The sequence below is a fragment of the Pezoporus flaviventris genome, unplaced genomic scaffold (genome assembly GCF_033815535.1).
Source record: "Pezoporus flaviventris isolate CSIRO_AGI_PZ_B2104156 unplaced genomic scaffold, CSIRO_AGI_Pfla_v1 ptg000031l, whole genome shotgun sequence".
In the NCBI taxonomy this organism is placed as follows: Eukaryota; Metazoa; Chordata; class Aves; order Psittaciformes; family Psittacidae; genus Pezoporus; species Pezoporus flaviventris.
In genome coordinates, this window is record NW_026892579.1 from 21,283,855 (window position 1) to 21,354,489 (window position 70,635).

Genomic DNA, 70,635 nt, shown 5'->3' on the forward strand with positions numbered 1-70,635 from the left:
CTGATCAGGAGTCATCATCACATGACGAAGAAGAAGAAGAAGAGGTAACTTCTCGACCTCGGACCTCAACCGAGCTGCGGAATATGCGAAAAGATTTTACCCGTCAACCAGGGGAGCACATCATCACCTGGTTACTCCGATGCTGGGACAATGGGGCCGATGGTCACGAACTAGAAGGTACAGAAGCCAAGCAGCTGGGTTCACTTGCTAGAGAAAGGGGAATTGACAAAGCAATTGCAAGAGAGAAAAAGTCCCTCAGCCTTTGGAGGTGGCTCTTGGCAGCTGTGAAAGAAAGGTTTCCGTACAAGGACGATGTTACGAGTCGTTCGGCCAAGTGGACTACTATAGACAAAGGCATCCAGTCTCTGAGGGAATCGGCCATCGTAGAGATGATCTATCACATCAAGCCGAATAACGGGGATACACCTATAGATCCAGATGAAGTTGAATGTACACGACCCATGTGGCGAAAACTTACACGGAATGCACCGTCATCATATGCCCATTCATTGGCAACAGTAACCTGGAATGACATAGTACCACTAACAGGGGATGAAATGGTTCATAAACTCCGAGAGTTCGAAGACAATCTCACTCCTTCCATCATCTCAGCTGTGAAAAAACTGTCCCAGGACCTCGACAAATTGAGGGACGATGTATCTGATTTATCCAGCTCCTCACGTGTACCAACACACGTCTCAGCTATTAACAAAAGGCATCCTATTGTTCAAGAGAGGAGATACAGAAGGTATACGCCACGGGGTACCCTATGGTTTTACCTGCTGGATCACGGAGAAGACATGACAAAGTGGGATGGAAAACCTACTTCAGCTTTGGAGGAACGGGTGAGTGAACTGAAGAGGGGAGCAAGGGCCAAGACTGATCGTCCCATGAGAGCTACGGCTTCAGTCTCTGGTGAGCAGTTTCCCAGATGGAATGGAAGAGCTGATTTTACTTCAGCTCCTGTGATAACGAAGAATAATCCCTCTCACCACGACTTAAGTGTCCAACTCTGTGACGACCATTAGAGGGCCCTGCCTCCAGCCAGGTGGAGGTAGAAGACAATCGGATTTACTGGACTGTGTGGATCAGATGGCCTGGCACATCAGTCCCACAGAAGTATAAGGCTCTAGTAGATACCGGTGCACAGTGTACCCTGATGCCATCAAGCTGTCAAGGGGTGGAACCGATCTATATTTCTGGAGTAACAGGAGGATCCCAAGAGTTGACTGTGCTGGAGGCTGAAATCAGCCTGACTGGGAGGGAGTGGCAAAAGCACCCTATTGTGACTGGTCCAGAGGCTCCATGCATCCTCGGCATAGACTACCTCAAGAGAGGGTACTTCAAAGACCCAAAAGGGTACCGGTGGGCTTTTGGTATTGCTGCTTTGGAGACTGAGGAAATTGAGCAGCTGTCCACCTTGCCTGGTCTCTCAGAAGATCCCTCTGCTGTGGGGTTGCTGAAAGTTGAAGAACAACAAGTGCCAATTGCGACCACAACAGTGCACCGGCGGCAATATCGCACCAACCGAGACTCCCTGATTCCCATCCATCAGCTGATCCGTAGACTGGAGAGTCAGGGGGTGATCAGCAGGACCCGCTCACCCTTTAATAGCCCCATATGGCCAGTGCGAAAGTCTAATGGAGAATGGAGACTAACAGTAGACTATTGTGGCCTGAATGAAGTCACACCACCATTGAGTGCTGCCGTACCGGACATGCTAGAACTTCAGTATGAACTAGAGTCAAAGGCAGCCAAGTGGTATGCCACGATTGATATTGCCAATGCATTTTTCTCAATTCCTTTGGCAGCAGAGTGCAGGCCACAGTTTGCTTTTACTTGGAGGGGTGTCCAGTTCACTTGGAACCAACTGCCCCAGGGGTGGAAACACAGCCCTACCATTTGCCACGGACTGATCCAGACTGCACTGGAACAGGGGCAAGCTCCAGAACACCTGCAATACATCGATGACATTATTGTGTGGGGCGATACAGCGGAAGAAGTCTTTGAGAAAGGGAGGAAAATAATCCAAATCCTGCTGAAAGCCGGTTTTGCCATAAAACGGAGTAAGGTCAAGGGACCTGCACAGGAGATTCAATTTTTGGGAATAAAATGGCAAGATGGACGTAGACAGATCCCCACAGATGTGATCAACAAGATAACGGCAATGTCTCCACCAACTAATAAGAAAGAAACGCAAGCTTTCTTGGGTGCAGTGGGGTTCTGGAGAATGCACATCCCAAATTACAGTTCGATTGTAAGCCCTCTCTATCATGTGACCCGGAAGAAGAATGATTTTAAATGGGGCCCTGAGCAGCAACAAGCCTTTGAGCAAATTAAACGCGAGATAGTTCATGCAGTAGCCCTTGGACCAGTCCGGACCGGGCCAGATGTAAAAAATGTACTGTACACTGCAGCTGGGGAGAACGGTCCTACCTGGAGCCTCTGGCAGAAAGCTCCAGGGGAGACTCGAGGTCGACCCCTCGGCTTTTGGAGTCGGGGATACAAAGGATCTGAGGCCAGCTATACCCCAACTGAGAAAGAGATACTGGCAGCCTATGAAGGGGTTCGAGCTGCTTCGGAAGTGATTGGCACTGAAGCACAGCTCCTTCTGGCACCCCGGTTGCCCGTGCTGGGCTGGATGTTCAAAGGCAGGGTCTCCTCTACACATCATGCAACTGATGCTACATGGAGTAAATGGGCTGCGCTAATTACACAATGAACTCGAATAGGAAATCCCAGTCGTCCAGGCATTCTAGAAGTCATCATGGACTGGCCAGAGGGCAAAGATTTTGGAATGTCACCAGAGGAGGAGGTGGTGCGTGCTGAAGAGGCCCCACCATATAATAAACTGTCAGAAAGTGAAAAGCAGTATGCCTTGTTTACTGACGGCTCTTGCCGTATTGTGGGAAAGCATCGGAGATGGAAGGCAGCTGTATGGAGTCCTGGACGACAAGTTGCAGAAACTGCTGAAGGAGAGGGTGAATCGAGTCAGTTTGCCGAGGTGAAAGCCATCCAGCTGGCCCTGGACATTGCTGAACGAGAAAAGTGGCCAGTACTTTATCTCTATACTGACTCATGGATGGTGGCAAATGCCCTGTGGGGGTGGTTGAAGCAATGGTAGCAGAGCAACTGGCAACGCAGAGGTAAACCCATCTGGGCTGCTGCACTGTGGAAAGATATTGCTGCCCGGGTGCAGAACCTGGTGGTGAAGGTACGTCATGTAGATGCCCATGTACCCAAGAGTCGTGCCACTGAGGAACACCAGAACAACCAACAAGTGGATAAAGCGGCTAAGATTGAAGTGGCTCAGATGGACTTAGATTGGCAACATAAAGGTGAATTATTTTTGGCCCGGTGGGCCCATGACACTTCAGGCCATCAGGGCAGAGATGCAACATATAGATGGGCCCGTGACCGAGGGGTGGACTTAACAATGGACACTATTGCCCAGGTTATTCATGAGTGTGAAACATGTGCTGCAATTAAACAAGCCAAGCGGTTAAAGCCTCTTTGGTATGGAGGACGATGGTTGAAGTATAAATATGGGGAGGCCTGGCAGATTGACTATATCACACTGCCACCAACCCGCCAAGGCAAGCGCCATGTGCTTACCATGGTGGAAGCAACCACCGGGTGGCTGGAAACATACGCTGTGCCCCATGCCACTGCCCGGAACACCATCCTGGGCCTTGAGAAACAGGTTTTGTGGCGACACGGCACCCCAGAGAGAATTGAGTCAGACAATGGGACTCATTTCCGGAATAACCTTATAGATATTTGGGCCAAAGAGCATGGCATTGAGTGGGTATATCACATCCCCTACCATGTACCAGCCTCTGGGAAAATCAAACGGTACAATGGGCTGTTAAAAACTACACTGAAAGCGATGGGTGGGGGAACTTTCAAGCATTGGGATACACATTTACCAAAGGCCACCTGGTTGGTCAACACCAGAGGATCTGCCAACAGGGCCGGCCCAGCCCAGTCAGAACTTTTATATATTGTAGAGGGGGACAAAGTTCCCGTGGTGCATATGAAGAATTTGCTGGGGAAGACAGTCTGGGTTATTCCTGCTTCAGGTAAAGGCAAACCCACTCGTGGGATTGCTTTTTCTCAGGGACCTGGATATACTTGGTGGGTTATGCAGGAAGATGGGGAAGTCCGATGTATACCTCAAGGGGATTTGATTTTAGGGGAAAACAGCCAGTGAACTCAATTGTATGCCGTTGCCTGCTGTGTAATGCTTTTATAGCCCATCAACTAGATGTCTCCAGGTCACCAGTGACTGGCCCTGACTTCCCTCCAGCCATAATCCCAACAGAGAATGAACTTGGAACATTATGGACCGAATGGACTTGGCAGCATTATAGGGATTGGTTCATGCACTAAGAAATGATCTTTCCCTCTTGGTCTGTATGTATATGGATGTATATATATGGGAGAGCGATGGTGTATTGAAAATGTGGGATCTGAGCACGACGTGAATGGTATGGAATAAGGGGTGGATAATGTCCTGGGTTCAGCAGTAGCAGTCATGTTTTTCCTTTGTGTTAGCTGGTGCAGTGCTGTATTTTGACTTCCAGCCTGAGAACAGTGTTGGTGAAGTCAATGTTTTCAGTTGTTGCTAAGTGATGTTTACCCTGACCAAGGACTTTGTGAGGCTCATGCTCTGCCAGGGAGGAGGGGAAGCCGGGAGGAAGCAGAGACGGGGCGGCTGACCTGGGCTAGCCGGGGAGGTATTCCATACCGCAGCACGTCATGCCCGGGGTGGGGGGTAACTGGGAGTTACCCGGAAGGACACGGGCTTTCAGGTGGGACTCGTTTTCTTGGCCGGTGGTATCGTATTCTCTTCCCTTGTTATTTTCCCTTATCATTGTTGTAGTTGATAGTAGCGGTGGTGATTTGTGTTGTACATTGTTTGCTGGACTGTTCTTGTCTCAACCCGTAGGAGTTGCATTTTTTCGATCCTCCTCCCCGTTCCTCCAGGAGTGGGGGAGAACCCCGGTGGGGAGGGGGACGACACAGACCTCGATTGTTGTCAGCTCGGCACCACTCACTGGGAGTGAGTGAACAAGTTACCTGACTGGGTTTAAACCACGACACTGGCGAATAACGCTGAAGAGACTCAACATTAGAGAGAGACATATATGCAAATGGTTTTGGTTGTTTAACAAGATTCTGAAAGTTATCGTAATGGAACTGTAATAGCATACCTTTTTTCCTTACTTCACGAAAATGTGTACTTGTCTGTAACAACACTTGTTATCCTGAAGCCTTGTCCAATAACTTCACCACTAGTTAACCTTTTTTCCTTTTTTCACACTAAATTCTCATCAGCTTTCCATGCACACTCTTACCTGATGCCTATCTCTTGGCATTATTTTGGTAACATTCATAAATCTGGAACAATCCCATCCTCTTTGGGAGAATTCCTTCCAATTTCCACATAGCAAAATTACACTTATTCTTTCTGTCTTCACATAATTTTTCCCAAACAGAAGGTCCATCCATTTCCTCACCTGCATCTGTCTTATTTGCATCAAGGTGCAGCTCTATGGCCACATGAGTCAGTCCTGTTCCCTTTCTTAATGAATTTGTGAGAGCAGCACCATACAAAGTCAGGCACTGAAATGACACCTCTGGGTTATAGGACAAGTCTTCAAATATCCCTGAAATAGCAGCTGTCTGTAATTGGACTTACCAAGTGTCAGTAGTCATCAGTTGTACTCAAATGCATATTATTTGCCCATCATATGAACACATGGAAAATGAATTTCTGAGGCTACTATTCCATTATTCTCAAGTGGTACTCAACATATGTATGTGTGTATATAGGAAATAGCAGCAAAGATATATTGCCACGTTGTTGAAGAGATGTTTACCTTTGTGACAACAGAGACTTTACTCTCTTACCGACAAAGTAATCAATAAAGCATGCGATTTCACTGTTGGAATCCCATTGACCTGCTCCTATCATGATGTGAAACCTAACGACTGCAGGATGATGGAAGAACGTGCAGGCTACAGTGAAAATGTCACTGTGCAGGGGAACACCAGGATGCAGCCCTGGCCATGTCTCTGCAGCATGCCACAGCTTATGTAGTGAACATTTGCATACTTCTTATGTTATCATCTCATTATCTGAGAAGATAATGGCAGGCTCTGCTCACATATACTATCCCAGTACACACTCAGCTTGTAAATCTGGCATGCACAGACAGAAATCCTATCTCCTCCCTTTGAGGTAAGGGGAGGCAACCTGGGAAAATGAGGAATACCTCCTGCTCCCACATCTCTTATTGCAGGGTGATACGGTTTAGGAATGAAGGAATGCCAGGTGACCAGGGGTCATGTTGTGTGTTGTGTACTGGTGTGCTATGCATATCCATATCCTGTTATGGACTGATATGATGTGTATTAAAGACTTCTGGTTTTACAGAATTTTAAGAGACTCTACTGAAAATAAAAGCTTTGGGTGAAACAGCATGTTTCTCCTTCAATTTCCAAGAATATAACCCCAATTTTAGGGTACTCTGCCAATATAACAACGAAATCAAACGTATGTGCAAAAATAAAAGTACATGCAGAACAACTGAAACTATTTTTAATAGAAGAGGGAAATAATGTCCTCCTCTTGTCTAGTCAAAAATTAAAGCCTGGTTAGGATTTGCTATCAACATGACATGCTTTTATTCCTATCTGAAATAGTGTGCATTTGGAAGTCTTTAAAGCTAAAGTAATCTGGGCCAAAATAAACAAACAGAAACGATGTTAAGAATTTATTTTTCTTTATTAACTACTAAAAATGTTTAATAACTGGGAAACTGAGGGAGGACTTACTAGGGAAAATAATAATACAACATAGTATGTCATCATGATCTTGTTACCAGAAATCGTTTCACTATTGCTTCATTCCCATGATGAATGGTCCTGGAATACATTACTATTGGAGACTGAAAAAAAAAGACAAACTATGGAAAGATAAGCATAATTCCACCTGTTAATGCCAAGGAGATTTCTTCATTACTTGGTGACTCAACAGCCTATTATGGGCTTTAACACTGAAAACATGAACTTGTTGCCCACCTGCAATTCCACCCATATGAAGTGTTCTGAGGTGTCGCTTGCTAACTAAAGGGAAAATTCAGGCAAGCATGAAAAGAAGCTCAACTATGAGAGGAATTCCAACAATTGTATCATACACCCTTCTCCTGTCAGCCAGAAAAAGCTTGCTAAGAAATTACATGAGCCAAAGACTGTAACTGTACTGGGTTCTTCAGTCCATTCATTTGGGACAATTTTTCAGTGTTAGTTAATCTGTCTCAGCCTACAGCTAGGATAGAGCTACAGAAATACTGGAAGAGAAGGGTACTCTTCCTTACTATACCTGCATCTCTTATATCTCTGCAAATTGCAAAAACAATTTAAAAGAGGCCTTAGTTGTATGTTTAAATCACTTCCCTTCCATCCTCTGTAGATTACTAGATTAAGGTAAAAAAGGATTGTTGCAAGATAAATACTTATTTCTCCCACCTTTATACAATGCCAAATACAATCCCTAGCTGTAAAACAGTAATAAATCCAGTGCAGAAAGCTGGATACTGGAGTCAAATTTAGGAGTCTCTTTCTGTTCTGTTACAATTCACCCATGACAAGAGTAAAAAGGATCCATGGACCTTCTTCTGGCCACAGATCATTCTCCAAGACATGTCCACAGCTTTTACTTTGTCCAGCACTTGTAGCATTCAGCAGAACACCTTCCAGTGCAGCCACTTCCAGAGGCTGATCTTGAGACCCATGGTCATTGTGTTCTGTTCTCCTTCCTCTTTGCCCTTAACATGCAACCTCTCAGTTACTTTCACCTGTATCATCCAGGAAAAGGATGAGAAAACTTCTGTTCATAGTTATGTCACCGTAGGCAATGGTGGCTGAAGGAGTTGGCTGTTAGTTGCTCACACCAGCAGTTAACTCAAACCATAGCATGACCCAGATAGCAGCAGAAAGGTGACCTGGCATATTTTGTTGGCTGGCATATTAGCAATGAACTGTGGAGGAAATGGAGAGGGCCATATGGAAATGGAGAGTGAAACATCATACAAATTGACAACACATCAGGAAGTTATTCATACATGGGAGAATGACAAAAAAAAAGGAGAGAGAATGAAAGCATAAAGGGAATTGTGTGAATAATACTTTGAGATTACTTCAGCAACGTTTGAAGTATTCATGTGTTTGCGGCTTCCATATGGCAAAGCAGAGAGGTAGCCACACCACACGATCTGTCCTGCAGCTCTGGCAATGCACACAATGATGATAGTAGGTTTGGACATGAAACTTACTGATGGTGTGAACAAAACCTGGCATCAGTAGAAGCCTACTTGCCCACTAATAAATTGGCATCGGGGAGTGTTCCACAATCCTGAATTGAAATCATCTATACTAGCAAGTTAAAATGTTCCCTGTCCTACTTTCAGCCTGAACCAACTAACCTTCCCAGCTGTTGTCCAGGGTGTAGGACCTCAACACTCTAAGCCCTTCTTCATAGCAGAGGTGCTCCAGCCAGGTGCTCTGGTCATCTTCCTGACCCTCCTCTGGACTCACTCCAACAGGTCCATGTGCCTCTTGTGTTGGGGACCCCAGAGCTGGATGCAGTACTGCAGGTGGGGCCTCACGAGAGCAGAGTAGAGGGGAGAATCACCTCCCTTGACCTGCTGGTCACACTCCTTTTGATGCAGCCCAGCATATGGTTGGCTTTCTGGGCTGCAAGAGCACATTGCCAGGTCATGTCCAATATTTCGTCCACCAGTACTCCCATGTCCTCCACATGGCTTCCCTCAGACCATGATTCCTTGCTGAAAGGTTGGATTCTGTAGAGTCAAAATACATGAATCGTACAGACAAACGTCTCAAGTATGTAGAAAAGGTATTCGATCTTGCCCTGTTGTTCTGTCCTTAGTCTGGCTACGTCTGTACCAAGTTTAATGTACGACTGATGTGAACACATCGGGAATTACCCTGCGCACACCACACCTCAACCTATTTACTTTGAATAAGTGGCAGCAAGTGCCATATTGATTTGGGAGCCACACCTTATGATTATCTTATCTTTGGGCTACAACCGTGAGGCATCCTCTGGTATTTACGTTTATGTGGCTGGTTTTCTGTGCAACCTGGGACATCTTATTTAAGCATGCTAAAACTGCATTTCTTCATCTCTAAATTGGGCACAATTCTTTCCTCAGGGGATTGTTAAGAAGCCACATTAATTAATGGTTATAAGAAGAGGAGATCCTGGGGTGAATGAAATAGATACATGAAAAGCATTCTTATTATTCATAATAGGACAGCACATTCTGTTTATATGTACGTAGAGAATATACACACTGTACACACTGGCTCAAGACAGATGAAGTTTACCTAAACTATATATAGGGTGGGATTAATTTTCTTTAGTCATTTAACACTTAGGTATTTCACCTAGTCACTGTTTTAGGCTCTTAGTATTATCGGTAGAGACAGAAAATCTCAGGCAATGGCTTGTTTTATTTAAGGGTGTTTGAATGTGTCTTCCTCTCCAAGTGTCTGTATTCCTCCCCACTGCTGATGAAACCTAAAGCAGTTCATAGAAGATATGCAGGTGCACAAGGTAGTGAGATTAAGCACAGACTTACCATTTTGCTCAATCAACTGCTGCTATGTATTATTTATTCATAAGAATAAGGCTAAAATATCACATATATAAGATTATAATATACGTTGTACCCACCATGTCCTTTAAGTTGGACAGCCAGATAACAAAAATTCTATAAGCTATTATTGCCCATGTGGGTTGTTATTACACTGTGCTATTAGTGTACAGACACAACACAGGAGAACCATCTGGAAACTCCGAGTCCTGCAGGCACGAGCTCATGTTTCTTCATTGAATGCATGGCAAGCCTTAACCACAGAAATCGAATACGCAGCAAGAATCTACTTAAACTTAACATCAAAGCTGAGTTCATGTATGCAAAAAGGAAAGGAGGAGTAGGAAGAGGTGAAAAAGGTGGAATCACCTCCGATACCTGTTTAAACAGCAGCAAGATCAATGATTCATTATTACAGGTCACTGTACCTACACAGGAATATTTTCTTGGCAGTCTCTATGCATAACATGGACCAGATGCCATTTTCTCTAGCCTCACCTCTCATATAAATGGATGTTTCAGCTGCTTCTTGACACAATAACAAGTGGGTCTGAGGACCATGTCCTCTGTGCTGCAGCCACTGAACAGTTCTGGGCTGGCATTGTGTTATGCATGGACCTGCACCTTGGTGGAATTATCTGGTGTTCTCCCTTACCCCTGCATCAACAAAAGAGAGGAGATAGACTTTGTAATAAGATACTGTCCTAAGGGGCATTGTTCTTTAGATACAAATATTGTACTGTGTAAAATTATAAAAATATTCGAAGTATGATTTCCTTTCTGCAGTTAAATAACCTCTGTGGCATTTGAATACACCCTGGAGCTAGACCTATACCTACAGATACTCCTTTCTAGACCATGCTGGTAGAATGAATGCTACTGTATACCATATGTACCTCTATTAACTTTTGGCTGCATGATAGCCATTTTCATGTTCAGAGTTAATTCTTCATTATTACTAGGTATTTTTCCTTACCCAGTGTCTGATGTATGTTGTTATATTGCATTATATCAACTTCTTTTTCTTTCTTTAACACACTTTAACAACTGATCTTTTAGAAGGATTGTAGAAAATACAGGTAAACTGAGTCATTGTAGAAAATACAGATAAACTGTAGTTTTTCTGACGTACTAAGAATTTTGAATATCAAAGAAACTATTTTTCTTCCCCAGAAGGTTATGCCAGTAAGTAGCTACAGCCTGAACTTATTCCATGCTTTTTTTAATTCCCTTTTTAATGTTTCAGACAGGGTTCTTTGGTGCTGAAAGAGACAGATTGTTCTGTCATTTGGGGGGTGCCCATAAAACTCATTTCAAAGACAGATCAAATGGTCACAGATTTCTAGCAGCTAGGGAAGTCTATTGGAGAACTACCAGTCATTGGCTTCTCCTGTTGTTACTTTCTGTTCTGCTGTTGGTTTCTACCAGACACAGCCTACCTTTTCTTGAACATTTTCACATTCTTACAATAAATACAATGTTTAATCTTGTTCCAGGAGTTGCAGATTCCATTCCCTTTCATTAGGTGTCAATCTAAATGGGACATACAGGCAGTTTATTCAGAATTGAATAGAATAGAATGGAATAGAATAGAGTAGAAGCAGCTCCTCCCTTGTGCTGCTGGCTACACTCTTGCTATCACAGCTCAGTATGTAGTTGACCACCTTTGCTGCAAAGGCACACCGCTGACTCATATCCAGCTTGCTGTGCAGAACGACCCCAGGCCTATTTTTGCAAAGCTGCTTTCTGGCTCAGTCCCCACCCCGTACTGTGGCATGGTGCTATTCCATGCCAGATGCAGGACTGCATTTTCCCCTGTTGAATTTCATAGAATGTTTGTCAGCCCATTCCTCCAGCTTGTCAAGGTAACTCCAATGGCAGCCATATCATCCAGCACAATGACTTCTCCCCCAAACTGGATGTCATCTGTGAACCTGTGAAGGGCACATGCTGTTCCACTGTCAAAGCCATGTATGGAGATGTTAAACAATTTGATCCCAATAGGAATGCCAAATGAATTCCTATAAACAGCACTATGACACTTCCAGCCTGTTATTCCAGCCTTTGTTTTACTCACTTTGTAATTCATGAAGCTAGTCTCTATCTCTCCAAAGATGCTGCAAGAGACAGAATAAAAAGCTTGCAAAAGTGAAGGTAAATGACATCCACTGCTCTGCCCTAATCTTCAGATCCAGTCATTACATTGTAGAAGGCAATTAGGTTGGTCAAGCACAATTTGTACTTGTTTTTTTCCCTATCACTTTCTTCTCTCTTATGTGCCTGGATATGGTTTACAGAAGGATTTACTTCATAATCTTCACAAGGACTGAAGAAAATTGGCCTGTATCTCCCCAGCTCTTCTCCCTTGGCTTTCTGGAAGATGGGTGTGACATTTGCTTCTGCAGTCATTGGGAACTTCTGATCATTGCAATCTTTTGAACAGATAAAGATCAGCTTTGCAGGGATATCAGCCATGCACCCTGCTTGGCTATGTGTTCAGGTTACTTAAGTAATCCCTTAAGTCTTCCTCTAACCTTGGCTGTATTCCTCCAAACACATGGGAAGCCTGAGAACAGACCTAGCCACAAAAGACTGGGGCATGGACACCTCAGCCTTTCTATCTCCTTCATCACTAGGTCACTTGTCCACTTGGCCTTAGTCTTCCTCTTGCTGCTTTTGTTCCAATAGAAGTCCTTCTTGTACCCCTTCATGTCCTTCACCAGATTTTACTCTGGCTAAGCTTTTTCTTTTCTAGTTTAACCTCTACATGCCTGTGCATTCCTTCTTTACTCTCTTGAACAGCCTATTCCTGCTTCCATCTCCCATAGGCTTCCTTTTTCCACGTAAACCCAGTCAAAAGTTCACCATTTAGCAGTTTGGTCTCCTCATACGTCCCAGCATGCCCTGCATACAGAAGTGCATGCTTCTCATGCTTAGAGAAAGTTATTCCTAAATATCAATACATATACCCCCTCTCTCCTGAGCTCCTTTGTCTTTCAAAGCAGCAGCTCCTGGGAACCGTACTACAAAGTTCTCTCTATTGAAGCTCAGAGTCATTATTGCCACTTGTCTCTTTTGCTTTCCATCTTTAAATCCTATGGCTTTTAGTATGACTACAGCAAAGAAGACCAGTTCTTTTGTTATTAGAATCAGCTAGGCAGAAATAAAAGAAAAAAAATATAATTATTCAACAAGTTTATTAAAAAAAATTAAAGATTGTTTTCATGTTGACACGTATTAATAAATTGATCCTCAAAGTATAATAATAATTATTAAGTTAATACGATTATTAATTAATATTAATTAATATAAATATTTGATTGTGCTCTTTTAGGGCAAGATCTTTTTCCTCCCTCACATTTTCAGTTGCCCCTTTCTCAATGAAAAGGCAAGTATTATATTTCTGTTAGTGTTTCTGCCTGCAAATGACATAAAATAGGTGTCTGTAAAGACTCTACGGAAGTCCAAAGAGTTCTGTTCATTTATACTGAGCTGAGGATCTCTTCAGACTGTAGCTTCATGAATTGCTGACGTAATACAGATACAGAACTACTGTTCTGTGTCCATGAGAGCCTCCATTCCTATGATTTTTGGACAGGTATTACAGTATCTGGTTGGGGTTTGTCATTCAGGCATACTTTAATATTGTCTCTAACATATAGATCTTCCAGTGACAAGGCTTCTCAGGTTTTGGTTTTAAGAATCCTGTTCCATTACATAGATAAGACCTAAAATTTTTAGACAAGACCTGAGGCAAAATAAGGACTTGTGGCTAGACTGGGGTTGATGAAATGTGCATGGCAGATAAAATGTGCATATTTTGTGTACCTACTCATATGCAATAGCTTCCTTCTAAAAAGCACAACCGTTTAGGGTGTCACCTTCCCTTCTGGGAGTCCATTTAGCTGCCATGTAGAGCTGTGACTCTTACCTGGATGACAAGTACCTTCATTCCCACTGGAGCTTTGCAATCCTGGCAAAAATCTTGAGTATTAATTGCCTCTTACAGTAAGAATGGATGTCTCACAGGCTAACACCAAGCCCAGCATCACAACACCCTGAAATGGGCAGTGCAATCCCCAGCAGGAAGCACAGTGCACCTGTACAGCAGCCCTCTCTGGGGATTTCCCTGCCTTTTCCAAGTCTGAAGAGAGGGATTTATGTCAACTTGGGCTGAGTGCGGACAGGAGCTTGTAGAAGACAATTTCAAAGTCCTTTACAAGGTAATGGCTGTTTTTCTGATTTCAACATATTCTTGGTATTAGCTTCTTCTCTAGTTCTGTTGTTTTAAAGCACCATTGTGTTATACACACACAACTACTACAAAATTTTCTGTTGAGAACCCTGCCGAGTAAAAAGCTTTGGAGCAGCCGCTTAATGAAAATGTACAAGAAAACTCTCACACATTTTGTGAGAAATTTGGAGTTTCACTATTCCTAGTGTAGGAAATGTTATGTTTTAGAAGTAATATGTGTCTTGCTTACAACTCCCTAGTGGATCTTCAGATTCTTTCCAAGTGGGGGCCTGAGGCTCATGCCTTAACCAGTCATGTCTGAATATGGCACTGGAAAGATCAGTGCACGAAGGTTTTATACCAATGAGTGGACAAGATTTAGTTAACTTAAGGGAGATCCCAACATTTCTGCTCTATTCCATTCCAGAGAGCAGGAACTGGCATTGCATTTCTCCAGGCTTGATTTCACCATACATAAAATGAACTGAATAATACCCATTTATCTCAGCAGGTTGTTAATATGGCTAACCTGTTGTGTATAAATATATAACCCTGTGGCAAATTCTTCCACATGATCTTCTGAGGACAGGACAACAGGAGCCTCTAATAACGACTGGCACTCGGGCCCTGTCCATCAAGGGCATCCAGATCTACAGAATATCCCGCTGGCAGAGTAAAAGGGAGTGTGTGCCAGGTCACACTGGTTCAGAGGCTCAGAGGGTTACACAGCCTTTATGCAACTCCTTTACCACAATTTTGTCCTCCACACACCACACAGATAAAGGGTATGCCCAGCACCATTGTTACCACCCATACTTGCACAGTTACAGCCAGAGACAGCATAATAGCACAGAGCTTGCAAAATCAACGCCCTTCCACCTTACTGTATTGCTATAAGTGGCTTCTGCAGGGGACAATGCCCTACATTTCAGGCCATTACTAGCGCAGAAGCAAAGGTGCAAAATCATCCCTACAAACAGCTACACGCCTTCTGGAGGCTGACACACCCAGTGAAGTGGGTGCAGCAGCAGTGACACACACCTATGGAAAAGGCTGGATTTGGTAGTTAGCGACATGCTGCAGATCTGACTATACATGTTGCTGTCATTTCAACATAGTGCCCTCAAAACATCAGCTGATAGTTTGGCACAGCTGTTCCCCAGCATGTACACATATGAAGCCCTCATTGCAAAAGCATGCTTACCACACCTCACAAATGATAGATGCTGTGACAGATATCACTGCAGATAAAAACCTTAGCTGTGTAAAAGTATGAGAAACCATGTAAGAAAAGTATCAGTAAAGCAGAATGAGATGGTGTGCATACAGGTTTTTATCATCCTTGTATCCATGAAAAGCTCATTTTTAAAAGGAAGGTGAAACACAGATAAAGCTATGAATGTGTACCTGCTGGGTACACAACACATCTCATATACTGCATATACACATCAGCTTCTTGGTTAGGGTGAAATCTCTCACAGAGGAATCACTTATAAATGAGTGGAGCTGGGAAGCACAGGATTAATGGCTCCTCTTCTGGACCATCACAGAACAGCATCAGCTTAAATTGGATGCAGCCCAGCACTGCAGGACAGCACTACCTCCAGTTGCTGTCCAGATTTGCAGTAAATGGGGTTAGTTCTACAGTTTAAAACCTGTAAACATAATGATCTGGAGTCAAACCATAGTTATATTTACTTGGGAATAAAACAATGTAGTTTGGGAGGAACTGGTCTACCACTCCCCTGGTCTTCTTCTCAGGACCAAATTTTTGGGTAGAAAGATGGAGAAGAAATGTCAATACGTATATAGAGTCCTGTGGAAACAGAAGTTGTATTTACCTCACTAGGAATTCTCTCTGCTGGATGTCTGGCCCTTGAGCATTTAAACTCAAGGGATCTTAAACATATTTTAATTCTGGTATTTCAGATAAAACCACAGCAAAAATGGCTGATGTTCAAAACATGAAGTTGGTACAGACCAGAAATCAAATTCAGTGCTGATGCTCGCAGATGCAAGTGAGGTAACACCTAGTGGAAACTTACAACAAAGGTATGTTTTGGCCAAAGCCTGCACTGACTATTAACATCTCTGAATACTTTCTGATGCACTATTTGGTGCACTTGCATTTGCAAACATTATATTTGGGTTGGAAAAACACTGTTTTGATGCAGTTGAATGTATGAAAGGACAGATGGCATCTAGCAGATGGTTTAGAAGACAAAAGAGCTGGATCTGTTTCAGATCCTAAGGAAGCCTCCCCGTGCAAAAGCTGTGTAATCCCTGTGTGCCTGAGTTACCCCACCTCAAATTATGGAGTTAACAACATGTTACGTAATAAACAAAAAAAAATTAATTAGTGCTGAAAGACACATTGTTGGTTGCAATGTTATTATTTTTAGAAAATTATGGTTGTTTGAAAACAGCTTCTTTTAAGCATGTATGGTTTAAAGATGCCTTAAACCACCCTCTGTACTGAAGCAGATAGCATTTGTACTATTGCATATGCATACACTTAAGCCTGTACTTATTGATTCAAAGATCAGACAGGCTTTTTTGGCACAGCCAGCAGTCTTTATAAAGCATATCAGCTAGAAAGCTTCAGTGCAAGGAGCATATAAATTTGACAGGCTGTGAAAGAAATCCCATACGCTGCAAATTGATGTGTTAACTTATTTCATCATTTTCCCTCTTCAAACATTAATGGAACAAAATGAAAAAAAAATGATAGTTTAATTAAAACATTTCTAAAGTTCTTCTAAACAGTTTAGATTTGGTCATGCTTAATGCATATAATAATTTGTATGCCTTCTTTACTGGTAAGTGAACGGTTCGCCCTTTACCAAAGGGCACCTTTTTGTATCACCAAAAAGTGGTAAAAAACACCTTTTTCTATGGTTTAACATTAACATCTTCTGTCAAACGCACTTTATTGTTTCCCACCAGGAAAGTTCCTGGTTGTGGTGATTCTCTTTGTAGCAAGGCAAAGTTCTTTTACTGCTGTTTTTGTCTTCTGGTGAGCTACCTGGAGGGATCGCTGGTGGCAGAATACAAAGCTCTGACAGCTTTGTTTTCTACCACACTTCATAGGTATTATTCAACATACCTGTATTTCATTTTTCCCCTCAGAACAATCTCATTACTAACCTGAAGCAAAACCTGAGTGGGAATATTTTCAATTAGTGCAGAAGCATCTGCTTATTCATCAAACATTATAGCAGAAAATGCTTCACTGAAATTCATTAATTAATGATTTTTTGTAACATTTCTATTGCTTTTATTTGTGTCATTAAGAAGTAGAAAATGGCTTCGAATAGTTCTGAAATGAGATATCTCACTGTTGTTTGTTGGTTTTTGTTGTTTTTTTTTTTTATGAAAGGTCTGAAAGGAATACTAACAGGTATCTGGAATGGGAACTGGGAGGAGACCTTCCTTGGGGCAGACTGCCCACAACTTCCTGTAACCTTCTACACCTTTCCTGAAGCACATAGACTCACCTCCTGCCAGCACAAGCACCTTGGAGCACCAGAATGGCCAGAGCACAGCTGGGAAATTATGTGTTCCTCTGGGATCACTGCCACAGGCCTGCCTTTTCCAAGCAGGAATTTGCCTATCTGAGATGGCCAGGTGTTAGAAACATGTAGATTACCAAGTAGAAGATGACAACATTAGCTCATTAATGACATTTAAGCATCATATTTTTCTGACTACTATGCTGCAGATTTCCTTGGAGGCTGCATCAGTGGATGCCTTCCTCCTGCTCTCTTTAAGCAGAAGACATGGGCTTCAGCTTTCCTAGAACCAGCACATCCTGCTGCATGCACAAACATAGGAAACTCTTGAGATGCCTTTGGAAGCCCTCAGACACAGACCTAAGTTTAAAAGCATGTCTGCATACTTGCAGGCTGAAAGTTAAACTAATGACAATAGTTTGTCATAAACTTCAATTTTTTTAAAGCCAATGTCAAAGTACAGATGTTATTCTGGTTAGATTGTTCATCCTCTCCCTGTTCTCCAAGTTTGCAGCTTTGCTGCAGCTCTGCTGCAGCTCGTCTCAAGCATTAATTGCTTTGTAAAATTATCTATGTACAATCATATTGCCAATATAAAGGAACTAATTGCAATCAAGAAAAGTTATCTAATATGAAATAGATAAACCAGTAAACCTGCTCATACATATATTTTATAAACAAAAATTGTTGGTGTCAATTGTGCAAAAAAGAATTCCATAGAATAAATAAATAATAATTTTAATAAATTAGTAAGCATATCTAGGCTATAATATAAATAATTACTATGAATATGTATTAATATTGTTCATATGTCTTGTTCCTTTTGCTCTTTGGTAGACTGTGGCTCTTTACTCCTTAGGTTGACAATACTTTGCTTATTCCACATCTTCCCTGACTTCAGGGGTGGCAGGGTAGTGAGATCCTTTGTCACGCTGATTCATTCAGCACCCCATTCCGTTTCAAATAGGTGGCTATGGAAAACAGCCATACATTAGTTTCAGGATTATGGCTCATTCTTCTGGTTTCATTTTGATTTAAGTGATAATGTTGAAGTTCTGAAGCTGTGCTTTAGAAATGACAACCACATGGGAAGTTTCTAACGGCCCGACAATATGCTGTAGTGCTTTAATCTGAAGGAGGCACAGGAACCACAGGTAACACTATGCTGTCCACCTGCAAACCTTGGGAAGGAGGTTGGTGTTTGCCTTGCCATACCCAGTGACAGATTGTTTCAGAGCTCTAGCCAGACCTCCTGCCATGATCAGTGCCATTGAAATAAAATGTAATTCAAGTCTATAATTCATGCAGACTTCTGATTGATTCTTCTCTTGTGAGAGTAGCAACTGTCCACACATCAGCCTGTGGTAATCTTGCTTCGGCTCTGACTTTCAGGTAGCATTGGGATAAGTTGGACTATCCTGTACATCCAGGCCTCCAGAGGTTGACATAGCTCCTCTTCCTTTTTCCAGTGCAGGTGATCCTTCCTCTGAAACACCTGCTGGTTTCCAAGCACCAGATGCAGCATCTCTGCTCACCATAGAGTAACTATCAAAGAGCGTAACTCTCATCTTCATAGGGCTGGGATCGCAGCAGCCAGGACAGTCCAGGAGCTGAGTGGAGGGCGACACCCAGGAGCTGTGATCACCAAGGAGCTGTGATCACCAAGTGACAACAAGTGACACAGGTGCTGCTGCACTGGGGGAGGGAGAGGTAGGTACTGTCTGATCTGCTGTCTTCAGGAGGAAAGCCTACATCCAGGTGGAGCAGCTCCCCTCCTGTGCCTCAGTGGGGAAACTGATCCCAAGGGTGTCATGCAGCCATCCACACCATGTGGATCATGGACAGCAAGGATGAGAGACAGGAGGAGATAAGAGGCAAAGGGTGTGAGGAGCAGCTGGTGCACCCACACCATGCAGAGGGTTTACTGGGGTTGAAACAGAGGGTGCAGAATGGTTGAGCCAGGACTGCACCAAAGGCTCTGCTACCCATTGCCACAGAACCTACTTCTCCTGCAGCCCCCAGCAACAGCCTGGGCAAACGAACCTCCCTGCATCATAGAATCATAGAATCATTAGGGTTGGAAAGGACCTTAAGATCATCTAGTTCCAACCCCCTGCCGTGGGCAGGGACACCTCACACTAAACCATGTCACCCAAGGCCTCGTCCAACCTGGTCTTGAACACTGCCAGGGATGGAGCATTCACAACCTCCCTGGGCAACCCATTCCAGTGCCTCACCACCCTAACAGGAAAGAATTTCCTTCTTATATCCAACCTAAACTTCCCCCGTTTAAGTTTTAACCTGTTACCCCTTGTCCTGTCACTACAGTCTCTTATGAATGAAGTAACATAAAGGCTTTGGCCCAGGAGGTGGAGGAGACAGTGTGCGAAAGATACCTTGGTGGCACCTGGAGGAGGCTGGGCAAGTTGCTGGTGAGGAAAACGCCACCATCCGTTTCTGGTGGGGTTGGGAGACTGCGAGATACCGTTGCCATTGCGGGTTTTATCAGTGCTGGGAGGGGAAGGGATTTTAGCACGGCAGTCAGCTGAAGGGCCGACACCTCAGCATGACCGCTTGAGGTAAAGTGAGCGCTACTCACGCCGATGCCTTGGCCGGTCCACCAAGGGGGAGTGACAGGGGGAGCAGAGAAGAAGAAAAATAGAAGCTGCTAAGAAGAGAAAAGGAATAAAGGAAATAAAAGATGACTGAAATGTTTATCCCCAGTCTGGTCAGATCTCCTTTAAAACAAAAGGCACACGAGGACAATAAGCACCTCTTTCCCACCCCAACCGCACACTGAGGGCGCAGAAAGCTCCCGCAGGGAGGTTCCGAGCCTTCTCCGCACCTGCTCCCCTCGCCCTCCCGCATTGCGCCTGCGCGGTGGGGCCCGGCCACGCGCGCCCGGCGGGCAGCCGCCGGCGGGCAGAGAGGGGGTGGTCACGTGACGCGAGCGCACCGCACCGCACCGCGCACCGTGCTGCGGAACCGTGGCCTCTGCCTCCTGCCATTCTTTCCCTCCCTCCCTCCCTCCATCCATCCCTCCCTTTCCCGCCTCCGCTCCCTCCTCCCTGCCTGCGGGGCGCGGGAGCTGGTGACGGGAGCGAGGCGGAGTCTGGAGGGAAGATACCGAGAGATAGAGATTTAAATCACATCCCCGGCTGTAGAAGGGTAGCAGCAGCAGCAGCCCCGGCGCAGAGGCACGGACGCACGCGCCGATGACAGGTCTGCCGGCTCCGCCGCTGCTGCTGCTGCTCACCATGGGTGCCGCCGCCGCCGCCGCAGAGCCCCCCCGCGCCATCGGCCTGATGTCCAGCGTGGTGAACGACACCCTCGAGTTCTACCGCTGGACCTGGAGCATCCGAGGTAACGCGCCAGTGCGGCCCCGCCATCATCGCCATCGCCCGTGCCTGACGCCCCCCGCCCCGCTGTCACTGAAGCGCTGCGGTTCAAAATGGCTCCGTCTCCCGGGAGACGCGGCGCGCTCCGAGGGGGGCTGAGGCGGCGGGCGGTCCCCGGCCCGGGGCTACGGCGAGCGGCCGGGCGCCTCCGCACCGGCCTCTCGTCCCTGTGGGTGTGCTCTGGTGCTTTGTGTGTTTTATCTCCTTAATCCCGTGTAACGGCCCGGGGTGCTGGGGCATCTCTTCATGGCAAGGTGAGGGTGTCCCCCCGGGCTGGACTTGGCGAAGTCGGTTTCCCGGAGCCGTCGCTCCTCGGTTTCCCCTCTTTGCAGTGTGCCTTGGGGTGCTCATACGGGAGTTTCATGTCGCGAGGCCCTCTCATAATTCCCGCTGGAGCTCAGACAGCCTTTGGCTTCTGTGGCAGGTGGGAGTCCTGTGACAGCATCGCGTGGAGCTCAGCGAACTAAATGAGGAAGCGGTTGTTACCGTGAATGCAGACGCCTTTCTTTTATATTAAGTGTTTTGGGTCGGTTCTGCTGTTTTCTATTTTTAATGTGCTTCGTTTATGTATTGGCACCCCATGGCTGCAGTGTGGAAGATGCTGAAGGAGTATCTTGGAATATGGAGAAATGTGAAAAAGCAGCACTTAGTGCTGGGACAGCAAATGAGATACTAACTTGCTACGATGACCAATAGCTCTGGAAGTGTTGGTCAGCATGAATGACTCTCTCCCTAGTCAAAAGAAACAAGTGCGGTAGAGTCGCAGCTTTCGTAGTCATGGTTGTGAGTAGCTGTGGGCAATTAACAGAAGAATCGCTTCTCTGGATGTGTTCTTAGCTCTTCAGTTGCCCACACAGTGATGAGGTCTAGGTTCTTTTGATTTAAACCTAGAAGTACATGGAGCAGAACTCTGGAGTGAATGTAACTGTGAACGTATTTTGCGGTAGTATGATAAGTGAGAATGTAGGGCCTTCGATACAGCCAGGAATCTCACTGCATCGGCAGTCTTTTCTTTTCCACCCCCCTCCCTTCTGCCATCTGTCAGTTAATAAATTAATCTTATGGTATAGATGGAGTTCACTTTTCTCCACAATTTGCCTTCCCAGCTTATCTTCTAGTTTTTGCCATATTATGAAAAATAAGCCTTCGTGCATATTTTTTGATTCTGTATTTCAAACGTGCCAGGATATGAGATGAAATAAAAATGCTTGCAGCAGCACTGCAATGTAATCTGCCAGTGTTTGCTCTCTTTCTCTGCCTCTTGCAACATACGATTGGTCATAGACTGACAGGTAATGCATGAAAAGATGCTGTTGTGGCCAGTCAGTAGCATTTTCAGACAGATATAAAAATAGGTGTGTGTACAGAGTTGATACCTGTAAGTATTACTTGATTTGGCTGGAAAAAGACTTCAAGTTCTGATATATTTCCAGAACTTCAAACATGTTATTTAAGTTTGTGTATAAACAGCATTTGTTGTAGGCAAAAATGATTAGACAAGAAAAAGAGGAACGAAAAGCCAAGTTTATGTAAGGGATGTAAAGATACAGAAGTTACAGTAGTACTACATATAGAACAAACTTATTTCTTCATCCTGCTTCTTTGGAGAATGTTACACAATAGTAGGATGATACTATGGTGGCATCTAAAATATGCTCAAGTCTTTTACTAATATACTTATGCATAGTTTTAAACTTTTCCTCTAAGTTCAGTAGTGTTGCTGTTCACTTCATTACAGTGGAATCCTGCGTTATCAGTTGCATTTTGCATAAGAGGTGAAGAGTTTCTTGTTCAGGTCCCTGCAAGGATAGTTCTGGGTAGAGCCTAGGTTGCATCAAAAGCACGTTACTGTTCTTATTTATACCCAGTAGTATGTAAAACAAGGTCCTCTGGTAGTTATTACAGTCAAGTACAGATAGGGGAAAATACATTATCACACAAATAAGTTACAAGGTAGATTTTTGAGGCAGTGCTGCATTGCTATTTAATGAAATCGTATCTTAAGTTCTAAGTTCTGCTTAAATACCTGCTCAGTTTACTGCATTTCTACATGTGTCTTCATTCAGAAAAAAATATTTTTCTGAAAGTCTATTTGCCATCTGAGTAAATGTATGTTAAAATCCTGAACTCATGTAATTCAGCTTTGTGTCAAGAACTATGGCAGTGATGTTGCTCAACAGAAAACACAAATTATGGTGTGCAAGACCATTGCCTAATGTTCAATATCATTAAATAAAAAACTATACCACGCAGCAAAGTTGCTCAACAAATGATGCCATGCAATAGCATTGCACAATAAATCATACTGAAACACTACTACACAGCAAAATTACACAATAAAATGTGAAGAAACTTTATTCCCACTACAACTCCTACACAAAACCTTCTCATTCATATAAACCCAAATTTACTCATTCTCTCCAGTTCTCCCTTCAATTTTTTATTGGACACCCATGTCTGTGTTTAGCCCTGTTCTCTGTATTCAGCAGGATGGTCCTGCCAGTAGGTGTTTCCTATTGCTACCCTGTGCTCCTATGATGAGACTTGTGTAGAACTGTGCCAGAACATCCCACCGAGTCTTGTGATGCTTTATTTTGGTTCTGTAAAGATTCAGTCTTTTTCCTCCCCTGCTTTGTGCTGTTTAAAAAGCAACTGACCTTTTCTGAGACCAAAAAGAACCCCAAAAGACTTGAGTATCTGATGAGCCTAACTGGGTTGTTTGTTGGGGTTTTTTAATGATACCACAATTTTTGTATCATTAAGCATTGCTATCTAAAGCTGATTTGTTTGTTGTTTTGTTTTTTTAACTTTTGAATTTGGGTATAATAACAGTATTCCATGACTTTTTCTGCATATGTATTATCAAATATATTCTCAGCCTTAGCTTAATATTTTATGTGTTAATTTTTTGAAAAATTACTTTTTTTTCCCCTCTCCTTCCTTGGCTACTTTTTTTTTGACTACCCCTTTCATGAAAACCTGAAATCTGTTGTAACTATATATTCACCTGAAAAGGCTGAAGGAAAGCATTTAGGAATCCATACATTTCAAGGACAGACAGAAAGACAAAAATATGGTCTTAGTGGTCATCGGGAGGAAAAAAAAGGTGGTCGATGGAGCAGTTCCTATGAGAAAACATGATCAAGGAATTCCATGCCATTATTTCTGTAAGGGTATGGGACCGCTTACGTGTAATAGGTAGGGCAGTGCTTCCTTTTTTCACTCGGCTCGTGTAGCTGATTTGGGTTAGATCTGCCAGAAAGGATTAAGGGCATGATTAGATGACTGAGCAAGTGACTTAAAGGGAGGTTCCAGGCTGAGTCCAGGGGAACTATTAAGATGAATAACTCAGGATACAATCCAGGAAAGAAGAATGTGGAAATCTCAAAACATGGGAGTGAAGAGACATTTGCAATTGGGGAGGGGGACTAGGAGGCTGTGGCTTTAAAAGGATAGGTTTGTGAAACTATTGAAAAGAGTTACTGTAGAGGAACTAGTTAATTTGAATGTATTGAGCTAAAAAAAAACAAAGGCTTTACAGACTTTGAGTGAGAATGGGTGTTCTTGGACCTCCAAGTTGAAAGGAGGCAGGGCCATCCCCAGCCACGTGGGACTGCTTTGGAACAGCAACTATTTACAGCTGTTGCAGTTAATAAGATTACAGACTTTTTCCATCAGGAGGAAAGGAGAGAGGAGAAAGATGCAAACTTTCACTTTAGTGGTAGAATAGTCTTCGACGTATTATTTTGTTCAGGAGCCATGTCAGTCATAGCTTTTATCAGTTGGGTCAGAATAAGGCAGTGAGGATGGGGAAGAGGGGAAACTTACATCTTCTCTCTTTAAAAGTGAATCAGTGGAGGAGCTTCCATGAGAACTCAAATTGCCATAAAAGTTTTTGTCCAGAAGATCTTGGGACTAAGTTAAGAATGGTTAGGAAATTTAGGTTCGGTTTCTTTTTCAGTCCAGGAAACAGAAGGAGAAGCAGACACATGGTTTCTGCATGGGATAACAAAGGAGGGAAAAAGAAACAAAGTGTGGTCAAAGGATCCTGAATTTTTATCCTTGAGGAAAGTTCACTGGGGTGGTTAGTAGAACAGTCTGAGTGCAAGTACTACCTTGTATTTGAGGATTTGTGCCAAAGCTGGAAGCAAATAGAATCCAGATGAAAGTTCTTCTGAGGGTGACGATGGGGAGAGAGTACGAAAGGTGAGACAAAGGTTCATGAAGTCTGTTTCGCAGAAACAAATCGGAATGTGTTCGTAAGCTTCTGGAGTTCTGGCTGAACATCAGACTTGATGATTTGGCATGATGCCTGTCTTGCAGATAAACTGGTCCCTCAAGAAGAAAATTGGTTTTGATCTGGTTTTATCTGACCACATCTGGATAAAGCACAAGGATTAGACAGGAAGAAACACACCAGAAAATGGGGTCACTAGTGTAACTGGGTTAGGCTGTCTTGTGGCAAAAAACCTGTGGCAGAAGCAGCACTTGGAGAAACTGATTACAGAAGAATGTTAAAGGCTAGATTATGAGCCTACTCTCAACCACACAGAGCACTAGGAGCATCCAACTTCACTTGTTTCATTAAGCATCCCACTTAACTGCCTGCCAGTGGAGGGAGGGACTTTATTTGTGAAGAAAAACCAGCTGTTGGTATTGAAGACAGTTTGCTGAGTGTTTAAGGGAAATTCTACCGACATTTTGTCACCAGAAGATTTTTATCAGACTGTGGAACTCAAAAGACATAATCAGAACAAAACAGATACCAAGCACCTTTGGCAATGAAGACATTGTTTGAAAAGTACAGTACTGAAGTAGAAAGGTCTACTTAGAGATTTTTTTTGATCATCAGGCTCCAAGAATTCAAGTCTGAGGGAGAAGCCTGAAGCAAACCTAATGCTGCGGACAAGGAGCCAAGTTGTGAATGGAAGACTCTTTTCTAAAATGATGGAGTTGTAGGTGTTCATGTGCAACTCTCATCATGGAAATTCTTCAAAGAGCACCAGCAAGAATGTGATATGAACTTCTATGTGAACAGTAATCAGCAGACGTTCCAGAATCAAAAGGAAATGTTTGGACAACATGGCAAGAACATAATTTCTGAAAATCCTTTTTAAGGCTGTGTAGATAGCATGTCTTGAAATCTTTGGAGAAAGTAAGATATTACTAATATTCTTAAGGCAGATTCCATGGAGCAAGGTTGCAAAACTGCTTTATACAGAATTTAACCAAGCTGATTGCGTTATTCTACGACCTACTGCAGAAGGCCAAATTAATAGATGTTTAAAATTACTGTAGTAGAGTTCTTGCAGATCATGTTTCTCAGCTCAGGCTGCATGCCATTAGTGAGGTGCAAATCAGAATGTGGTCTTGGAGCCACATACTACAACAAAAGGTGAAGGATTCTTGACCAGTTGAAATATTTGTAGCATGAAGCAGATGCATTCTTCCTGGGGACTGCACTGGTTATGGTAAATTGTTTGAGCACAGAGGTTTAACAGTTGTTCTTAGATCTCTAGTTGGACAAACATGACTAGAAGTTGATCATGGTAGTCATTCTGTATTTATGCTGTGCTTGGGGTGAAGAGACATGTAGCAGGGCTGTGGTTATAGCTATGGAAGACAAGAAGAGGTTGCATTCAATTCATTTCCTGGTTGCTATCCTGTGCAACCAGGAAAGGTTTTCAAAGTTTTCGTAAGGAGAGTTGGTAGAGGAAGATGTAGGAAACATAGAATGTAGTTCCTTTTAAAGTCTTCTAGATCAGGAGCCATGAGGAGTGGGTGAGGTTTGACTCTGCTCTTTCCTTTGCCAGTCCAGACAGGTTTTTGGAGTTACTCTATTCACAAGGAAAGGATTAAGGGAGCACTTAAATAAAAGGTGAGTGAATGGAGAGGCTTCAACTGTAAGACAACTTTTGGAGGAAGAATTTGCTAGGATGCAGGACTGGGAGTTGGGGGCAAGGCTGTTGTGTGTACTGAAGAGTTTTTGAGGTAAGGCAAATGGGGCTAAACATGAATGTCCTGAAAAAGTGGAGGTAAACGAGAGTCTGTTTAGCTAAAAATAATTGGCCATAAAAAGAATTGAGAGTTTTTGTTTTTTTAAAGAGTGTTGGTGTGAGTGGAGTGTGGCTGGAGCACGGAAGTTGGGACAGTGGACTTTTAAGGGCAGATCAGATCCATGAAGTAGGGCTACTCTGACAGTAAACTGTTATATGACAAGGCTTTGCTTTCTCAGGCTGTATTCAAAAACAAGCTTGAAGCTACCACTCCATTTCATAAGGAACTCTTGTGTGGGGGACTATCTTGACTGACCCCTCCTTTAGGAAGATGCAGATGTGGAATACGTAGCTTCTGGGTCTTGCTTAGGTGGCAGGTGAGTACAACTGTGCTCAGTGTTGTAAAAAGTGCTTCTGAGTGTATGGACTTCAAGGTCTTGTGGCATTTTAAGGACATAAATTAAGGCAGCTCTGAAATCAAGGTCTGCTGAGACTTAGGTGTCAGCTCTGTGGGGATTTTCAGGACTGTACCCTAGGCTGTAGGTAAAGCAGTAAGTAGCTCCAAGGCAAGCCTAGAGATGAATTAAATGCAACATGTTGAATGCAACCCTAATCCTTATTCCTTGATTTAGGGAGCAAATTTATCTAGTGGGTCTAGGTAACACTTTAAAGCAATTAACTTCCATTGTGTGTGCTTGGATCTCAAGATAAGCATGAGCTAGTTTGCCTTTGTCTCATGGAAGGTGAGGGGGAATAAGTTACATGAATTTGGTTTGCGTTTGATGAAAGATAATGGCACATTTGTGGGCATTAACTGCTCTTGGTCGTGTCAGGTTAACTTGCTTATGTGCCTGCAACTCAAATCCTTTCTTCATGTACTTGAATAATTTCAGTGGTTTGATCATTAACTCCTGCCCAGAGTATTCTGTCTCTCTGTGGCATTGTATCTGGTTGTACCCTGAGATTCTTCCCTAGTTTCACTCCATCTATTCACCTTCCACATGTATTCCTCAGTTATATAATCGTGGACTTCTGACTAGTTGTTTTATTTCCACTTTCTTATTCCTCTTCGGTTTGTGCAGTATCTCAAAAGTATCTTCTTCCTGCTCTTGTAGTTATGCTTCAGACTGCATTCTTGTCCATGGTGTTTTTACTTATCATCTCCTTGTTCCCTCTCCCAATTATAGTAAGTATGAGAGATTGTTTTATTGGTTTCTGAATGCTCACGGAGTGTTGCTGGAAGAAGGGAATTTGTAACCCATTTCTTTCACCTTTTGTGTTTAAGACAAGATTTTATGTCCTTCTACCCCTAGAGCATCTTTGTAACACCTTGTTTTTAAATGTTTTAAGATACTCTAAATGGGGAAGAAAAAAAAAGGAAATACAAGTGATAAATTGGGCTGTAAGTATGAGACTTAATATTGTCTGGATTTGCATTTAATATTTAGTGGTTTACCAAGAACAGATGTGCCCAATAGAAATACTTACACATAGAGTACCCCAAATTGTTTTCGTATTTAGGTCAGGTTTTTTTCTGTTCTGTCTAACTTGGTTTCAGCAGTCCATGAGTTTTCACTCAAGAGTGAGAATGCAGAAACCATTGGAGAAGCGTAGGTATGGGAGCCATATGTTACCATGGAAGGTAACATGACCGTAGAAGTGAAGAGATGTAATTGTAGCATTCATTAGGGTATGGTATTATCTAGCTGCCAAATTGATGATTTTGCTTCTGTATACCTAATGAGTGAAAGATTCAGGCACTGATCATTCTGGTCATCTTTGGGGGCTAAGAACATTTTCTCATTCAGTTCATATTTTAAAAATCAACATTTCAAAAGTAGGTTTTTGTTTGTTTGTTTGTTTTGGTTTTTTTTTGTGGTGTTTGTTTTTTGTCATCCTCTCTACCCCACCAGATTTGCCATTTGTAAAAATGTTGAAGGCACATTGAGGAATTAAGTTCTAAATGTTTTGTGGTGTTTATTTTTCTTTGGAGGCTTTGTCTGATGTACTGGTGTTAAGCTACCAGAAGACCTAATGCACCTTACAACTGTAAATTTTACTTCTGCCCCTGAACCTTACATAGGAGTAAATATATTCCAATAACTCCTTTTGTAGTTTTCACTGGAAACAGAAATAACAGAAATCCCACTTCATCTTTCTGTAAAACCAAATTGATGAGCAGCATCTTCATGCTGATGCAATCAGAAAAAAACAGGTAGTTCATCAGAGATTTCTGTGCAGCTCCTTGCAGATGTTCTCAAGTAACTGGTATATCCTGTTAGGACAACAGCAATACAAGTGGTTTTACACTTGCTGTGTAGTTAAGCATTGATATCCTTCAGCTGTGTTAGCAAATTAGGAAGACATGTATCTGTGTTGAACTTGCTGTCCCATGTATGCTGAGTATGTAACACATCTCTACAGTGAATAAGGCCTTGCAATTATTATTAAACTTATTAATAATCCTCCACGTTTTTCAAGAATGTTAGCTTTGAGAAGATTTATTTTTGTGGTCACCTACTTCAGCATTACAGAACCCTGAATGGTACTAGATGGCCAGTAGTCTAATCTGTTATTGCACCGTTGAATGTGCATAAATCCTGTGTTTGCATTACTGCTTACTGATATCCCTGCAATTATTTTCATAGTACCCTCTGCTTTTTGGGGAAGTAATGACATCTCCAGTCTGAGCTCACAAATACAGTTTTGGCTAAGACCCTAAAAGTTTGAACAAAAATTTCAATAAAGAAAACACTATAGGAGAAATTTTGTTGAAGTGTATTTTATGGAGCACTTTTCTTTCTAAAGAAATACAAAGACATGGGCTGGATCACCTATTACTGCAGCTAGTTCATAGAAGTGCATCCCATGGCTTTGGGGTTTTTTTTTGCTTCTTTATCTGTTCTGCCTACCTGTTTACTCCATAACTTGTAACATTTAAGAAAAGGCATGTAGGTTTCACTGGACTGGGAATTCATCTTGCTTCCGTACTGCTTGCAAAAGTAAGATCTGACAAATGGAAGAATGCTACGAGCCTGAAGGGCGTATTACCTTGCAAATCTTGTGTAAGCTTCAGTGAGGATTATATTTTTATTATTCCTTGAAGCAGAGTATTTGCATTGTCCTTACAAATAATTATGATCAACAGAGGAGGTAAATAAAAAATAACTTGAATGAGGTAATCTCTTAGACTTGAAAATCCTGAGACTAGATGGTGAATTGAAATGGCTCCTGAACTTCATAATAATTTCATTATTATCCTTGTCTTGAAACAAGTGTATCCTGAATTGCTGTGTACAGGCACAAAGACAGTATAGTATCAGTGACTGAACGATGGGAGTCCCAAGAAGACTGGAATGCTAGTTAGAATAACAGGAATACTAGTTAAAATAAATTAGGCCTCTTAACGGCAAATTGGGATTAGGCATTCCCGTTACTTTAATGGGAGTTTATGAAACACATGCATATTACACAGGTGTTTAGTAGCTGTAGGGGATGTTCTTAGCTGTGTGGTATTTTGATTTTATGTTGCATATGTTGTTTAGTCAATAAACAGCCAATTACAAAGCCCTGACATTTAAAACAAAGCCACAGTTGGTTATAGGCAGTACCTGTTAGTCTTGTCTGTAGTTCCTTGGAGCTGGCATCTTATTTCTGAGTGCAGCAGGATCTGTTCAGCTTCATCTGCAAACTTTTAAGTAGGGTTAGTTCTGTTTTTCAGAGTACATGCTTTCATTATTCACTGTGCTTGAGACCGTATATTGCATCTCAGCTTGGTGTTTTATAACTTGTTAAAATGACAATGCTTTGTCATAAAATTTTGATGTCTCCTGGTATTGGTGCAAACAAATTAGTTTGTTCTTGGTTAGTTAAAGCTTGAGGATTGACAAAATACTTAACTAAGATATTTCCATTCATTCCTGAAGGTCAAAGTAAGCATGTTTTCCTTCTACTGTTCTGTATTTAAAAAAATAAATTAAAAAAATGCTTAGATCAGGCCAGCTCTTGTGCTTTTCTGTGCTAGATTTTGGAAACTTTTGCGTGTATAGCATCATGTGCATGTCATCCTTGGCTTTACCCATAACATTCCCGCCTCTTTCTGATCTTGCCAGTCATAACTACCACTGATGACATGACATCATTGTGGTACTACACAGTTTTTCTGTGAGGGAAATTGTCAGGTACTTGATTGGTATAGTTAATTTTCCTTGTCAAGCAAGTTCAAGGGCTGATATAACTGTTTGTAGAATATCTAGAGAAGAAATAAGGGTGAAAGATCTTCAGTCTAGCAGAGAAAATTATCACAAATTGGTTGAAGTTTAATCCTTATTCCTTGATTTAGGGAGCAAATTTATCTAGTGGGTCTAGGTAACACTTTACAGCAAGCTGTTGTGTGTTCTACTGGGTTTTCTGCCTCTGAAAAGATGTGTCCTTTAGTAAAATGGGAAATTCTTGTAAGGAAGATCTCTTAGCTAGAACTGGTTAAGAGAAGTTTTTGTAGGCCTTTGTTTTGTAGATTATTGCAATGTTCCTGAGTTAGGTATAGGAATCTTTGACCCTGTCAGACTCCTTAGAAATACCCATAGACTGCAGACATTGCCAAGTATGATAGAAGAGATAAAGGTGAGGAAGAAGCATAAACTGGACATTCCTTATGTACCAGTCCTTTTGCTTTCCTGCATCAATCTGTCTGCACAGTCCCTCCTAGGAGGACATAGACTTCCAACTGAAGCAGAAGTGAGGTTATAGGCCTGTTATTTTAGCTGATGTTGTAGCTTCAGTCCTCTATTGTAAGATTTCTCATAAACTTGATAAACTGTGATAATTGAGGATTAGAGTGCAATATGTACAATGAATATTTAAAGTGCAATGAAACATCAAAGCAAACAAGTTAATTCAAATACTGGAGACCTTTAAAAGTATCATTCATTTTGGGCCATATAAACTGCTCTAGTAAAATGGTAATAAGTGAATAGAAAACTTAAAAATCTGTAGGTATTCAATCCAAAGATGTACGGCCTTTCAATTTTGACTCTGCAATGGTACTACTCAAAATCTTCAGTTGCAGGTTGTGCAACCCATGTAACTAGCTGAGTACTAATTTATAGCTTCTGCTTTTTTCCTAGTTGCATGTTCTGAGGGTTCAGTTAGTCAATGACTGAGCTTTGTCTTGGAATCTACAAACTGGTAGCAAATTCTCATGCATTATTTTATTTAGTTTAAAAGCCTGGGTCTAATGAAGATGCTTATTCACATTTGCTTCCAACTGAGCCAGTCTGCAGTGGTGGTATAGCCACAGTGGACCTTATGCACCTGTAAATATTTGCAGGACTGAGCCATTATTTCTGATAAAAATGCAGAAAGAGAAGTATGTTGTGTAGAATATTAATCCATAACCAGAAAGAGAAAGGGCAGGGGGAGGCACTAAAATACTGCAAAGGAATCTGATTGGAAGCTTTGTAAACATTTAAAGTGTGTGATATTGTTTCTCACACATTTTCTTCTATGATGCATGTTTTCATTTTATAATACCCTTCCATTATAGTGCTATTGGAACTAACAAGATATAGGAGATTCTTAGACAATTAAACTAGTGTAGTTTTGTCATGCACTGCACCAGCTACTAGGAAGGAGAAGAATAACTGTTACAGCTGAACCCGGGACAGGTCCATAAAACAGTCTTCCAGTTAGATAGCACTGGTTTACCTTATAATTTGGAATTAAAATTTTTCTCACTTAAAAAAGTCTTTCTTGAGGTGAGGCTTTGAGAGTACTTCTTTTTAAAATAAACAGCATGATCTGCAGAGAGCTCTCACTGTTAACAGCCACTTTTAAACAGTCACCGCAATTTCTGCAGTGTCTTTAGAAATGTAATTGGACAGATGGATGTGCTGGATTGGCACTGTAAGTGTCTTTGCGCTGAGAATAGTATCAATAGCTATTAATAACTTTGAAAGGCTTTCCAGATAAATTAGTGAGTAGCGACTTTATAGCCAAGGAATACATATGTTGTTAAAGTAAAAATAAAGACCAAGTATTGATTTTGAATCTGATCTTGATCTGAAATGCAGGTAATTTCACAGGTCATATATTTTAGTTATGTAATGTTTTCTTTAAAACTAATCTTAAAAGCAGAGATCATCACCATTATACTGTTTCAGGATTTCTGATGAATCTAGGAACAACTGTGCTATGCATCTGTTTGCTTATTTTTAAAGTTTGTACTTGAGGAAATTAAAAATAATAAATCATAGGCTCAATAATACATAGGAAATGTAACATCTCAGATCCTCTCTACTGGAAAGAAAATGCTGAACCACATTAAACAGAAGTATTTGCATAGTAATACATGGTATGTTTCACAGAAGTTTATTGTGGGTTTTAACTATAGATCACCATCAGTGCAGCCTTACTTACCAAAATTTATCTTCATTTGTCTTCCATATTTCAATGTAGGTTAATTATGTCCTCTTTGGACATTACGAGATATTCAGTCCTTTTCACTGGTCCTGCTCTTCTTTCTTTGGAAGAAGAAATCTGAGGCGCTCATGTGTTTCCTGTTAAATGCCTCATGTGAAGAATTAGATCCTGCAAGGGCAGGTGCTTCAGGACATTTTAAATTATTTATTATTTATATACATATATGAAATATAGGTGTTTTTCCTGTCTTTGCAATGTGAAACTTTAAAATGTATATACACAAAATGGCAGGAAAACCTTGTGTATATAAATATTTCATATTCTTCCCTTATATAACAGTAATTTCCTAGCAGAAGCATGTTAGCAGGTGCCTTATTCTGCTTTGGATTCATGTTTACTATTGACTGCAACCTCAAATATTTGTTGTGAAGCTTTTCCCACCTTATCAAAAAAGAAAACACTATACTGCAGTTTGTGCTATCACAACAGACATTTTCTTTGTGATTGAATTAGAATCTGGGTCTTAGGATTTGAAAGACAACCACATTAATCTCCTGAAAGATTCAGTCAGTCTCTGTCAATTCTAATCAGGTAAAGACACTGGGCGTTTTGCTTCAAAGCAGTTGGAGGGATTTTTTAATTCAGGGATCTGGCCTTTTTATTTCAAGCTTATTTCACCTTTCAGGTAATAATGTACCCATTGCGTGCAAAGTACTGCAGGATTTGATACACTCATATGTCCCTTTAAGCTAGCACACTTTTCTGTAATTTGTAAAAATCATTTGTGTTCATCAGCTCCAGCTAGTAAGGAGAACACAAAATTACGCTGGTTTTGCTGGAACAGGGTTGGGGATGGCAGGGATGAGGGTATTGGAGTAGCCTGGGAGGTTTGTCACTTAAGAAGATGACTTGAGAGTGAATTTATCTTGGTTCGAAGGAGGGTATCCAAAAAAAAGTTTGGAACAAGGGTCTGCATTTAACTGTGTTTTCTGTGTAGAACATGGACAAGCAGGCTTGCCTAGTAAACTGAAATTAAATTGGTTTTGTAATGCTTTCTGTGCAGTAAAAATAGTGAATGGCACTGATTTGAAGCTGAGTAAGTGAGTTACTTTGCATTATGCAGGTGAAATCTTGTGATGACCAAGTTTCTAAATCTAACAAATTTTGGGATAACAGCATGTTTTACTGGTGCCGCACTATTAGTAAAAATAATCATGTGGTGAGTCTCCTAAATGCCCTTAAAATAAATGCAAGGTGTTGTTTTTAGCACAGTAGGAATTAGAATAAACTTTTGACTATTGACATGCTTTTTGGCCAGGATGTACTCCAGAACTGAATTGCCGACTACATTCCCTCATACAGGTAGGTCATAGCTTCCTACTTTCAGCAGTGGGTGATAACATTCAGCTACTGGGCAGAATTCTAATCTTCTTCCCTTCTCATGTTTTTCATATTGTCACTTTAGCATTCAGGATACCATGAAACACTGGGTTAGAAAATAGAAGGTAGATTCTCTTATATGTCCTTGCCTCTTTATACTGTTTAGCGCAAGAGTGTTTGGGAAAGTAAGTGGGTCTCTTGCCTCACATACTCTTAACTCTTTGCATGCTACAGTGTCTGAAGTGACACCATTCTGCTTGCTTAGTGTAGATGAGTCTTTGCCCATTACTTTGTTACAGGCGGATGATGAGGTTCTCCAGTCCTCTTGTCTCCTAAGTGGTGTATTATTTTCAAATTTGGATTGGTAGAGCTAAAAGCAACCAGGAACTAAAGTGTAAGGAAGATAATAGTGTAATGATTGCAGTGTAGCTGTGTGATTTCAGGTTACATAGTAGTATTCTGTGATGTCTGGAAAATTGGGCTGTGCCTTTACATCTCAAGACACTAGCATAAAACAAATGTTCTCATACTTTACAGACAGTACGTTAAATTGTAATAGAAGTGTTTGTTCCAGGGACTTGTTGAAAAGTAACTGTCTTCTCTGTGTTTCATCAGTTCTGTTTCAGTGCCTGTGTTTCTACAGCCAATCTGAGGGTTTTTTTCTGCTTCTCTCTACTTCTTGCCCTGTGTAACCTTTGGTTTCTGCTGGTGGCTGTGGTCACAGGGGTGACTCCTGTCATCCTGGCTGTGTAAGCCTTTATGGAGGTTTCCATGCATTAGGATGACTTCCCCCTTCTGATATTAATAGCTGTAATGGAAGCAGCTAGGCTGATTTCTCTTTCTCCTTTTTCAGTTCTTTTTAGGCCTCCTAGCATCTTGCTTGCAGTATGCAGATCAAGTGTCTGAGCAAGAAGAGTTAGTGCCTTGCACGCTGTATATCTTTCTGTATATCGTGATATGTGCTGTTCATTAGAAATAGAGTCTCATGAAATCTGCTTCTAAAATGAGGTTCTAATTTATGATCTTAAGGGCAACTAAGGACTTCAGTTGCCCTTAAGGGGCTTTCTAACCTGTTAGGATATCTGGGAACAGGAATTAATTTATGGTAGAGGGTTTTTTTTCACTGTCTTTGGATTATAGTTCTCCAAAAGAAATTTTTCCTCTAGGTAAGTCTTTGGGCAACTGCACTGCTATTCGTGAGTTTGCCCACAAATGACTGAAGGCAGGTGTTCTAGATGTCTGAGGTTCCCAATGAGCCCTGTGGTGCAATTTCCATCTGAACTCCAACTAGCCTAAGTGTCTGGAAAATAATCTTGTTAGTATTGTACAGCTGTGCAGTATCTTAAGTATTGATAGTTATGGATTAGTTACCTTTTTGTCTCTTACTGTAGCTACACATTAGCCTTCATATGGGTGGGGGGGACACTGAATAAGGAGGTGTCACTATAGTCTCTCCCTTCCCTCTTCTGTAGCAGAGACATCTTCTAATCTTAGAAGCCACTGGCTCATCAGGCTGAAAGTGGTTTGGTGTTTGGTTTTTTTTCTTTTGGTACAGATCCAGAACTTAATACAGCATATTCTGAGCCCTAGAATATGTGTAACTCTGGATCCTGTGAGTGACCGGACACTGGAGGTAAAAAACTTTGTGTCCCATATGGCACCACAGATTACTGTAACTAGAACCATCCCTTTAAACTCTTAGTTGTGTTCCAGTAACATTGTTAGTATTCTATCTGAAACATGAGGCTGACCTACATCATATAGCTAAGGCGCTTGGTTATCAGCATACCACCTGTATAAAATTAATAGAAGGCTTTCTAGTGCCGAATTTTAAACTAATAAAAGATATTAATTTTATCAGGTTTGCCAAATTTGTGTATCTTTCATTTGCAGTGGTGTTGAATATTTGGTTGCATTACTGCTGCAGTGACTGTTCATCATAAGCAAAATCAGATTTTAGGGAATTAGTGGGTTGGGTTGTAATTGGGCTCATGTGATTCTGTTTCCTTTGTTGTTTTGGACTGTAGAACTGGGCAACAGAATTTGCATGACATTATGAGCCTCTGTGTAAGCTAATGTGATACAGTGTTGTTTTGGTTTGTTGTTTGTTTGTTGGGGTTTTTTTAATTATTTTCTTTAACCTTCCTAGAAAGAACGAGTGTATTGTTTTTCTACTGTCTCATGCAGCTATTCCAGGAGAGAATAATACTTGAAAAATGCAATGCATAAAATGATGGTGAAATATATTTTTTTCAGCCCTTGTTGACTCCTTCTGTTTGCTTCACTCCCCCCAGACAAACGTGTTGATGATTGGCCTTTGATGCAGTCTCCGTTTCCAACACTGACTATAAGCACTATTTATCTCCTCACTGTCTGGCTGGGCCCCAAATGGATGAAGACAAGAGAGCCCTTCCAGTTACGTTTCCTGTTGGTTGTTTACAACTTTGGAATGGTTCTACTCAACTTCTTCATTTTCAAAGAGGTGTGTATACCGTTTCACAGGAGGGAATTCCAATTTAAGTCTGAGGGTGTCTACAGATTGCAATATGAAAGTAATCTTACATGTTTATGATTATTGACAGGGAATGTTTTGCACAGATTTCTATAAAGCTGAGTTGCCTTTGATGTACTTTCGTAGCTAGGTACATGTGTTTGAGAATAAATGCACTAAATGAGTCTATAGAGAAAATTTGTGTACTAGCTATTCCAAGATCTTTTTAGGTTTATGTTAGTGTAGACACTGGACAGATTAACTAAAACCCGTAGAGGTTTAATGCTTGCAACTGATTTTTTTTTTTTTCAACTTTTTAACAATCCTAAAGGGTGTCAGAATGTATCTTGTTAGAAATTGAGCTGTTTGTTGATGCCTTCAGTGTGCTAATAAATTTTAGAACATCAGACACCCATTGTAGTGAGGAAAAGTAGTATCTCATCTAGTTATGTTTTAGAATAAGAATAAAAATGAAGTATATCTTTAAAAGTAAAATGATCCAGTCTTCTAATTTGTTTTGCAGCACTCTGTTTTAATAAATTCCAATGTTGCTGCATTTTCACTTTGTTAAGTTTTCTGTGCAGAGGAAATGACTAGTAACAGTGCAGTGGATCAGCTCTTTAGCAGTAGCTAAAGTTCGGTAATCATTATTCAAGAATAGCTCCCCAAAATATATCTGATGCTAAGGAGTAGTATATGCTGCTGTGACTTTGCTTATGTAGATTGTGATTCTTCTTCCTGAAAGACCTCAGATCATAAATTTGAAAATCCGTTTCCAGAAGTAACCAAATGAATGGAGCAGTTAAAATTACAGCGTTGCAGAGCTCTTTCTTTCTGGCTGGTCTGTTCTATACTTTTGCCAGGAAAGCATGGCAAAATATGATGATCTGCATAGTGACCTTTCCCCAGATCTTCTATAATAAAATAATTAACTGATTTCAGCCTTTTTTCAAGACATGGATCAGTCATCATTTTGTCTAAATCGTTTCCTTACACTACTCAACTAAGTAATAAAATGCTACAGGAACAACAGAATCTAATGCTGACACCCAAGGATAGTTGTGGGAATGGATGAAATCCAATCATCACAAGTTAAAACTGAAACACCTCTGAAATGAACTCTGCAGTTTTTGCCATGCCTGTACTTTTCGCATATTCTTTTAATTTGGTTTGTTTTATCCAGAAGCTGAATTATACCACACTTAAGATCAGTTAATTTTCAAACCTTTGTTGCTTATAGCGTAACACTTGAGTTTGTATGGCATTTCCAAATTGCCAAATTAATATAAAAATGAATGGGACTGCAAATAGGTATTTGCTGCTGATAGCCTGGAAGCTTTTAATTTTAGACACAGACAGGTTCTAGTTTCCTGCTATTTAACATGGTAGGTGGTTGTTACATGGATGTTAAGGCTATAGATACACCACTTATAGGAAATGTCTTTTCCTGATCTTAGAGATTGATAGGAGGAAGGTGTCTGAGTTTCAACTGTTCCCTTTAACCAGGCATCTTCTGCTTCAGTCAACATGAGGTTTACAATACCAGTGTGCCACTGTTGTAATTCACATGACTTAAATGATATGCAGTTTGTATTTTGTGAATGACTGTAAAGTTTCCAGCTATTGCTGCGAAGAGAATTTGGCTGTGAAATGCCTTTAAATGTTATTCAAATAAGTATCCTGAAGGCAAGCTGTATTGTTTGTCTGTAATAATTTATGTTAAAAAAGTCCATAAAACACTGCTAGGTTGTGTAGTCCAAGACTCCCTTATGTTGGACTCAAATTCAGATTAAAATTAGAAGGAAATCCTGCTTAGAACATGCAGAAATTCCAAATGTGTAGTCCCTATTTTGCCACAAAATCTTGAATTTCTTGTTTTACTTTGAGGCAGTCTAGTGAAGTCAATTTACTGCCTTTTGCCAAATGAACCTTGGTCAAATTACCCGGTAGTTAACAGTAGAGTTGGTTAGTTTCTGTAACAGTGTGGACTGAACTGTTTCCTGCTCTCCTCTGGTCCTACATACGTGCCTGTGTCTGACCACACTGGAAGGTAATAGTGTTACAGCAGTTTGCAGGTGGGCTCAAATGATACAGAAGTAGTTCAGTGTCTTTCTTGGGGTCATTTCTTTGGACCATTCTTTCACTTCTCTAATTTAACAGACATACAACAAAAAAGTCCAGAGTTTCCCAAGGTTTTGTATGTTGGTTTTATCTGGATAGCACTTGTCTCTGCATCTGATGATCAGGGGACTGGAGCGCCTCCCGTATGAAGACAGGCTGAGAAAATTGGGGCTGTTCAGCCTGGAGAAGAGAAGGCTGCGTGGAGACCTCATAGCAGCCTTCCGGTATCTGAAGGGGGCCTGTAAGGATGCTGGAGAGGGACTCTTCATTAGAGACTGTAGTGATAGGACAAGGGGTAACGGGTTAAAACTTAAACAGGGGAAGCTTAGATTGGATATAAGGAAGAAATTCTTTCCTGCTAGGGTGGTGAGGCCCTGGAACGGGTTGCCCAAGGAAGTTGTGAATGCTTCATCCCTGGTGGGGTTCAAGGTGAAGTTGGACAGAGCCTTGGGTGGCATGGTTTAGTGTGAGGTGTCCCTGCCCATGGAGGGGGGTTGGAACTAGGTGATCTTAAGGTCCTTTCCAACCCTAACTATTTTATGGTTCTGTGATTCTATGAATGAAGAACAGGTTCCCTACTGCACCCCTACTGCTGTCTACAAGATTGAGATACTGAAGTAAACTCAAGTTCAATCTAAATAAGAAGGAAGTCAGGTTAGCGGTAAGAATAGTCAGTGCTGACCCATGTTTATTTTGAAGATTTTTTTTTTTTTTACCCTTCTTTAGTTTCACAGCTCACAATTTACAGGTTATGTCTGCTCCACTTCTGTCTTTAACAGAAGCATTCAAGAATGACAGGGTGGAATGACATTTGTGAATGTCAAGATTAGAAGCATTACAGTATTACTTGTACAGTTCTAGGCAAGTGCTGTTCTTTCCAATGGGACCTTGCTCAAATATCAAGTTTATCTTCTGTTCAGGTTATTGCAATGCACTTTATTTGGAGTGGCCCTACAGGAGCACTTCATGTGCTTTAGGCCATTTCTGTTGGCATGAAATAGGAACCTTTTCTTCATTCGGTTTCTCTCAATATGTTTTATGGGTGCTCAGCACTGGCTGTTCAGGCTTTGTTTTTTTTTTTGGGTTTTGACTGGTATACTTTTTTATATGTATATATAATATAAGAATAGTAAATCCAAATTATCTAATCTTTGTCTCTTGGAGACACTTGTCTCAAGTCCATCACAGGAATAGTGGTTCTGTCATTCATAGTGAAAATATTAAGATATTTTATGTCTGTGGAGCTAGAGCTATCAGAAAGAATATTTGGGTTTGAATAGCTTAAGGTCATACTGGAATTCTTACATACTTGTACAGAGCTCTGAGCAGGTAACATGCAGGGAAAAGTGTGTACTTTCTTTTTAATTTACAAGAAAAAAATGGGCACTGTCTAAAAACGTGTTGTTAGAACTTCAGTAGTATTCTCAGGATTGAGAAGGATATTTTCTGTTCAGATAAGTTTGATGTAGCAAGAAATTTGCTAATAATTGTTATGAGTGTTTTATGTAGCATCTTTCCTCTCATGTATGACTTTAATATTTTCAGCTGTTTTTGTCGTCAAGAGCTCGAGGATACAGCTATGTCTGCCAGACTGTGGATTATTCAGATAATGTTTATGAAGTTAGGGTGAGTATATCTTTTTTGTATTTGTATATGAATGTGTAATGTATAGCACTACGTGATGGTTTAAGTCTTGTCTGAAGATAGTCCTTCTGGAGTTCTGATGTCAGCCCATGACTGTATCTCATTATATTCTCACAGGTCAGCTCAGGTATGACTACATTGCACATAGGAGGTATAAGCAAAGTGCATTAGGTGTAACTGCATTAACTTTCATCTGACTGCTAGAAGCAAGGATGGTCTTAAAGATACCATCCTTGGCTTCATCTGCAGTTGTACAATCCAGGATAAACGTTGTATACATACCTTGGTTCCTAGACCATGTTGAAGTTTACAATACCAGGCTAACCGCAATAAAGGTGTGGTGTTCTAGCTTGATCAAAGCAAGTAGGATTTGTCAGCGTGTACTGTGGTTGCACTTCACTCATACTGTTGAAGCAACTTTTTGTCTCCTTTACCCATGTTTGGCTTCCTGAGGTTTTGCTGGCTTCTGGCAAGTGTATTATCAGTATGTTTCATTGTAGAAGCTTGGATTTCAAATGTGTGGCTTTTGGAAAGCATTCAAATTAAAATCAAAGTGCAGATGCTTGATAATCCACAGTGCTGTCGATTAGCTCATGTACTAAACCTTATATTTCGACAGCTGACACTTGGGAATCTCTCAGCTTTTCTTGCAAGTTTCACCTACAGATTAGAACATGTTCTTGAAAAGGCAATGAAAGTGTCTTATAGCCTAAATACATTTCATATTCATAGCACATTTCAAAATGGTATTCATGGGTAGTATTACTCAAAACTTACGCATGCGGCAGGGGTGGTGGTGAGAAGAATAGATTCAATTCTTACACATTATGTATAATGTCTGATATTGCAAAAAAACTATGTCTGGATTTTTTTGCCTTATGGTAGTCAGCTGTCTTTCACCTTCACCAATACTGTTCACTCACTATTTCTGTCATTAGAATACTTCTGTTAATAATTTTGTTAAAAAAAATAATCTATCCAAGTGTAACCCTCAAGAGGTTTTGTTGTTTTTTTTTCAATAGATGAGCAAAATAAAATGTTGTAGTCAGCTGGATGACACTGAGGACTGGTGCGGCATATATTGAAGGAATTTTTATATTAGTGAAGCATAAGATGTAATAACATTTAATATGTGAAAATTCTGTTTCACAGACTCACTTTTAGGTGCACTTGTTTGTGGGATGCTGTGGAGTGTTCAGACCTGCTCAAAATAATTATCTCCTGTTTTGTTCGTTATGAACAAACAAAGCACTATTATACAATGAAATAAAGTAAAAATGACCTGCACAATGTACTTATTGCATGTGGTATGTCCAGAAAAGAAAGGTTGCTCTAGCAATGTCTACTCTTCAGACTTCCTGACTTTTTTCAGTTTTTCGCACGCTTGTGGATCCTCATAAACTGTGTTTATAAAGTTTTAAGTTGTAACATGTTCAGTTTGCACCTGAGAGAATTGAGGAAGCAGGGAAAACTGAATTCTCTCAAAATGTTGCAGCAACTGTATAGTATGTTATACATACTATATCATATATACCTATATCATATGCATACTATATCATATAGATAGGTGGGTATATATCATATATATATATACCCATCTACCCTGGAAGTTCTTTGGAATGAATTCCCAAGTTAGGTAAATAAGTTTCAAGTAGAAAACACCTTGTACCTTGCCTGACTAAAGAGTCTGGGATACATTTCTGGTATGTGTTACAGTGTATCATGCCCTGTGTTTCGGTGATATGTTGTTGGTTCTGGTACTGTAGGACTGAAAAAAACACCCAAACCTGCTCAAGATTCCTTTACCATCATTTTTGTTATATAAATCTGCAAAAGCAATTTTAAAATGCTTTGCAATACTCCTTTGGAAATTCCAGTGTTTGGAGTGAACAATTTCCTGACTCTGTCTAACTTAAAGCATGTTACTGTCTGTGAATAGTTACTTTTGCCCTCTGCTCATGTTTCTGTGTCCTTGTTTCCCAGGTCAAGGTTCATCTAGTGTTTCTGGAGAACTGAGAATTAGGAATCTGGAACTGTATGAATTAGTTCCTGCTTTTAAGTGTGCTGATTGCAATCGTAAAGCTGAGCTATGGTTGCCTTCTGTATTGTAATTGTAATTCTGCATTGTTTGTATTTGTCTAGGGCATGAGTAGTTCCTTTTTTATGAAATAAATAATAATTTACTCCTGCGAAAAGGGTACTTGAATTAACAAAGTAGACTTCATGGTCCTGTAAGCAAAATTTTTAACTGAAGCATGGAAAAGAGTTCTTTTTAAAAGCCACTTAGTTTTCATGTAACAGTTAGCTCCGAAGTAGTACCTGTCCCCTCAGACCCCTTCCAACCTGAAATGAGGAAGAAGGATGCAGAAATGGAGGCCCATCTTAAAACAAGCCTCTGTTCAAAAACCCTGCAGCAGGGAGAGGTCATGGAATTGGACCTCTTATTGACCCCCTTAATCCTAGGCTGTAATGTAATCTTTCTGTGCCATCTGGTGTTTTAACAGACTTAGATTGGTGACTATGAAAATTGCCAGAAAAGGTGTGGTCGTGACTAGCATTATTCATTTCAGGAATATGCCTTTCAATGTATACTTTCTCTTAAGCTAAATCTTTTTCTTTCATGCTTTGCCCAAAGAAGGGCTACAGGTTAGGTCCTAACTTTTGATGCTTTGCATCCTAACTTTTGATGCTTTGCAGAAGTTTAATAGTAACATCTGCTCCTGACATATTTTACATATTGGTGTATTTTCTGTTTTATTTCTGCTGTCTGCCAGTGATTGCATGCATGACCTCAGGCAAATGACCTAACATCTGTTTCATTTTTTTTCAGAATCTATAAGCATTGGGAATACTGAAATAGATCATCAGTGCACAAAACCTATCAAGTTTGAGAATAAATGACAGCAACACTAGATTATAGGAATACAGCAAAAGAGCTGTCAGGCAAAAAACTATACAGGAACACAAAAATCAATTGATATAATCCTGCAAAGAGATCTAGACTATTTTTAAGTGATGGGAAGCATTTTAATCAAAAGTTCAACTGATTTTAATCCATGGGCTGCAATTGCATTCTGCGAAAAGCAGGTAGAATTCAGAAGAGGAGGAAGTGTATGAAATTATTTGTCCAGGAACATACTGTAGTGATATGAGAAGGAGTAATGAGTTCAAACTTAAACAGGGGAAGTTCAGGTCAGAAGTAAGGAAGAAGTTCTTTACTGTGAGGGTGTTGAGACACTGGAACAGGCTGAAGTGGTAACTCCTGGCAGTGTTCAAGGCCAGGTTGGACAGAACCTTGGGTGACATGGTCTAGGGTGAAGCATCCCTGCACATGGCAGGGAGTTGTAAGTAGGTGATCTTAAGGTCCTTTCCAACCCTAACCATTCTATGATTCTGTGATATGGTGAACCTGTGGCAGCTTGGGCATAAAACATATGGGATTTTGTTGGATTTTTCTCCACTTACATTTTTGCTATATGTTGTACAGTAAATTGGCTATTTGCTTATTGGCTATTTGGGTTATTGTTCCACTTTAACAAAATGCACATCAGCTTTATAAGAGATTTTATGAAAGTTTTCTTGTAAATGACCTATTGATTCTTTAAAATTTTCTCAGAAGGAAACCTTCAAAGAGCTTTGGTACAGTAGTAGTGGCTTGTTGTCTAATGGATACAGTGCAGAGTGTTTATTGTTAACTCATGAGAGGAAAAGATGCTTATCTTAATTTAAGAAATGCAGCTTTAGCAGCGATCTGTAAAAGATGCTGGGCTGTTATGCTAATCCATGGGTGTGAGACAAAGTCTTGATGTGGGTGTTATTAAATACCTGACTACCTGTCCCAGAGGCAGAACTGGACTGGATATTGAGCAACATTATATATATGGACTTTGCAGATTGCCTGTGTCTTGGGAACTCCAAGATCTGTGGGAGTCACTTTTCTCTCATTAAACCTCCCTCCAATTTTGACACATAATTAGTATCATTATAAAAAAAAAGTCAAAATCTGCCTCTTCTCCCTGAAACCTGAAGTAGGGTAAATCATATCCAGAGTGTGAGAAGAGTGTTCATTAATGAATACATAAAACTCTGCAGTTTGTCAACAGTAAGTTGTCCAGCCCCTTTGGGAAACTGCAGAGTCTGCAATGCAGATCTGCAGTGTTCTTCTGCTCCCATGCTGCTTTTTTGCTTCTGCTGTAATCTATCTTAAAACATTCACCAGTCCAGATATGGCTGTGACGAACTTACTCTGAGGTGAGACACATTCATTTCTCACCAGTTTGGAAAGGTGGAGGAAAACGCCATGCAGGGCTGTAGCATTCCTCTATACTGCTTGTTCTCTCAATTCCCCTTTCTCTCACTTGCCTAACAGTATGTATGTATTTGAGAAGGGAAGCTACTGTCTCCCCTGGGGATTGAGGGGGTGGCAGAGTTATTTCACACAATGTTAAGGTAAGGAAGTCCAATTTGCCATCAGATGAGTCCTGAAAGACCAGGTAAACGTCTTACAAATAAGTGTCTTGTGACATTGCCTGCTGTCCTTGTCCTTTTTCCTCTTTCATTCTCTGTATGAGTCATGTGGGATATGGTCTGGTCCCACCCTTGTATAACAAGCTAGATGACTTATTATGCCAGGAACTAGACTACTTGTTATGCTTTGGGATCTGGAAGGGAGTCCCTACCATCACCATACCCCCATATCATAGTATTAACAAATTGCTATGCAGAGCTTCTGGGCTTTACCTGGTAGAACAATATCCTGATTTCAGCAGGAAGCATGTTTATGTTGCATCTTGGGCAAGATTCACTGTGATGGGTGGATTAGGAAAAGAATTTTGGGTGTGTAGCATTACCCTGTTGGGTAGATGTGTTATATCTCTGCAGCTTGTGTGGATCCTATGGTCTCAGTTGTCCTACTCCCCAGGTGGCACAGAGCCACTGGGAAATGTTGCTTTCCAGAGGGGATTACTGAGCATGCCAGAAGCAGCTGAGGGGGAATATTGCTCTAAGGGAAGTGAAATCTATACCATACCTAGCTTGTAAGTGATTTGGTATCTTCTCACCCACATGCCTGTGGTGCTGAAAGAATTTTATACAAGGTTTCAACATTTGCAACTTTGTTTTATCTTAATGTTTCTGCTTCTTTGTTCTGACCACATCAAAGTGTGGCCTCATTAATAGGGAAAGCCCTGTGGTGGTCTTCCCCTGCAGTTTAGGATAGATGGTTAAGGCACACGTTCCCTATTTAACTGGTAAACTGTTCAGAGATGGCAAAGTTTTTAATTATGTTAACTCTTTTTTACGGTCGTGATTTGTGAGCAGTAGGTTCAGCACGATACTTCCATATCCAGACCAGGTGAATGGAGTATTGTTTTTGTTGTTCTCATACTGTCAGATGTTTGTTGACTCCACCTCAAACTTTACCAGGATTTGGGGAAGGAAGAGGTATCCTTCTCTTGCAGTCTATAGGTGAGAGAACTTTATTCCATTCGGCTTGGAATCACTAAAACTTCTGTGTTTTTTTCTCATTGCAGATAGCTGCTGCTTTATGGTGGTATTATGTCTCTAAAGGAATCGAATATTTGGATACAGTATTCTTCATCCTGAGGAAGAAATTTAACCAAATTAGTTTTCTTCATGTCTATCACCATTTTACCATGTTCACCTTGTGGTGGATTGGTATTAAGTGGGTTGCAGGTGGACAAGGTGAGTTCCCTTCTCCTTTTGACTGGACACAGGGTTGAATTACTAAGTTCTTATAGACTTAACGTTATAATATACAAAATTGATTAAATACTACTAAAGCAGTGCAGTGGCTTCATTGTGTAGTCTTCCTCTGTGAGAAAGGTGGGGAGGGAAAGATAACAGAGCAATAATCTAGTGAAATGCAGTATTTTGGTTTGGTTTGGTTTTTTGTTTTTTTTTTTTCCTCACGGACATCAATTGCAAGCCTGAAGTTCTGTCTTCTGAATTATCCTTGTTCTGTGTGAAACAGAAGGATGAACGTGTCTTGTCTAACTTGAGATTTGCACATACAGAGAACTGCAAAATCTAATTTTGGGCCACAATCTGTGTGCAAATATAATGAAGTTAATGGAGTTGTTATTTTGGTATTTTATATGAGTTTGGGGTTTGCTTGCTTTCTTATAAAGAGGCATGTATAAAATTCTGAAACCTTCCCTTGAAGGTGAACCAATCAATCTGTCAACATTTAAAACATAATGACACAAGTCTATAATTATCAACCTTTCTCATTTCCTTGCTTCCTTTCTAAAGCAGCCATTGAAGAATCTTATTGCATTATATTTGTCACATCCTTCTTTGCCTGCATTGTACCCTTGTTCCAGTTGTTTTGCCTTGTCTCTCTGAAATTATAAGCTCTAAAAAGCTGAGAGTTCAGGAAAAAGACCTGGGCCTGAGTTTGTAATGTACTTCATAGGCTTAAGACACGGAAAATAACATGTAATGAACATCACACCAAACTAATATTTTGGGGTTTGCTTGGTTTTGGGTTTAGTTTTGTTTTTTTTTTCTCCAAAACATACTTACTGCATGGGGGGGGGGTTATGTTTTCATTTACGATAGATAAATTGTACTGAGTGGTTGCTTATATGCAAAAGAAGAAATATTTAAAATGAGCATCTGTGTCTATCTTTGAATTTTTCCCAAGTAATCTGCAGGATGCAGGTCCTCAGCCAGATATTTCATGATCTTTATTGACTACTACACCCAAAATATGTTTGTTGGAGACTGGATGCTTACTTGCAGTCTTACTTAGAAATTCCCTCTATCTCTCTCCCTTGTTGCTTTTTCAAACATTTCATGCTAAATATCATCAGCTTTCAATACAACAGTTGCAACTGTTTCCAAATTTATTTCAGGTTTTGTTGTTCTTACACTACCTCTTAGTTTCTAGCCCCTGCAAAAAGGAAAGCAACTGTTGCTCTTCTGAGTTTATGTAGCGCTGCTGCACAAATGTGGCTAGATCTATGTTCTTCTGTGTTCTAGTTGTTTACATGTTGCTTACCTAGACAGATCTATTGTAAACTAGACCCTATTATAACTAACTGGGGCTAGACCACATGGACATCTGAGCTTCCTGATGTCAGCAGCTATTGTTTGTATTGCTCTAATCTTATATGATAGAGCCTTTTTGAGCTCTCTGGCAGTGTAAGAATAATTTAACAAGATATAATTTGTTTCTGTTAAATGGCTGCTAATCTGGACAGAGTAAAGAGATCTTAATGCGAATGAGAGCTGTCATCTTCATTTCCAGCATGGATAATTCTGGAAAAAGTTACACATTTATGTATTTAAGGATGCTGGATACTTTAAGTCATAAATAAGGAAACCAAAGATGAGCACTTCAGCCAAACTCACTTGGCAATGCCCTTAGATGTCTTAGAACCACAAGTGAAGTTCTGCTTTGTATGGTTTGTTGTTTTGGTTTGTTTTTTTTTGTTGTTTCAGTTTATTTTTTGCCTACTTAATCAGACTTCCACATGAGTTTCTTGGCTTCTTGCTGAGAAGTGGACCTTGTTCATTTAAGTTTAGTTTAGAAGGTTAAAGTTCAGAACCTGCTACTTTATACTTTACATTGTCAAATACAGCTTTTAATAATCCCCTAGCAAAACAATTCAGCTATGCTACAATAACTAATATGGAATCCATATGATTTGTATCTGTTCAAAAAAAATCTTATGAAAAGCTTTTGTATAAGTAGCTCCAGGAAAAATGTGATACACTAATTGCATGAACAGCTGTTTGTCTCAGCACATGTTGGCAGTCGGGTCTATACTATACTACTGAATATTTCAAAGATAGAATCCTAGCATGTCCTGTGCTTTATAACTTTTACTATCACATCAATAATACAAGAAAAGACAACTTTTTTTCTTTCCCCAAAATTATGTTGCAATCTTTCCTTCTGTTTCTGGACAGCTTTTTTCGGAGCTCAGATGAATGCATTTATTCATGTCATTATGTACATGTATTATGGATTAGCTGCCTGTGGCCCTAAATTTCAAAAATACCTGTGGTGGAAACGATACTTGACCATATTGCAATTGGTAAGTAAAACTTTTCCCGTTATGTTAAAGGTATTGCCTCTGAATGGACTTCCATTTGCAGAGCTTTGGAACAGATGCTGCTTTTTCCAAAAGTATCTTGCTGTCTGATACTCACAGCTCAATTTAGAATACTTCCAGGAGATGGAATTATTTATTTAATTTCTCAAAAAATATGCAGCATAGAGTTGTATAAGTGAAGTCTAATATTACTCAACTGATTGTTTCAACTGAATTGCAAAAAATTGTTCAAAAGGTAGACAAAATCCAGATCTCTTAATGTCTTCTTGTTTTCCTATTATTAAAAACTGGTGCCAGGTACTACAATAAATTTGATGTACCTGGTCAAGCATATGTGTGTGTGCATGATGTGACAGCAAATTACAGCTTCCCTACTGCCTCCCAGTTTAACAGTGTTCATAACTTAATGCATCAGTATGTATTGGTACAGTCAGACCTACAAAATATAGGTAAACCTTCCTGATTCTATATTTTCTGTCTTCTAGGTGCAGTTCCATGTGACTATTGGCCACACAGCCTTGTCTATTTATATCGATTGTCCTTTCCCTAAGTGGATGCACTGGGGTGTAATTTTCTATGCTGTCACCTTCATTTTCCTCTTTGGTAACTTCTACTATCGGACATATAAGATGCCCAAGGAACCTGTAAAGAATGGCAAAATAGCAAATGGTGCTGTTGCGAATGGAGTAAGCAAACCAGAAAATAATGCAGTGGTGGAAAATGGAAAAAAGCAGAAAAAGGGAAAAGCAAAAGGAGAATAACTTGATCCAGGCCTTAACCGTTGTTGGCAGTGAGGAACCTCCAGTTTGGCTTATAAAAGAAAGAAAAACACTATCTGTACCAATTAACCTTAGGTTACTGAGGAGCTAGAACACAGATATTTTCATTATTTATGAAGATTGCTTTAAGAACAACACTAAAGTTGAATTTCTATTGTAATCATGTCATTACCATGCATATGGTCTCTGTAAACTTGTAGACTGCTGGTGTTGGTGAATGTAAGGAAGAATTGCAGTTGATTCCATGTTTAGCAGTCCAGAAGTTAATACTACCGTTTATGCAGGCAGTTTTGTTGGCACCCACATTTCTTTGGGGAAGGGAGGGGAAGGAAGTACCATTTGGATACTTGTGTTTTCTTTCCAGAAAATTATTAAATTTCAAATCATGACATATTAAATTTCAAATTATTACATATTATCTAACCAGAATGCGCAACTTTTCTTGTCCTCCTTCAAGAGTATCTTCAGACATGTTATGTTTTATGTGCTGTCAGAACAGTGTTTGACTTTTCAGACATTACTTGATTTAATTGAGTGTCTGTTACAGTTTGGTTTGTTGGTTTTGTTTTGTTTTTCTTATTTTGTTTTGGGTTGTTTTTTTTTTGGTTGTGTTTATTTCTTTTTTTTTTTCCTTGTGTGGAAATATACCTACCTCTTCATCTGCTGAAAAGAATATTGAGCATTAAATAACTGGTTTCTGAAATATGGAGTCCTCTCATATAAATATCAGTTAACACTAATTCAGGAGAAAATACGGCTTCCTGTGGGAGTAAAAGGGATTTTTGGCAGTATTGTTCAAGTTATCAAGAACTCTTTTCAATATAAACTTTAATTTTGTAGTGGTACTTTTAGTATAGCTAAGTGAAGAAAACATTTTAAGAATGAATGTACAGATTTGAACCAATACATCGTTTGAAGCAAGCAGTGAAAGTAGACCTGCTGCTCATTGTCTGTGACCTGCTGAAACCTGTGGTGCTGACTGATACTGAAAATGGTAAGATAATATTGTGGTGGAGAGAAAACAACAATATGCAGTTCCTTTTAGAAGTGCTGTGTGTATGTGTAGTCATGCTAACTACAAGACAGTCACTTGGGAGAGAGAATATGGCTAAAAAGTCTTAAGTAACATCAAACAAAATGTTGAAAATGCTACTACTGCTTGATACTCATCAAAACTGTATTTGATTAGATTTTTGCAGACAAGGTATTGTTAGTAGTCAGGCCACCATTTTAATGTGAATGTCAGAGATGGGCTTCTGAAACTATTCCCAAAATATTCACAGCTGTTTTCAACCTCATTGGCAATGTAATTGTGCTAATCATTCTTTAGTCAAAAACTGCTAAAATAAGTAGAAGTCTTTCAGATGGCTTTTCATCTTACATGATACATTAATGGACTTCTTACTGTTCCCTTTGTGAAGAAAATATAGAAAGAGTTATTCTTGTAAATAATATTTTCTGAGAGATGTGTCTCTAGCTGCTCAGCATGTAATGAGCATAAGACAGGGGTGGACTTGGTAAACATATCCTGAATTCCAGCGTTCCTTGCTCCTCACTCCAAGAGCTGCATTGTTGCTGTTCTTTCCAGCTCTAGTGAAAAATACATTCAGAGTGACAAACTTGCATCCATCAAGTGACACAGTTGTTGCAGGAAAAAAGTACATGGGGCTGTAGGTGTACAGTGTGTGACATGTTTCATAGTTTTTGCATCTTGATTATCCATTTGTCTGTTTACGATATGCAAACAGGTCACATCATCTGTCTCAGGTTTGTCTCTTATCTCTATACAAACCCTGCTTAAACACAAAAACCAGGTCCCAGAAAAAAAAAGCTTGGATATACTCTGTTGTATTCAGAAATAATTCCTAATGCTGGAGTTGATTCAGCTGGAAAGTAATTCATAATCACCACTACTGTGGATTTTATGGCAGAATATAGGATTGGGAAAAAATGCCTCTGATGAATTGTAGTGCATGTGACCATTAAGTCTCCTACCTACTCTATCTTGTGATTCTTCCAGTGTTTGTACTGATGCTTTTTGCATTTGTATAAGTCTCTATTTATGTAGTGTGGCATGGGGAAGAGGGATAGTGATCTGCCCTTCCTTCTTGGACAAATGCCACTACCCTTAACCAAGCCAAAACGCTGTTTGACTGGGTAACTTTGGAATGGTTAAAGGAGCAAATAACTACAAAGCAAACTAGCACACCTACTGCTGCAAGGTAATGGCTGGTATGAATACTCTTACCATACTGTAAATTCAAGGTAGCTTACCCCACTAATCAAAGGGTTGCTTCTTGCTATTTGCCATGGGATGTGGGCAGCTAACTTGTAAATCTGTATCACTCCTTGTATTGTGTTAAATTGGTTGGTTGCTCTTTCTTTCAGTAAGCCGGATCAGATAAACTGGTACTCTTAAACTGATCTAGCTCTGAAAGAGCACACTGAGAAGTGTTCCAGTACAGTTACAATTATGTCTTTGCTGCATTTTGTAAAGTAAGAATCATATCTTGCATGTTGGCAGATGCTTAAACAATCTTCTCTCCCCTCATCATGCATGGAAACTGCTTGAAGTTGGTAACAGCTTGAACCGTATTGGCAGAACTTGGGTAGAATCCTACCCTCAAACTCTGGGGCACTTGGTAACTTTCAAGAAAAAAATGAAATGACACATTGTGTTACATATGCATCATGTTGTCTGGCCCTGTGGGGAAAACCAGTTGGAGAGATTGGCATTTCATGGGAAAAAAAAATCAGTTGATAAATTGCTGGGACACTGCTGGTTTGAATCCATCTCTGCAATATAGCTTTTCTGGGTCTATTTATGATACAATTGATTGCTCACAAGACCTGAGTCCTGTTCTGATCTTGAATATTATGGCCTTATTAAATATGCTTTTTTGTAGGCATTGTCTTGAGTGCAATATTTCTGTTTCTGACTATGCAGCCAGACTCAGAATACAGGGCTGAACTTGTACAGGTTTTTTTTATTTTCCAAAATTTGAGGCAATGATGCACGTGAGAGATGCTGCCAGATTCATCAAAGTCATCACTGAGTCCAAGGCACCTCAGGATTTTGCCATGAAAATAATAGAGTATGAGTATAAATGTTTGCTATACACAGAGCTGAAATTTAAATCAAAAAAATCTACTTTGCATGGGCTTTTTTGTTTTGCTTTCCAAAATTATTCCAGTTTATTTAAAACTGAAACTCAAACCGTTTGGAACTTTTCTGTCTTTGCCAATGAAAGATAATTTTTTGCTAACAGTTCTGAAGCTCTTTCACCAGAGTCTCGTAATTATTTGATGCCATATAAGTAGTAGCATTTCATTTAGCCTCATCTCTAGCACTGAGAGTTGTTTGGTTCTTCTAGCACTTTGTAAGTGTAAAATAAATACAAATTATATATGTGTATATATATGTGTACACATATGTTGTGTGTGTATATAATATATGGATTCTTAGCAGATTCTTTCAATATGTGCAGTAAATTATATTTATTTAATGTGAAGTTGGCAGGAGCTGATAGAACAGTTCCTACAGCTAGACCAGTAAAATGAAGCAGTTTTCATTGATCCATAGATCAAATATCAGTCTTGCAGACATAAATAGTGTCTGTCAGTCATTTTAGACATAGGATAGCAAACAAACCAAAGCTCTTTCTCCCAGTGTAAAAAATACTTTGAGGCATCAGTTGTAAATTCTGAGGTAGCTCAGAGGATCTGAGGAATTAGGCTGTTTTATAGTAGTGATCATTATAGGAAACAGTATGAGTAAAGATGCTCCAGGTAAGTCTTTGCAGTCATGGCAGTCAAATTCTCTGACCAGAGCACTTTTTAAATAACTGTTTCTCTGTAGGTTCAAAGGCATGGCTGATTTGATCACATGACCATTAACCACTTCCAGCTCTAAATCAGGAGAAAAGGATGAAGGCAAAATAAAAAAAGCTGCACATTTTTCTTTTCAGGTTAACCTTAGGGCATGGTTCTTCAGAGTAAGCGCATGGCCTCCATCTGCTGGGGAGGCAGGTAAGAAAGGAGTAAATAGCTATTATGCTGAAAGGTCTCATTCCTGATGTAGACTATGAACACACTTGCTATCTCTTGAAAACTTGAGTAAAATTGTTCAAGGTGCATAAACTTAAACCTTGCATGAAGTTAGTGGGGGATGAGTGTCATAATGTTTAAACAGGCGTTTAAAATGAGATTTGTTTCTGTTAAAACTAAGGAAAAGGGAGAGCTTGTTAAGTATCTGAGTAGTCTATTTATCTTGGCTAGAAGCACAAACCAACTTTGCACCTAAAACAAGTCACCCATTTGACATCTCATTGCTTTGCAGCCTGGTAAGTCGGCCTCTTTGCTAGCGTAAGCAGTTGGAGCTCCATGGAAATCAGTGGGATGGTTCCCATTTACCTCAGCAGAGTATGTTTAACCCTAAAGAACAGAGAAAATGCTTGCTCTCTGCCAGTATCCCAGGGGGATGAGGGAAATGTATGGTTCAGGATGCTGCTTTTGCATAAGGTGTTCATGCTTTTGTAAACAATAAAAATAAACGTTACTTTTTTTCATACTGTTTGAGTTTGGTTTTATACATTCCACAGAATGTCTTTCGTGTCCCATCTTGCTTCAAGATGCTTACTGATTTTACAGTGTTGAGCAGGTTGTGTTGATGTAATCTGTTATGTAGCCCAAAAGTTTGAGGGGGAAAGAAAAAAGGTTTTTTTGGCACATTCTCCCATTTTAAGGTCATGGGAACTTTCTAATTGTGCCTGTTGCCCAAGAGTGGTAGTCCAGTGGACTTGAATTCACCCTTAGGCAATTGACTGAAAATAGGATGTCCACTTAAAAAAAACAAGTCTCCTGGAATATATTCTGGCTGTATAGCACATGTATTGGCATCAGATTTGATCCAAAGGCAATATTAAGCCTGGAATATCCTGAAAGTGTCAAATGGAGCTGGCTTTTGCTTCTATCCTAGTATGGCTTGCGCCTTGGATATGTGGGAGAGGGAGGGAGGGAAGGATCAGCAAAGCGAAAAATGAATGTAATGCCTGAATATTATACTTTCAGCTAAGAAACCTTCTCAGTCAGTCTTCTATTTTGGAAAGATTGTGGCAAGAGACTCTGTGTGCTGTAGTCAAGGCCACAAATTGTTTGGTACTAACAGTTAGGAATACAATTAGCTTCCGCTGGACACCGGGTTGTGTTAAGGTGATGTCTCATCCCCGAGAATCTGGAGCACTTTAGGCAGTAGGTGTAATTCACAGTTACATGTTGCTGTATACAGTTTCTTCATAGCTTGTCCGCCAAGTGTGATCTCTGTAATCAACCTTATAATATTGAGTTGCACCCATGTTACACTCCTAGCACCTAAGTGCAAGTAGCTACACCAGATGTCAAGTAGTAGAGAATCAAGTCTGCCATCATAGCAAAGTGTGGTATGGTCAATTATCTCTTGCGTAATTTACAGCTGTTGCTTCAATCTGTTGCTTACACCCTCCCTTGAGTGAGAGAATACACTAAGTGTTCAGAGCAGGATTTGTCCCTCGGATGGTTAACTGGTGGTAGGCATGCTGTCTAGGCATCTTTTCTGTAATATTTATTCCACATCAATAATTAAAAATAAGCACTTGTGACAGGGACATAACCAGAGCAACTGTGTCTCCTGTTAATACAAAAGCTGTCAAGAACAAGGATAGAAATTATGAGGGCTAGAGAGGGTGGTGACCAGCAACTTTCTTAAATATTTATAAAAACATCATACTTCCAAAAAGGTCTGGTTAGATGAGGCTTTGAGCAACCTGATCTAGTGGAAGATATCCCCCTGCTGCAGGGAGGTTGGGACAAGATGAGCTTTGAAGGTCCCTTCCAACCCAAACCATTCTGTGGTCAAGTTAGGTTCATCAGGTGATTGGGTAGAATAAGACTGGATCCTGTTTTTCATCTTCAGTTTTCTTTATTGTATTACCTGCTTGTTAAAATACAGGAAATTGCAGTAGGGGAAAGGCTTTTATTACCTGTTTGTTTGCTCAGCTCAAAGCACTGGTGTTACCATATGAGAGTGGGTGAATGTGGGCTTTAATCCTAGATGCAGTTGAAGCATGTACTTGAAGACCGTATTGATGGCAGTACTTTCTATGGACTAGTGCCTTTTGGCGTCTTTTTATGCTTGAGGCTTCTAGGTAGCCTCATGAATGCACACACATTCTTCTATGGATTGCCTGATGCAGTGACCAGTCAGAGACTTTGTGTTTGATTTAATAAGAAAGATACTTATTGGTGGGCAAGATTATGGCTCCTGTGGTCATCGTGGTGCCAGTTGTCCAGGGCCTGATAAGTGCATGCTGGTCTGATAGTACTGAAACAGTGCTGGCAGTTCCTGCCAGAACACCAGGCAGTCAGTGCCACTTTGAGGGGAAAAAAAAGCTCTTTGCATTTTGATTCAATATATTGCAATTGATCTGAGGTCGTGCAGTGTAGCTGGTATATGTCAGTTCTATGTTAGGTATGTTTTAGTCTGCTAAATGAGAAGAAATTTTTGGTTCTTGAAATGATTCAAAGATAAATGTTGTCTATCCCTATCTTTAGATTGAGGACCATTATTCTTGCAGTGGTATCATCTTCTTTAGTGAGAAAACCACCTTTATGCTGGTATCTTTTGGAGCGTGTTTATCAGAGAAAACTAAAGAAATAAAAGAAGTAATTGGGCAAAAATGCTAGAGAACATGGAGTATGTGTTCTAGTTTTTGCCCTTGCCTCTAGATGTTGCAGGAGTTAAATGACTATAACTTACTGCTGTGTATTTATTATTTATAGATGCTGTAACAGTATGCAAGTAGTGTACTTGTGCATAAGTACATTCTGAAGTACATAAAAATTGCTTTGTCTTAAATTATATTAGAGAGCTGTTTATCTAACCACAAATGCTTGTAGTGGAAGTAATGACAGGCATCATAGTCCTGCATTGGCAGGACCCAAATAATGAATATTTACTCTCTATTATCTGATTAATAATCTTCTCCAGAGCTTCTGTGGAACTTCTTACGTAACCCAGCTCTGTGAAGGTGAAAATTGCTGTGTAACTGCTAAAGCCTCCATTTAGCAAAGCTCCTCTCACTGCTTTGTTTCTTCTTTTCTTTTTTGTAAAAGAGTCTTCAGGTCAGGTGCTTGCTCACTAAATTATTCCAGAGTGAGGTTTACTTCACACGAAGATCCTGTAGTAGTTGCAAGTGAGTAAAATGTTAAAATGGACTCTGCGGTGTTGTATAGCCGAGGGTCTCAAGTCCATGGCATCACTCGGTACACTGGCTTTGCCTCAAATGCCAGTCCTGGGCTTAGGGCACAGCAGCCGGGGTCCATCCAGCCCATTCCTTGCTGGACAGTAGATTCTCACCTGGTACTTGGTATCTGACCGGGTTTCCACACATTTGGCAGAAGAGGTGGGAGAAGTGCTTAGGTCAAAAAGGACAATATTTCTGCAGTTCTGCGTACTCTGAGAATGCCAGACTTGGCAGGGGGTGTTGTAATATTTTCTGCTGACAGCCTAAGGTACAGAGCTTGAAGAAAATACAGCTCTGGATTCAGTACTCGGAGAAAGCCTAGCATGCTTTTCATGTCTTCGTAGTTGCTTGACATAAACCAAATGTGCTGGAAATATGAAATACTCCAGTTCAATGGTGAGGGGTTGGAGAAACCCTAACTTCTAGGGTTTAGTCAGAAAATGGGCCTTTATGTAGTAGCTGTTCTTTTACTGAGAACTTCCCTTTCTTTCCCCTCTTGGCTCACTCTTAACCACTCTGCGTGCCTTTCTGCTCTGCTAGGGTGGCTCCTTGGATGAAGATTGCTGTGTGTGTTCAGGAAATAATTTACTGCTGTGCTTTGTCAGTGGGTCATTTAAAGTGCCTTCTTTTACAGTCAGATGCTGAAGAGCAGCCACACAGTCTGGATAGTAACTATATTTGGCGTATAATGATCTCAAAGCAGCTCTACGAGACTGAGTGTTCAGGATACAATCAGCTAGAAGAAGGAACAGCGTTTAGTACATTTTGTCTTCCTGCTTAACAAATACAGGGCTACAAGGACAAACTCTAGTTTTGTATTCTATGACATGAAGGCATATTATACACTTATAAGCAGAGCTTGCAGCTGCAAGAGATAGGTTACTGTGCTATAAAGTCACTTTGTTAGAGATTTTATACTGAGCTATTCTCTTCTGTGATCAGAGTTTAATAAAAAAACCCACAGATTTTCATTTAAATCTGACTTTTGGGGGGTTTATTTCAAAGTCAGGTACAAATATTTTTCTTGGGTAAAAGTCCTTATCCTGACTTTTTAATGCTTTTTGGTGTTCTCTAGGTGCAGTTTCACTTATTTCAGTAAGAGTTTTCAGTAGGTAAGGACACTGCATGATGTTAACAGTGTTTATAAAAGCCAATGTACCATCTAGACCTCACATTGCACATGAAGCTATTCAGAGAATAATAGAGAACTACCAAAACTTTTTTTTTTAACTTTATAATGAAGGTTTAATTACTTTAGTAAAACGCTAGGAGAGGTGACAATGTATTTTTCATGGGGATTAGGGACATGTGCCGTGTTACAAACAGATGCACAAAACATTAGTGGTTTGCTTACTTTTGAATTGCAAGGATACTGAAAATACCACATTTTAGCCAGAAAAGTGATTTTGGGCTCTGTTCTCAGCTTAAGTTTTGGTGTAGCAGTTTTGGCAGCGTAACATCTTGAAGCAACGTGGTTCTTTTTTGTTTGTTCAAACAGGCACAGAATGCCATACAGTACCTCCTTCACTGAGCAAAACTCCCTTTGTAAGCATAATGCTAGACACCAAGGTTAGCTATCAGCATTGTTATCAACAGCTGAACAGTGTATTCTGATCTGAACTATAAATTTATCAACAACGAAACTGGTCAGAAAGTAGATAGAGTCAACAGCTTTTTTCCAGCTCTGTAGCTAGGCCAGGGTATAGAGATACGTGCCATTGTTAGCTGCAAAAGCCAGGATTAGGAACCAGGAATTTGGAAAAAAAAAAAACAAACCAAAACCGCAGCTTTTTTTGTGTCCTAAATCCTTGATTTAAATAAATATATTTGTTTTATTTTTTTAAGTTATTGCATTCAACACAACTTTGTCATCTCTTTCTTCAGCATTGAGGAATAGAGTGAAGAAAAAATTCCTGTAGGGTGCTCCCTGAGGTTATTACTTACTGTTCTTTTTGCACCCTCTGCTATTTTAGTAGCAGAAGCAGCCAAGTTAAGAAATGTCCTCATTACTGCTTACTAATGCTATTTATTTAAAAAAAAAATCAGTATCAGGTTTTAAAGCCCCAGCTGAAATCTGTTTGTTGCTTAAATAGGTTGCCTTTAGGGTTCTGAAGAATGCTTTAGAAAAGAGATTTATGATACACTCAAACTGAGATGGGGGGGTGAGCCAATTGTATTTCTTGATTTCTTTTTTTCAGCTGTTATAATGCAGGTTTAACATTTGGGCCAGAATTTCAGTTCCTGAAGCTGGAAATTCAGGAGCAGAATCAGCATTTTTTGTTAGCAAGGAGGAATCAATAAGCACCCAGCAGGATAACCCTGGCATGCTGTGGAAGGGGAAAGAATTAGGAGCCATAGTAATTGTTGGTCCTGACTCCCTATTAAAATCACGTTCTCATCACTGGCCATTCCAGTTTCTTGGGACTGGCTTACCTCTGGGGATTTACTGGATTGACTGAGCAACAATTTAAATAAGAAAATAAAAATAACAGGTGCTGAATTTCTGCTCCAGTTGATTTAGTGGGGGTGGTGAAAACTCCCATAGCTGGAAACTGCCTCCACTTGCACAACGTTTTTTAAGTGAATTTAGCAGGTTTCTTGCAACCTGTGAACTGTTATCAGATTGTGCTACATGGGGATGGATACAGGTGAGTGGTGTTGAAGGCGCAGCCAGCTGGATGACGCATTTCACTGCAGTGTTTCTTTGGGAAACCTTGGAGCCTTTCCTAACTGCTGGAGTTTTGGCATCAGTAGTTAGGGCGTTCCTGCAGCTCCACCTCCTTGGCTTTAAAAATTTAACTGATGGGCAATCTTAAAATGGCTTTTCTGGTGTCCTGCTGCCACCAAAAACAAAAGCTGCTCTTTCAGGAGCTTCTCAGCATCAGTAAAAGGCCACTCACTGCTGTTCAGCTTAGGGGTGTTTTTTTACCTTAACATGGAAAGGAGGCTACAAGACAAGGGCTATAGTTTACCTGGAATGGCTACTGTGCTGTTTAACTGCAGGAGGTTTGTATGTTTTCCAGTGGCTACAGGCAAGGATGAGAGAGGACTGAACAAGTTTCTTCTGCAGTGTGGTGTCATCCCTTAACAATAGCGTTATCCCTCCTGGCAGCGCTATAAAGTAAGGAGATGATTTATTCCAAAAGAAAAAGTGAGGTACGTAATTTGTGCTAGTGCTAGTTCTTTGTTAATAGTTTTTTACAGTTAAGAAAGAAGACGTTTACAAAGTGGTTGGAATACTTGGTAAATAACCTGAAACAAGACTTGCAAGGACTTGGGTAGGGATGACTCTCGCCTTTGATCCTGCGATTGCCACAGCCACAGCACACTAATACAAGGCTGCTGCTGCTGCACCTGCAAGCTCTGTATAGGACTTGTCATACTGAGGGGCTGGAAGTGAGGTCCCCTGCCACTGTGTCCTCCCTGAGCACCATGGCACAGAGGAACACTAAGAAGAAACACTAGGAAGTGGCAGAGCTTTTGCTCTCCTGCTCATCCCCAGAGCAGCCTGAATCTTCTCGTGCAATGAATATCCTGCAAGGCGTGACTTGTACTGTCACAGCTTTCATTGTTTCTGGTCTGGGATAAGAGACCAAATTCATTTGCGCAGCATTACATAGGAGTTTTGCTGAATGCAGATCCCAGTATCTTATCATTAATAACAAAATCTTTTTCATTTGGAATGTAATTTGCTTACATCATTAAAAAAATCTAGATAAGTGTTTTCTAACAGCTGAAAAGCAGTGATGTGGAAATATTCATAATTGCTTGAAATGGAGCTAAAATTATTTTGCATATATCACAACAACAGTTGTGTTAACCACACCATCAGAAACTGTTTACTTTTGCTACGTGTGTCTAGATCTACCCACCCAGACACCCATGTTATTGAAATTAAGATGTTGTGCTTTTCACTTCCATTTTGAAGGTGCACGCATTTTAACTAATGCTGTCTATACAGGCTGTGTTCTGTATTTCTAAGGTTAAAATAAAACTTATCAGTTGCTGCTGGATTTTTCTGCAGCTCTCACAAAGTAAATTGTAAAGCCCCCAATATCTTTCTGCTGTTACTCATGAGCAGTCCCAGATTCCTCAGTTTAGCTGTTTGTACACAAGCCCTAAAGTCAGCTTTGGTTGGTCAGCTGAACAAGGCCAACTCTTCCTTGGCTTTGACTACCTCTGAGCCACAAGAGGGAGATTTTTGTATCCTAGAACTGCTTGGTCTTGTGTCTCCAGAGCACAGTGCTGGTGATCAGCTTTTACAGTGGTATTACATACGTATTTTATCACCCTCTTATAGAGGCTAATGATGTGACTATACCCTAGCCAGCAGCAAAAAGAAATGCTACAACTAGAACTCAGCCCAATGTTTGAAATGCAACGGCTTGGGGATGAGCCTGTGATGCCTTCCTGAAAGACTCATCCCTGCAGTGAGGTCTGACGCCTTTCCCTCATACCAAGGCTGAGTGTCCCCATGCTGGTGGCAGTCACCTCTCTGCTCCACTCCTTCTGTTGTTTCCCAGTTCCCAGCCTAACCCTCCCTTTGTGCCTGTTGTTTATGGAAAGGATTGACCAATCTGGCTCCCATCACAGAGTTGCTGGCTAAGGCAGGAAAACATGCCAAAACTTCACCAAGCAACAAGGAAACACGAGCTGGTTCGGTCTTGGTGTCGCGCAGGCTGCCTCTGAAGAGTGCTGGCTGTGCAAGGCAGGCCTGCCCCTCACCTGCTGACAGCCTTGCGTTATCTCCCTGCCATCCTTCCCATCGGCTCATTTTGCTTGGCTCTACCGCTGACTCAGTCTATTAAATGGGCGTCTTATTTCATTGCAAACCCGAGCTGATTAATTACATGTAGTTAGGAAAAAAAAATGCAGGGCAGCTGTAGAAGGGGGTGGTGATGCAATGGAGGCGCAAACAGAAAAGTTGTCACTTCTGAAAAGGAAGAGAAAAGGATTAAGGAGCGAAATGTAACCAGAAGAGCTGCTCTGCATAATCAATCAGTCACCAGAGGCATCGGGAAAGCGTGGCTGCACAGGCCCGCACTATGGGAAGTGCTGGCCACCTGGCCTCCCAGCGCCCTAGAGCTCCCCTCGCAGGGATGCAGAGCTCCGTGTTCCACTAAAACAGTAATCACTGCCGCCCGCGCTAATAAAAAAAGACAAATTGTGATGCCGTTGAGGAAAGGTTTTAAAGGCTCTTTGAAATGGCAAGCGGCTGGGCTGGTGCAGTGGATCCAGCGGGGGAAAAGGGCAGGGAGGGTATGGAAGCATGGTGCTTCCTTCCCCTGCCCAGTAGTAAAGCAGGGGGAGGAGGTGCCCGCACATCCTGACTTTCTGTTTAAGTCAGCATCATCACTCTGCAGCCTAATCAGGAAAGGGCAAAGCAGCCCTTGCTGGGGGGAGCCGGAAGAGTTCCCGGTGGCTTGGTGCCTCAACTCGCCCGTGGGGAGGGAGGACACAGCTCCATCCCTGTGCGGGAGTAATCGCGGGGGGAAGCGTGAGGCATGAGCGCGGTGAGTAAGGCAGGGGAGGAGAGCGACTTCCCACTGCCAGCCCTGTGTGCCAGGGAGCAGGGCTGGGAACGCCTCTCTTTCAACAGAAGGCTCTGAGAACACACAGGGAAAAAGCCTTTTAAAAGCCGTATGAGCATTTTGGGTCCGAGACAAAGAGTGGGTGGTGTGGTTTAAGACACTGGGAACATCATTAGACAAGCATGCGAATCACTTGCGTGGCCTTTTGCAAAGGGGAAAGCAAGAGGTGTCACACTGAAATTGCTCATGCCCTTTGAAGTGCTAGCTAAGCCAAATTACTTTTTGCTATATGTGTTTGTTACTTGTGTTTGAAATCATGCAGAAAAACTCACTTCTGTTTGCTCAGTAAAACCGCTGCCTCTTCAGTGCTTGAGCTGGCATATCTTTCTGTGGTGGGTTGAGCTTGGCCGGATGCCAGGCACCCACCAAACCCCCTCTCCAACTGGACAAGGGCAAAGAAAATATAACAGAAGTCTCATGGGTCCAGATAAAAGCAGGCAGAGATCATTTACCACTTATCACGGGCAAAAGAGACACCACTCAGGGAAATTCATTTATTGCCAGTTAACACCAAAGTAGGATAACGAGAAATAAAACAAAATCTTAAAACGCACACATACACACACACCCCTTTTTCACAGGCTCATCTGCACTCCCAATTTTCTCTACCTCCTCTCCAGTAAGTGGTGCAGGGGAATAGGGAATGGGGGTTGCTGTCAGTTTAGCAGAGATTGCTTCTGAAGCAACTTTTTCCTCACTCTCTTTCCCTGCTCCAGCATGGTGTCCCTCCCATGGGAGATAGTCTGCATGAACTTCTCAAGTGTGAGTCCTCCCTACAGGGTGCAGTTCTTCAGGAACGCACTGCTCCAGCATGGGTCCTCCCCTGGGGCCACGAGTCCTCCAGCAAACCTGCTCCAGCACGGGCTCCTCTCTTTATGGGGCCACAGGTCCTGCCTGGAGCCTTTTTCAGTGTGGGCTTCCCACGGGGTCACAGCCTCCTTTGGGCACATCCCCCTGCTCTTGTGTGGGCTCCTCCATGAGCTGCAGGTGGATTTCTGCTTCACCATGGACCTCCATGGGCTGCAGGGGACAGCCTGCCTCACCATGGGCTGCACCATGGGCTGCAGGGGAATCTCTGCTCCAGTGCCTTGAGCAGCTGCTAGCCTCCTTCTGCACTGACCTTGGTGTCTGCAGAGCTGTTTCTCTCACATATTTTCACTCCTCTCTTCAGCTGCACTCACACATAGGGCTTTTTCCCCCTTCTTAAATACGTTATCCCAGAGGCGCTACCACCATCACCCATGGTCATCACCATCACACCATGCCCAGCAGCAGGTCTGTCTCATAGCCGGCTGGAATGGGCTCTATCGTGGGGCAGCTTCTGGTGGCACCTTCTGACAGAAGGACCCTGGTAGCCCCCTTGCTACCAAAACCTTGCCAGGCAAACCCACTGTTTTCCAACGCCATAGGAAACTCTCTGAAGCCTAGTAAGTAAGGGAAAGGGGGAAAACTCCTTTCTTATCCACCACTAAAGTCTAAAGGCCAAGCCCATAGACTAGCTAACTCTAGAGAGGCCACACAAGCCTTCTGTGTGGCAGATGCATACTCACGGAGTGTGTTTGAAAAGCCAAGGCTGTGTGTGCCACAGTGGCCCATTCATTATAAAAAACCACTTTTAGCATTTGATGATGTTCTTCCTGCGGTCTCGCACTGTCTGGTGCGTGTCTCAGAGCCCTGGCTAAACCACATCGAGAGATGATACAGCCTTTGAATGCATTATTAGTAGACCGAGGTGACTCACTGCTTGCAAAACAGCAGTGCTATCACTGTCTCGTTCAGCGGAGAGCACAGGTTCTTTGTCACAGAGGAGCCAGCAAGGAAAACGTACATCATCAGGTGCTGGGTGCATCCCTCAGGGGCAGCACCGCAGCCTGGCATCAATGGAGAAGCTTCAAAGCAATTAGAAAATCAGTGGATTAGGGACTGTCAAACTAAAGAAATGGTTACACACTTCCTGCAGTTTCTACTTCAGGGTTGTTTGGGTTTTTTTTGTATTTTTTTTTTTAAAAGAACCTTTTTTCAATAATGTAGTTGAGTTGTATCTTGTATCTCTTCCTGTAGCTCGCCCTTGCCTCTTTTTTAATGCTTTCACCTATCTTACTGTATGATATACCACAGTTTTACATAGAATTGTAGAGCAATTTAGCCTGGGAGATGTCTCTGGGGACTTCCTGGCCCAATGCCCTGCTCAGGTCAGGACCAATTCCCAACCACTGAGAAGCTCCTCAGATAACCCCTGCCCATTACAGAATATATGTCCTCACCAAACGCTCACCCTTCAGAAACCTTGACAGCGGCAGAGGGTAGCTGGAGGTGTCTCAGCAGCTATAGCGGAGGGTATAGGCTATGGAGAATCTGAACTAGGAAGTTAGAGAGAGAGTCCAAGGCTCAGCTGGCCCATCTTTTACCTACATGTATATAGAGGGAGTCTGGTTTTCTCTTAAACTGTGACAAACAGACAGCTGCTTGCTGGAAATAATGGTGATTCCCAGCAAAACCCCAAAACTCCACCTATCAGGGCGGTTTTGGAAATTGAGCCTTGAACAGTGTCCAAGAACAGTGTGTGAGGTCCAGCTTCAGGAGCCATGGCCAAAAGTGCCGTTGAAACGACAACATTGAAAAAGGAGGTAATCTTATAAGATACCGGCAGGAGAGGTCCAGAAGCCTTTTAATCTGGGAGAGGTGCTCTATTTTTTATGGCATATCCAGCAGACCAGCATGGAGCTTGTGCTCATGGAGAGAGATGAGATGTGCAAAGGGCAAAGGCCGATGGGTGTCCCTGAAAAACAGCAGACAGCAGCTGCAGCAGCTCGCTGCTATAGGGGAGAAGTGGTAAAGACATATAGTATATTTCAGTTATGCATTTAGAAAGAAGCAGGATGGTATATTCAAGCCAAAGAAGAGAAGTGATATTTTTGCTGTTAAGTGAGGACATTAAAAATCTGTATTAGACATAGATAGGCTTTAATCTTGCTACACACTCAGGAGGCCTGGAAGATCAGCCTAGGAGATAATTGGCCCACTCATCTTCATTTTGAATGCATCCTGGTGTACCAGTGAAATTCCTGAAGCCTTACAGAATATTAGCATTAAGCCACTGTTAAAAAGGCATAAAGATGATCCTGGTAATTGTATGACATTTAGTTTGACATCAACCCAAGGCGAACTGATGAGACTGCTGACAGAGGGATTGGACTGATAGATGACAGGAACAGAAACTGATGCTGCTCGGTGTGATGAAGAGGAGAAAGGCATGGTTTGGGTTTTTTTTTCTGCATGGAGGCTATTTGTCTGCACTCTGTGTGGGCAGATACTTGGTTTTCTGTTAATCTTTTGGTTTGGTGCCATACAACATGTTAGTGAAAATGTTAATGTTGTATCAGAAAGGGCCAATAATGCTGGAGAGGAAGCAGAAGAGATAAAAAGAGAAACAGCAGAGGAGACACCAAGGTCAGAGGAGGAGAAGAAAGGGTCTGGGCAAGGAGATACTCCAGGAGCTGGAACAGATATCCACCACACTGTTGAGGACACACACCAGAGCAGGTTTACGTTTAAGGACTGCAGCCCATGGAGGACCCCATGATGGAGCAGGGGAAAAACATGAGGAAGAAGGAGTGCTATGGACAGATCCCAGCTTCCATTCCCCATCCCCTTGTGCAGCCCGGGAGGAGGAGAAGATAGAGGAGTTGGGAACAAAGCTGGACCTGGAAAAAGCAGGAGAAGAAAGGTACCATTTTAATGTTTATCTTTGTTTCTCACCACCTGAATGTATTTGGCAACAAATCAGAATCTTTTTCAGTCAAGTCTGTTTTGCCTGTGATGATAACTGGCAAGTGAGCTCCTGTCCTCACCTTGACACAGGACCTTTCTCACACTATTTTGTGAGGAGGCAGTGTATGGGGGCCAGTTTGGCTGCTTATGAAGACCAACCTGCCACATACAGTTCATGGGAAGCAAAAAGCGAATGCATTAGCTGATTTAAAACAAAACAAAAGCCAGATGATTAATAAAGCTAAGAAAAAAAGGATAAGGAGGCAAATCAAGGGGATATAGTCTTGCTCCTCCCAGGTGCTCCCTGCCATGATTTCCAGCCTGTCCTTGGATGCTGTAATTTGTAGGCCCAATGCCACCTCAGGCTGTTCCAAAACCTGACAATGAATGCTATTGGCAGGTTGAGTTTTTGCTGTAGGTACATTTTGCCCTTGTGCACGTCTACTAGTTGAAAAAACTCAGACAGTTTCTCCCTGAAGTATTGATTTTTAATCTTGTTTGCCCTTCATTTTGATTTAACTAAAGAGAGGGAACTCTTTAAGAGTTTGCAGCTGTTAGCATGTGCTGTACTTACTGTAATCCATCCCCTGTGTATATTAACAGTAAACACAAGGCTTTCCAGAGCTGCTGCTGTCTCCGAAGACCAGTGAAGAGCTGAGCTCTGTTTTCCAAAAACATCCACTAGAGGGTACTCAATGACCTTCTAGCGAAGGCAGGTTTACAGCCTGCGAGAGGAAAGCCAAGATGTCACCGGTGGTTGCATTAACAATAGTAGGGCACAAAACAGCACCAGAAAGCACAGCAAGGAAGCTTTTAGGTGTAAGAAACGTTGGACTAGCTTAAATCCAGTAGGAACGTGTCTGCACCACGGCTCCAGCCACTCCAAACCACCAGGTGGAAATGGGACAGTGGGAAATGGGGGTTTGGTGGCCCTTTCCCAGGGAGCGGAGTGAGGACCATGAGCCCGTGTGTGGCCCCTCTCTGGGACTGGAGTGTAGGTCTGGCTGGGACAACAGTTGGCACCCCGAGACAGCAGAGTGCTGGATTTCCTTCCTTTTCTTCCTGCTTTTGCTCTGGGGTGACCCCTGTGCTACCTGGTCTGCATGACTGAGGTGTTCTGGAAAGAAAAATGTGCATTTTGCTGTACTGCTGGCCATTGAGAGAGCTGATGTGGGATACTGGGCTGTAAACCACCACCTCATAAAACAATAGTGATTGCTATTCCACAGCGATCTAGTTTTGTTGTGTTAATCACTCGTGATCATTTTAAACGGGCAGCTGATGGCTGTCCTTTGTAGGCTGGCTAGAAAATGAGACCATTTTACCGTGCAGGGAAGTCAAAACATCCGCAGAGGCTTTATAAACCCGGCAAATCCCCTGGTCGCAAATTTCTGTTCACATTATTATTCCAAGCTTTTATTTCCCCATTAACTGCTACGAAGGGCATGTAAAACTCTGGGCATGGTCTCAGAAAGGCTGGCCCTGCAAGGAAATGCCGTTCATCCTTTGCCTTCCGCTTCAAAAAAAATCAATAATAAGCATCTTATTTCAGCGTTGAAAGAGACGATTTTTACTGTCTCTCCAGCAGGGCACCTGAGTTACTGACCTTGAGCTCTAATCAGGGGGTTTGAACGTTCTCGCCAGGCTTAGAGCCGCGGCGAAGAAAACATAATTAAATCAGTAGGGGGCACGTTTGCTTTAAAATACCCCAGGATTACCTGCCGTGTGCCGGGTTTCTGCCTGGCGCAGCGCAGCGCAGCGCTGCCCACCAGCGCTGAGTGTAAAGAAAGCTCTAATGTGGTTTTCTCAGTTAACCTGTTCAGCTCTGAGCTGCCCGACAGGGAAACCTCAGGTGTTATCAGCGTAGCTCGGATCCTCTGCCCCAGCAGTGGGCAGCCCTGCAGGGTGTTGTTTTACCCATCCTGGAGTCCTTTTTTCTTCTTTCCCTGAATGTCCCAGTTTCCTGTGGGCAGCCCAAGCTTCCACTGCTTTGCCATTAGCCTGCAGTGTGCTGAAGAAGTGCTGAATCACATCTGCCTGCGGCCATAGGTCATGGGCACCAAGCAAAAAGTCCTGGTGGGCTGCAGGAGGCTTGACTGAAACCCTGAAATCCATCCTAGCAATGAGCAAATGGGAAGACAAAACTGACACAAACATAAACAAGGGTGCAACATGTAAGTGCCACTTCTGGAAGCAGCAAGAAGAAAATCTGGGGGTAGTTAGAACAACACAGGGACTGCTACACCAGAGGAGATCCTAGAGAAGACCTTCAAACTTTGACTCAGGTTCTTGAAAACTCAAGTTCACCTTCAGTCTTCGATCATTACAGAAGGTGATTTTCTCCTTGGCATCAACGATTGCACATAGATTTGGGGGCTCAGACTGACTGCATTTGTTTTGTATTGCTATGAAAGTTAGCAATGAAGACACTACTGTGTGAGTCAAAGTTCAGAATACAGCATAACCTTCAATATGTAGCTCATCATGGCTTATAAAACAGCATATTAGGGTTTTTTAACAATTACACGCTCTCTTTTTGTTTGATCCAAATTCCCAGCCTTCACTTCAGTGCACTTCTCCAGGCCTTTAATTAGGTCTCTTTGCTTCAGCACCTAGTAACCATTCATGTACATCTCCCCCATCCCAGATTTCTAATACCTCAGAAAATTCAATGGGGTTGGTAAGGGGCCTGTTTGGCCTTTGTTTCACAGGTCAGAGTGACAATATGATAGATATTCCAGTTTCTCCTAAGATGCTGTCAGGATTTCTGCATGCTCAAGCAGACTTCCAGAAGATGAAGTACTTCAGCTTTGCTGCTTCCCCAGTGCAAACACAGGTGTGGGTTAAGGCCACCCACCTTCTTCTGATCTCAGGGATAAAGCATGTGCTCTGAACTGGGTGCACGTTACTATGACTGCCAGTTGCTAGAAAACTTGGTGGTGCATCTAGAGTTATTAAATACTGAGAAAAAAATAGTAAATATACAAATGTGTTCCATTTGAGAAATATTTTCCAACCATATTTAATGAAAAGGCAGCACTGATAGAAGCCAGGCTTCAAAAGCCCTGCTTTTTCTTTCTCCCAGCCTCCCCAGCCAATGCACATGTGACTCCCCTTCTGCACACACATGTGCCAAGGACTTCTTTGATCTGAACATGTAGGTCTGTGTCTCCTGCCAAGACTGCAGACCAGGCAGAGGGATGCTTATGTTTGCCCACATCCCTCTGACACTTCACAGTAGATGTATGTGTTAAATGGGTTGATTGGGGTGGATTGTTCAAAGTGATGTGGTGTGAGCCGACTGAAGAAGCAGTGGCACAGGAAGAGTCAATGATCAACACTGGCAACTTACTGCCTGGGTATCCCCAAAAGGGAGAAGGAAGAGGATAAATGTGTGTATATAAAAATAAATATACATATATGTGTGCGTGTATATATATATACACACATATATATGTGCATAAATATGTGTATATATGTATATGTGTATATGTATGTATATATTATATACATATATATGTGTGTATCTACATATACACACCCCGTATAACCTGGGTACCCTCTAAAAGAGGGATGCTGCGTCCAAGCTGTCTATGGGAGCAGTGCCACTGAGAGTAGCAGGGATTAGCCAGGATACTTCCCAGCAGTGTCTGTGCTTGTTGGGGAGAGCACACACTGGTCCAGACTCCAGCAAGGTTGTTAAGCTGGAGCGAATCCCAGACTTTACGTTATGGGGCTCACACAGCTTAGAGGTTCACCCCTGTCTGTGATTGCTCCATCTGAGCCACCAACTGGCAGGTCAGGACAAGAGATCTGGGAGCTAGAAACCAAAAGGAGAAGCAGCATGGCAGAGAGGGGAGTTCAGCAGGCTGTCTCATGAGGGCTGCTTCTGGGTTTGGAGCCCTGCAGGAGACCTGCATCCCCTCAGATATATTTTGTCTCATTTTTTTAAATCTGAGGCTGTTTAGCTTGCACTCAACTCATCATATGCACCCGTTGGGCTAAATTTCTGAAGCAAAACAAGTGATATTACAGCAGAGATGAGTTTCTTGCTTTACTAGATTATGTCGTCATATTGATGTATGGATGCTGAAGAACACATCTGTCTTGATTTACTCATTACAAGTGGGCAACACTCTCTTTGTTTTCCAAATTCTCAGCAACATAGGCCATTAATTAAAATTATGGCTCTCTCAAGTGCTATTTTAATTGCGTTTCAATTCCAACTTAAAGGGCCAGGAAATA

General features: G+C 41.4%; 1 protein-coding gene and 1 long non-coding RNA gene across 2 annotated transcripts; one reads left to right on the top strand and one right to left on the bottom strand.

The window, feature by feature from the left end:
- Nucleotides 1-7,531: 7,531 nt before the first annotated feature.
- On the bottom strand, nucleotides 7,532-12,617 carry LOC133273432 (uncharacterized). The gene is made up of 3 exons (XR_009744793.1): nucleotides 11,767-12,617; nucleotides 10,188-10,346; nucleotides 7,532-8,870 (listed from the first exon to the last, which is right to left on the bottom strand). It is a non-coding gene; the product is annotated as an uncharacterized LOC133273432 (long non-coding RNA).
- Nucleotides 12,618-20,443: 7,826 nt separating this feature from the next.
- Nucleotides 20,444-54,316, top strand: ELOVL4 (ELOVL fatty acid elongase 4). The gene is made up of 6 exons (XM_061460421.1): nucleotides 20,444-20,798; nucleotides 36,924-37,111; nucleotides 40,787-40,867; nucleotides 46,417-46,588; nucleotides 48,824-48,951; nucleotides 49,455-54,316. The coding sequence occupies exons 1-6, from the start codon at nucleotides 20,651-20,653 to the stop codon at nucleotides 49,728-49,730; spliced, it is 993 nt and encodes a 330-aa protein (XP_061316405.1). The 5' UTR covers nucleotides 20,444-20,650; the 3' UTR covers nucleotides 49,731-54,316.
- The last annotated feature ends 16,319 nt before the right edge of the window (nucleotides 54,317-70,635 follow it).

Coding starts and splice junctions, on each gene's coding strand:
- ELOVL4 (XM_061460421.1), top strand. CDS start 20,651: ATGACAGGTCTGCCGGCTCCGCCGCTGCTGCTGCTGCTCACCATGGGT. Junction 20,799..36,923: donor CTGGACCTGGAGCATCCGAG/GTAACGCGCCAG, acceptor CACTCCCCCCAG/ACAAACGTGTTGATGATTGG. Junction 48,952..49,454: donor ACTTGACCATATTGCAATTG/GTAAGTAAAACT, acceptor TCTGTCTTCTAG/GTGCAGTTCCATGTGACTAT.